The sequence below is a fragment of the Artemia sp. Qi Xiang Cuo genome, chromosome 2, assembly GCF_049724085.1.
Source record: "Artemia sp. Qi Xiang Cuo chromosome 2, ASM4972408v1, whole genome shotgun sequence".
Taxonomy (NCBI): domain Eukaryota; kingdom Metazoa; phylum Arthropoda; class Branchiopoda; order Anostraca; family Artemiidae; genus Artemia; species Artemia sp. Qi Xiang Cuo.
In genome coordinates this window covers 76,619,763-76,691,851 of record NC_142795.1, presented here as the reverse complement: position 1 = coordinate 76,691,851, position 72,089 = coordinate 76,619,763, and the positions used below count along the sequence as shown (strand labels likewise).

The window sequence follows — 72,089 nt, the reverse complement described above, 5'->3', positions numbered from 1 at the left end:
CTAGCAACCTGATCCGGTCATGAACCTTCCTAGCAACTAGATCACCTGTGGATCGAGCGGCTGCGCCTGATTTGCATATTCCCATGACTGCGCCTAATTTGCATACTAAAGGTAGGACATGTTATGCAATACTCCAGGAGGAGCCTAATTTACATAAGCCAGGAGGAAACTAATTTGTATACTCTTGTCAGACTTTATCAATCAGTCGTTACGTCATAGCCACCAGATTCCATATCCCAATTTTTCTGTATAAAAAGACCTTCAGAATAGAAAATTATTACCAATATTCAACAGGAAATTGAATTATAATGTATAAACTAACTCAAGATATGCTTTCTATTTCATATTTGAGTACTTTCTAATTTTTCAATATATGTTTACTGGGACAATGTGGCATTTTCCATCACAATTTTGTATTATCATGATGTATTTATAAACTATTTTTTAGTTACTGAAGATTCTCTGCAATAATTGAAACTCTTAGTTTAACTCTTATCTTATTATAGTAGTGACATAATCTAAAACTGAATTAGCTGCAAATCACTTTTTCATCTAAGAAGGCTACATTTTTTAAAAGCTTAGATAATCATTGTAGGTTACAGCCTGTTCATTATTCGATGTCCGATCTAGAGGGTTAAGAATTTTAATTTTAATATGACGCTATTAGGGGTAAATATTCTTGACAAGAGAACGCTATGTGTTTTCTTGCAAAACAGGTTATTTATGAATAAAAGTCCATTAATATATTGAAAGTTTTAAGATAAAACATTGCAAAACACAGAAAACACCGTGGTCTTTTAAAGCTTAGGTTCTTTAAAACTTAAACACTTTCTAAAATTGATCTGCATGCTTTAAAGCATTTTTAAAACCCTGATTGAAACTTTTTTTAAAAGAATTCTAAGTCTCTTTGAAATCGGTCTCTCTTTTACATTTTAAAATTAGGATCAAGCTATTTGGAAAACTAAAACAGTTTCTATTTCAGGAAAACCCTAGCCAGGAAGGGCTTCCTCTCGCCAAGGAGCCGAGGGTATGTGTTGCAGGAGCTGGTCGTGGCCAGCAAAGCGGCGAAGGTAATAGGGTTTCTTCCCTACAAAGCCTGGAGACGGGGCCTTCTGCCCTCATCCTACAAGGTGGCGAACTCTTGGGGCATTTTTGGTGACCTTGCATGGCGACACCAATATTGCCAACCCTATTGTGAGTGAAGTAATTTGTTTAGTTAAGACTCATAATTAAATTTCAACGGAATTGGAAACCTTGTTTGTTGCTGGTGAGAGGGCCCCCTGGCCCGAAAAGATAGAGCTTAGATTTTTTCAGCTTAATAACTGAGATAAATCGGTGATATTGGTAAGGGGAAGGGGGCCCTAAAAATAGTGCTATAGGTTTTGTTTTCAGGCTAATAGGTTTTGCTTTATGTACTCTGTTCGGTGCCTTTGAGAGGGAGGTTTGACCCTCAAAAATAGAGGTATAGGTTTCTTTTTTCAGCTTAATAAGGGGATAGTTCTCGGAGAGGGTTTAGCCCTCAAAGATTACATAGTAGTAATATGACAAAACATAAAATCGCGAAGATAGGAAGAAAACGAGGACAATTAACAGCCAGTCCAAAAATTGAAAAATTATGCAAATATTTCGATCAAGACCTCCGCTTGGCCGTCCTCAGTGCACAATTAAACTGATAAACACATAAAAAAACAAACCTTAAAATAAAAACACAAAACTAAAATTGGACGACCCTTTCTCAGTAATGGTGAAAGGGTAACTGAATAGAAAAAAACAAGTCTAAATGGGATTTCACAATTTCATTTTATGAAAAGCACTGTTAAAGGCTAATCGCTTTCCAATTATATTATTATCAGAGATTCTATTTGATTGCACAATATAATTTTGTGGATGTATGTAAAAACGATCAGTTCTGCACTGAGGACGGTCAAGCGGATGTTTTGACCGAAATATTTGCATAATTTTTCAATTTTTTCAATCTGATCATTTTTACATACATCCACAAAATTATATTGTGCAATCAAATAGAATCTCTGATAAAAATCTAACTGGAAAGCGATTAGCCTTTAAGAATGCTTTACGTAAAATGAAATGGTGAATTTTCCTGCAATTATTGGCAGTAAGAGCGTGAAAAAGCTACCACCCGCTAGGAGAAGACGTTTTCTTTTGAATTTTAAATCTTTTCCTTTGTTTTTGCTTTTGCTAGGGAACGCACAATGGAACAATGTCACTTTGTCTGTTGTTTAACTATTTCTGGCAATTGAACATTTTCCCTTGGTTAAATTTAAACAAAGTTCTGATATGAGATTGATGAATTCTTTTCCCACACTATGTTTGAGTATGGCTTTCCTAAGTGCCAGTTTTGAACTACTTAGGACGGAAAAAAGTCTTTTTTCATGTAGTTTCTTTATTGTCATGATTGCTACTAATGACCTTTTTACTCTTCACTGGAATATATACAGTCATTTCATTGTCAAAAAAATCTGTGCGGACACGCAAATCTTCGGGTGTATTTTGATTCAGATCCAATATAATGTAACCATAGGGTTAATTTATTGCCTGATTGTATGCTGAAAGTAGAAAGTTTAGAGCATCGGGATATATTTGGTTATTGAGAGTTATTAGAGATTTTAATCACGAATAACCCTGTAGAGGATGTACTAGCTACAATTCAAAGCAAGTCTTCTGATACATTTGCTCCGATAAAAGAGATTGTGCAGGACACATGTTACGTAAATGTTTTATGGTGAGAGCGGACGGTAAACAGTTTTAGCATCTCTGGAAACCATTGTTGAATGGGTTCAGCTAAATCATCAACAATCAACCAGGATTTTGGCCCAATAATGTTGAACACGTCAATTCCCAGGATGAATTTTGTGTTTGGTGCAGTAGTCTTTATTTTCTCATAGGAATCTTGCCAAACACTATAGCAATAATAGATTTTGTCGTGTTTTCCAAAAATATCTGATTACAATTTCGAATTATTGTTGTTAGAAGTGTCGTTTTTCCCGACATCGACGGACCATATAGAAACGATCTGAATGGAGCTTCAAATTGATACATTTTTACTCTGACTGTTGTCGTCAACTTCTTCAACAGTTGGGATACGATTAACTTTAAAATGTAGTTGTCTAATGAATAAATAACAATAATTTTCCCCTAATACACCTACTACGGTTTTCAAGAACAAAATTTGAATAATATATGTTTTCTTTATTTATAATAAACACACAACAGAATTTTTTTTTCAGTGAAACATAAATTGTGTATACATAAATGGTTTCACATGGATGGTTTAAAAAACACTTAGAGAAGGGTCCCCATTCCTCCCACCGAATGGCAAGGTGGCCCCTGCGGTATTCGTAAGTCTGATACCCCCCCCCTCCTTTCAGGCCGGCATCGAGCGAGGGGATTCAAATAAATTACAATACAAGATTAAACAACTTTTTTTTATTTATAGATATTTTCCATTAAGTGATTTTCTCCACTACATTTTTACTACATTAAGTGATTTTCTCCAGATCGGGACGTTGTCTATATTGAGCACATAAATCTTGACCGGAAGTGAGGTAATGCCCATCGGGTATTACCTTCACACCGCTCTCACATCTAGCTTCAGTTCATCACATCTAGTTCACACCACTTCAGTTCTCATCTAGCATCCGATCTGTGAACACCTTCGGATTTATATTTCAGGCTGTTAACCTCTTGGTTTAATAATATTAGAAGAAATGGTTTTGGTTAGACAGAGGCTGGTCTCTCCTGAGTACAGACTAAGAGTGTTATCCAACTCTGTGAAATATGGAGGGTGCAATTGTTCATTTCACACAGGAACTGAAAGGTGTGCCAAAATTGATGCAATTAATTGGACTAATAACGGGTTGTGTCCTGATTGTTCCTCAAAGAACAGTTCAAACTTACATGTAAATCTATCAAATTCACCAGTTCTACCTTCCCCTCGTACCTCCCGTTCTCCTAATTCAATAGCTAGGATGCTCACTATCCTTAAAGAGCTTAATAATGAATCACAATTGCCCCTCCTGTCACAGAAGAAGATCTCATCTTCCCAATGAGCCCAATCAAGAAGAGATACTCCCATCTCTGGAAGCTTCTATTCAGACTGAGGATAACCCCACTTTGTTTGTTAACCCTTCTTCTATTCTTTGCGCCACTACTAGTTACTTACACCCCGGCTCACGTGAGGTATCAGTCCAGACCGAACCTTATTCAAGTCTTCGAAAGGATGACTCTACTTATCATAATCCCCTTTTTAGAGATCTTGGGTGTCAAACCAAATTATTGAACTGACTTCCCCAAATCAGTGTTTGCCTTGTTGGAATTAAAAAGCAAGCAAGAAGAGGCATTAAAACAAATTTCGAGAATTATTTCTCACCCAATGTCTATGATACAGTGTAATGATATTTCCCCCCCCAACTGGATATTCTTAAGCTCCCTTCCTTTCATCTCAGCAAGACGAAGAAAAATCAAAAAATAAATACACCCATCAATTAGAGGTCAAAAATCCAGATAACAATGTTAGTGACCGGATCTGTCAGAATAAAAATAGAGAAGAGTCATCTATTTTTCATGAGCTGACGAATCCGTCTGACGTTGTCTCACCTTTGGAGAATTATATTTCTACTAATCATTGTAGTGACATTAACCCTATTACAGACATCCATAATTGTTTTGAAATTAGTGAAGTGAATAGCCTAATGAATAAGAAATCCTCTTTTCCTCAAATACGTAAATGCGCAAATATTATTTTGGCTGGTTCATGCAAATTAGAAGATGAATTTACTTTTAGACTTGATCGTGCTTCAATCAAGTCTCTACAAAAAAAAATAATTGTGATAGTAGTGCTAAAGAAAATTGCAAGTTTTCCAAGCATGGGAATTGCAAACTTGGCCAAAATTGCTCGCATAATCATACAGTTATAACAGCTGCTCGCAGCGTCGAGAAACGAAATCACCCTACAATCTCTGACCTGGCCAATAGTGAGATTTCATCAAACATTTGTAAAAAAAATTCTTAAGTGATAATTGTAGAGCCAGTCATTGCAATTTGTTACTTTTATGTAGATTCTACCTATTAGGTAAATGTAGTATGCTTAAGTGCAATTTTAAGCATGTTAATATCTGTACCGTTTTTTCCAGTGGTTGTTGTTTTGGTTGCACTAAAGGTCACGTTAAGGTTCCTCCTTCTTTTTATTTACCCCAGTAAGAAAATTGCACCAATCTGTAAAAGATATAAATAGTAAGATTCAGTCCTCCCCCTTTGGACGTCCGTTTTTAGTGCCACACCCAAGCGAAATTCTCCCACCTAAGTTAAACAAACACAGCTCAAAAATTAACAAACCCTTACAGATTACCTATTCCCCTGTCCTCTTTTAATCAGCTCCAGCCCCTAACGCTTGAACAAGAAATATCCTCGTTCCAATATTATACCCAGCCTCATAGAATCGTCAGTACCCATCCCTTCTTCTTCTACCTTGCCAAAAAACATCCCTTTGCTACTTCCCCCTCCCTCAGAAGCTTACGGAATGTGGCCCTATACCCTTCCCACTCCCACAAACTAACGACTCCTTGACAGACGTGGATCACCATTCCATAGACTATTCGATACGGCCGAGATGGAATTTTTCTCTACTGTAACTGTGTAGTTCAAAAATTTTAAAGAACAAATCGCCATGACCTTCTCTCTTAGATCTAAACTACTTTCCACCAAGTTTCTATAAGCACTCACATCGAAATTCCTTTCACATAGTATATAGACTCTCCCTTGCAGACTTTTTCGATATCCTCATTGTCAGTCTGCACACAGTTCACCTTTGGACCTGCAGGTACACCATGGAAAAACAAGTCACTCCTGCTCTCGGGAGTTCATGCGCCTCGGCAGAGACGCATGAACAAATATCTTATAAAAGTTGGACAGGTGAACTGGATTTTTCCAACGTCAAAATCGTGCAAACCTTATTTTTAAACTTGGAAACATTTAAACAGAATGTTTAAGAACCACTATTAAGCTAAGTCGCATTAGATTACTTTGGAACACCCCACGTTTGTAAAAACTTCCTTCACTTGTCTCTGAGTTTTGAAAAAATCCTTTTACTGTATCTCTGATATTCTAAAAAATTATGTTTGCATGTTTCCAAGTTTGAAAAACAGCCGGTTTGCATGTTTCTGACTTTTCAGAAACGAAAAGGAAAGAATCCTCTTCACCTGTCTCAGACTTTTAAAAAAGCTCGTTCATGTGCTGTTGATGGTGATCTAATAGATACAGTGATTGAACCCCTGTCTCTCTATGGAACCAATGCAAGTTCACCTTATTGGGTACGCGGAGTAAGAAGAATTTGTTTTTCTACGGAGTGTAAATTAATTTGTAAACAGCAGTAGAAAAGTGAGCAAGAATTGTCTCCAGAAAGTGTGTTTAAATTACCAAGTTATCGCAGTATTGAAAGCTCACACAGATGAATATCTCAACTATAATGGGACCACTAACGGAGATACCATTGGAAAATTATGCATGTGTTGTGATGCAAAAGAGAAAATAAATTTCTTTGGAGTAGCGAAACAATTTAAGTGTTATAAACAGTAGACATTTAAAAGTAACAGCTCGAGAGAAGCTAGTGCTCAAGGATAAAACAAGCCCAAAACTAATATTTTACGATAAAGGCGGAGTTCTTGCTAGTGTTTCTTGTAGTATATTACCAAGTGATAAAATGTTTTATTATTTTTCTGGCATTAGCATTCAAAAGAAAACATAAAGAAGACAGGTGTTCTGCTGTAGTAGTGTTATAAGCCATGCTTTATCTACTTTTCGGAGATGTAACCTATGTTAAAATAATCTAGTAATAGACAATGAATTCGCAAGTAAAATATATAAAGCATTAACAGATTATATTAAGAAGGATATTAGTATTATGCGTTTCTTATTATAAAACCCATAATAAGTTTTCAGATGAAACCTTGATAAAAATTATCTATGGACCCAAAATAAATAATGAATATTGCATTTGTTACGAACAAAGAGAAAAGAATGACTGTGATGTCAAGAGAGAACTCAATGCATCTTTTTATGGAACGTACCTCAAGTAAGTGTGTGTATTTGATAAATTTAGTATAGCCTTGAATGCTCACAAAGATGAATATCTGAACTACGAAACAAGCAGTAATGGAGACCTTATTAAAAATGTATGTGCACATTGTAATGGAAGTGAGAAGTTAAATTTGTTTGGAGTATCGAAACAATTCTAAGGAGAGAACAGTGGGTATTCAAGATTAGTATCTCCCGAGAAACTAGTGCTCAATGATGATACAATCAAAAATTAATAATTGCCGACTAGTGACGACTTCTTGCTAGTGCTGCTCGTAACACCCTGCAGACTGATAAAACGTATTATTTCTTTCTGGTATTACCATTCAAAAGAAAAAAACAGAAAGTTGTATCGCTCTAGCAGAGTTATAAATCATATCTTATCTGTCTGTCGAAAATGTTACCTATATAAAAGTAATGTAGTAATTGACAATGAAATCGGAAGTAAAATAAAAGTGCATTCGCAGAGAATATCCCTAATATATATAAAGACGAATTGATGGAAAGAAAAGCCCCCGTGGCCCTTAATTTAACTAATAAGGGTAAACCAAGAGATACAATAATTGAACCCAATAATAGCGATGATAGAATGCACGATGAGCTTGTGGATGAAACCACAGTAAAAAATTGTGTACAACCCGAAATGTAATAATGAATATGGTATTGACTACGAGCTAAGAGAAAAGAACAAGTGCCCTGCCTAGAGAAAACACGACGAATTATTCTACGGAATGAATTCTAAACATCCAAAGTTTTTCAATGATATTAATGATATACGATATTGTATGTGATATTGTTTAATTAAGATATTCCTTTGCGTTTTGTTGTTATGATGCTTCTACTCTGTCATTATTAGACACCTCCGAATATTTCAACTTTAGGATCGGTGAATATAAGGAAACAAAAGAAATGCCGTGGGGAATTTCCTATCTCTCAGTGTAATGCTGTTGAAACTGGGAACCAGTGTTTATCCTCGGACAATACCTCCCTCCGTAAAATATCCCTGGAAAATACTCTTCCCGTGGAAAATACTCCTCCCCCCGAATTACTCTCCCCGTGGAAAATACTCCTTCCGTCACGAAAAATACCCTCAGTGGAAGTACCTCCCCCCGTGGCTGGTTGGTCTCCAATCACTTATTGAAAAGGACTAAAACTCTCTTAAATGGCTTAGACACATAAATGGTTTCATTTAAATGGTTTAAAAAACACTTACAAAACAGTCCTCCTCCCTCCTTCCCTCCGAAGGGCACGGTGGCCGCTGTGGTGGTCGGAGGCCGGTGATCTCGCCCTCTCGGGCTGGCAGCGGGAACGGGGATGCAAATAAATAATAATACATTATTAAACAATTTTTATTTAAAGATATATAAGAAAATACATTGAAGATACAACAACAAGTCTGTCTTATGTACACGGAACATACTGCTGAAAAAATCCGTCCCCCCAACCCACCTACTACTACTACTATTGAATTTAAATGATTTTCTCCCGACCGAGACGTAGTCTATATTGTACACATACATCTCGATCTGAAGTGAGGTAGTGCCCATGGAGTAGTACCTTCACCTCGCCCTCATATTCATAGACTCTTTGAGATATGACTGACATGGCATTTTTCTCTACTCAAGCTCTGTAGTTTTTAAATACTAAAGAACAAATCGCCATGACTTTCATTCTTGGAACTAAAATACTTTCGACACAGTTTCTATAAACACTCACTCATGTCGAAATTATCTTTCACTTAGTGTTTAGGCAGCCCCTTGCAGACTTTTTTATATCCTCATTGTGAGTCTACACGCAGTACCCCTTTGGAGCTTCAAGCGCATTATGGAAAATCAAGTCGCTCCCCGTCTTGGATTTTAAAAGAGACGTGAATGGGATTTTCAAAAGTCAGAGACACATGAGCGATACTTTTATGAAAGTCAGATAAATGAACTGGATTTTTCCATGGTAAGAATCGTGCAAGCCGTATTTTAAACTTGGAAACATTTAAGCAATATTTTTAAGAACCAATTTTAAACTAGGTTACATTAGGTTACTTGGGCGCACCCCACGTTTCTGACTTTGGGAAAAATTCCCTTCTCTTGTCTCTGAGTTTGAAAAAATTTCCTGTTAATGTGTCTCTGATATTCTAAAAATATTCCATTTGCATGTGTCCAATTTTGAAAAAAAACAACCGGTTCGTGTGTTTCTGACTTTGGAAAAATCCCGTTTACCTGTCTAAGATTTTTAAAAAAGCTCTTTCTTGTACTGGTAATGGTGTTCCAATAGATAAAGGGACTGAACCCCTGCCTCTCTGTTGAACCAATGTAAGCTCACCTTAAACAACTATTCAGAGTAAAAAGAATTTATTTTTCGGTGGAGTGTAAACTAATTTTTAAACATCAGTAGAAAAGTGAGTTTGAATTATTCAAGAAAATGTGTGTAAATTACCTAGTTATCACAGTATTGAAAGCTCACATAGATGAATATCTGAACTACAATACAAGCACTAATGAAGACATCATTGAAAATTTATGTGTGAGTTGTTATGCAAATGAGCCAATAAATTTCTTTGGAGTAGCGAAACAATTTAAAAGTTATAAACAGTAGACATTTAAAAGTAACAGCTCCAGACAAGCTAGTGTTCAGGGATAATACAAGCCTAAGACTAATATTTGACGATAAAGGCAGAGTTCTTACTAGTGCTCCTGATAATGTATTACCAACTGATAAATCGTTTAATTATTCTTCTGGTATTAGCATTCAAAGAAAGGCAAAAATAAGACAGGTGTTCTGCTTTAGCAATGTTATAAGCCGTATTTTATATACTTCTCGGAGATATAACCAATTTTAAAATAATGTAGTAATGAACAATGAATTCGCAAGTAATCGTTTCATCATTGTTCTGGTATTAGCATTCAAAAGAAGGCAAAAAGAAGACAGGTGCTCTGCTGCTCTGCTGCAGCAATGTTATAAGCCGTTTTTTATCTACTTGTCAGAGCTGTAACTTATGTTAAAATAACGTAGTAATAGACTATGAATTCGAAAGTAAAATGTATAGAGCATTAACAGATAATATTAGTAATGATATTACTGTTATGCGTTTCGTATTACGAAACTTAAAATAAGCATTTAGATGAAACATTGATAAAAATTATGTATCACCCAAAATGAAAATATTTTTATGGAATGCACCTGAAGTAAGTGTGTGTACATGATGCATTTATTGTAGCATTGAAAGCTCACAAAGATGAACATCTGAACTACGAAACAATCAGCAATGGAGACCTTATTGGAAATGTGTGTGCGTATTCTAACGAAGCTGAGAAGTTAAATTTGTTTGGAGGATCGAAACGATTCCAAGGGCAGAACGGTGGGTATTCTAGAGTAGTATCTCCAGAGAAGCTAGTGCTCAAGGATGATAAAATCCAAAAATTAATAGTTGACGACTAGGGTCAGCTTCTTGCTAGTGCAGCTTGTATCACCTTACCGATTGATAAAATGTATCATTTTTTCTGGTATTACCATTCAAAAGAGAGCGAAAAAAGGTAGGTTAATTTATTTTTTTTATTACAGGCTCATGGTTCCATCACAAATGATTTGCCGCTAGTCCTGGTAGTTTCTAACACTGATGTACTTTGTATACCTTCTCTTGAACGCGTCGGGAAGGATTTTTGGGATTACCTCTACCGGCAATCTATTCCTTGTGGCGACCAATCGTCAGGCGAAACTCGTTTTCGGATATTCTTGGCGGGGAGTAGCCTGCTCAAGGTAGTCCTGACGAGCTGTACTTCGGCGAGTTGATTGCAAGGGCTTTGCTTTATCAGGAACGAGCTTTGATAGCTCCTGCGATGGAGGGTTATACCAGTACTTATAGAAAACCGACTTGGACGTCACATCGAAACGTTCCTGGATCAGCTGTGGGGTTTTAGCTTTCGTGTTGCCAAATGTTGCTGCATGTCCTGCTCTATTTTGAATATGTTGGTTTGGAGCGATGTGGCTTTTTGGTGCACCAGCGAAGAGAAGACATGCATATTCCATGGCAGGTCTGATGCACGAATTGAAAAGTGGCAGAATAGAATCATCAGGGAGAAGACTTTTGCATCTTAGGATAACTGCTAATTTCTTGTTGCAAATCGCTGTGGCAAATGTTGCTTAATCGCTGTAGCAGTGTTATAGATCAAATCTTGTCTATGTACCAGAAGTGTTACCTATATAAAAATAATTTTATAATAGACAATGAAATCGGAAGTAAGATAAAAAGTTCATTGGCAGATAATATACCTAATAAATTTAAAGACGAATTGGCGGAAAGAAAAGCGCATGCGAACGTAAATTTTGCAAATGACGGTGAACCAAGAGATACAGCAATTGCACCCAACAATAGCGATGATGAAACGCACGATAAGCTTGTGAATGAAACCACAATCGAAAATTGTGTACAACCCGAGATATAATAATGAATATGGTACTGACTACGAAGTAAGAGAAGAGAATAAGTGTCCTGCTAAGAGATAACTCGACGAATTATTCTACGGAATGGATTTTAAACATCCAAAGTTTTTCGATGATATTAATAATACGCAATATTGTATATGATATTGTTTCATTGAAGTGTTCCTTTGCGTTTTGCTGTTATGATGCTTTTATTGTGTCATTACTAGACCCCTCAGAATATTCCAATTTTAAGATCGTTGAATGTCTGGGAACCAGCGTTTAATCCCCAGAAAACACCTCCCCCCGTATTATTTCCGTGGAAAATCCTTCCTCCGTGGAAAATATTCTCCCCCCCCCTGCGGAAAATATCCCCCAGAAAATACCCACCTTGGAAAATACCCCCCGCGGAAAATACCCTCCATGGAAAATACCCCCTGTAAATTGTCCCAAACATGATCCGCCTCTCGTGGCTAGGCTATAGTAAAGGCTATACGGCTCCAATATTTCATTATTACTTTTTTCCAGAGGGACTTTATATAGAAGAGGTTGACGTATAAACTTCAAAGGGGGCTCTTTCTATTGGAAATCGAGAGTTCTAGTGCCCTTCTTAAGGGTCAAAATTGGTTGGAGGGCAACTAGCCTTCACGCCCTTTTTCCCCAAAAGCATCCGATAAAAATTTTGAGGTAACCATTTTGTTAAAAATATTTCAAAGATGACATAACAAAATCTCCCATGGCCCGGGGCAGGCGTTGTAAGCTATGCCAGGAGGGCAAATATGGTTCTCATAGCAGGGATGCTCGTAGAAACTTCAGAGAGGGTTCATTTGATTAGAAATCATAAGTTCTAGTTCATTTTTCAGAGTCAAAAGTAATCAGATGGCAACCCCCCCCCCTCTCTATGCAATTTTTTCCCAAATAAATCCGATACAAATTTTGAGAAAAGCCATTTTTTTAAAAATAGTTCAAAGATCATATAACAAAAACTCCAGTTGCGACACAAACCCCAAGGGCCCGGAGACAGGCGTTAGTTAAACTCTGTGGGCATATTAGGTTCTTATGGAAGGGATGCTCGTATAAACTTCAGAGAGGGCTTATTTGATCGGAAATTGAAAGATCTAGTTCACTTTTTAAGAGTCAAAAGTGATCGGAGGGTATCTAGCCCCCCCCTCAATACACCCTTTTTCCTCAAATGCATCAAATACAAATTTTGAGATTGATATTTTATTGACTATAGCCCGAAGGTCAGATAAAAAAAACTCTGGGGTTGACAAAGCCCGCCAGGGCCCGAGGGCAGGCAATGTGAGTTGTGCCCTGGGGGCATATACGGTTTCTTCCTCAAATGCATCAAATAAAAACTTATAGATAGATATTTTATTGAAAATAATTCAAAGGTTAGATAAAAAAAAAACTCCAGTGTCGACAAAGACCGCCAGGGCCCGAGGGCAGGAGTTGTGAGTTATGCCCTGGGGGCATATATGACTTTTATGGAACAGATATTCGTACAAAATTCAGAGAGGGCTCATTTGATTCGAAATTGAAAGTAGTAGTTCAGTTTTTATGAGTTAAGAGAGATCGGAGGACAACCAGCCCCCCCCCCAACGCCCCATTTTCCCCAAATGCATCCGATAAAAATTTTGCGATAGCCATTTTGTTAAAAATAGTTCAAACGTCAGATAAAAAAAACTACAGTGTCAATGCAACTCTTCAGGGCCCGGAGCAGGCGTTGTAAGTTATTCACTTGGGGTATATATGGCTGTTATAGAAAGAATGCTCGAATAAACTTCACAGAGGGCTCATTTGATTGGAAACTGAAAGTTCTAGTTCACTTATTAAGAGTCAAAAGAGATCCAATGGCAGCTAGCCCCCCCCCCCTCCCCACGCCCTTATTCTCCAAGCCCATCTGATAAAAATTATGAGATAGCTATTTTGTTAAAAATAGTTCGAAAGCCAGGTAAGAAAAACTCCGTTGTCGATACAGCCCCCAGAGATTGGGGGCAGGCGTTGTAAGTTATGCCCTGGGGGAATATAGAATTCTTATGGAAGTAATGCTCGAATAAACTTCAGAGAGGGCTTATTTGAATAGAAATTGAAAATTCTAGTTTACTTTTTAAGAGCCGAAAGAGATCAGACGGAAACTAGTCCCCCCCCCCACGCCTTTTTCCCCATACCCTTCCGATACAAACTTTGAGATGTTCATTTTTTTAGCATTTCAAAGGTCAGATAACAAACCCCCCCCAGGGCCCGGGAGCAGGCGTTGTAATTTGTGTCCATGGGGCATACATGGTTCTTTTGAAAGGGTTGCTCGGATAATTTTCAGAGTGAGTTCATTTGATTGGAAATTGAAAGTTCTAGTTTACTTTTTAAGAGTCAAAAGAAATAGAGTGGAACTAGTCCCCTCACGCCCTTTTTTGCTCAAACCTATCCAATAAGAATTTTGAGACAGCCATTTTTTTAAATAGTTAAAAGATCATATAACGAAAACTTCGGGGTCGGCACAACCCCTCAGGGTCCGGGGGTAGGAGTTGTAAGTTGTGCTTTGGGGGCATATATGGTTCTTATAGAAGGGATGCTCGTATAAACTTTAGAGAGGCCTCATTGACTGGAAATTGAAAGTTCTATTTCAGTTTTTGAGAGTCAAAAGAGATTGGAGGGCAACTAGCCCTCCCCACGCCTTTTTCTCCAAACCTATCCGGCAAAAATTATGAGATAGCCATTTTGTTAAAAATAGTTCAAAGGTCGGATAAGAAAAATTCCAGTGTCACCGTAACCCCCAAGGGTCTGGAGGAAGGCACTGTAAATTATGCTCAGGGGGCATTTATTGTTCTTATGGTAAGAATGCTTGTATAAAGTTCGGACAGGGTCCATTTAATTGGAAATTGGAAGCTCTAGTTCACTTTTAAGGGTCAAAAGAAATCCAAGGGCAACTAGTCCTTTTTCTCCAAACCCATCCGATACAAATTTTAGAAGTAGCCATTTTTTAAAGTAGTTCAAACATCAGATAACAAAAACTCCGGGATCGACACAACCCCCCAGAGCCCGGGGTCAAGTCTTTTAAGTTTTGCCCGGAGGCGTATAACGGGTTGATGTAAGGGGTGGTCAAAAACTTCGTTGTCAACATACCCCCCACCCGCCAGAGCCAGGAGAAGGCTTGTAACTTATGCCAGGCTATCTCAAAATGGCTATCTCAAAATTTTGAACGGTTACTTTGGGACAAAATGAGCGTGGGAGGGGGCTTAGTTGCCCTCCATTTCTGTTCACTTAAAAAAGGAATTAGAGCTTTTAATTTCCGTTCAAATGAGCCCTCCTGCGATATTTTAGGACCATTGGGTCGATACGATCAACCTTGGGGAAAAGAAACAAAAAAAAAACAAATAAACACAAATCCGTGATCTTTCTTCTGGCAAAAAATACAAAATTCCACATTTTTGCAGATAGGAGCTTGAAACCTTTACAATAGGGTTTTCTGATAGGCTAAACCTTATGGTATGATTTTCTTTAAGGTTCTGTGACTTGTAGGGGGTGTTTCCCCCTTTTTTCGAAAATAAGGCAATTTTTCTCAGGTGTAAAACTTTTCAAACAGTTCGTGGTAACGAACTGTAAGTAAGGAGCAACCCGGCTCAATAGAAACCAAAACTCAAAAAACGGAATTTTGATACCAATAGATACATCAAAAGAATCAGATTTTTATGCTGATTTCAAATATATAAGTTTTATCAAGTTTAGTCTTAATTTATCAAAAGTTACGTTATAGAACCTTATAGAACCCTAAAAGTTATAGAACCTTAATGAAAATCACACCATCAGATTCAGCGTATTCAGAGAACCCTAATGTAGAGGTTTCAAGCTCCTATCTGCAAAAATGAGGAATTTTGCATTTTTTTGCCAGAGGAAAGATCACGGATGGGTGTTTATTTGTTTTTTTGTTGTTTTTTTCTCCAGAAGTGATCGTATCGATCCGCTAGTCCTAAAATATCGTGAGATGACTCATTGGACCTGAAGTTAAAAGTTATAGTTCCCTTTTTAAGTGACAAAGAAATGGAGGGCAACTAGCCCCCTCCCACGATCATTTTTTCCCAAAGTGACGCGATCAAAATTTTGAGATAGCCATTTTGTTCAGCATGGTCGAAAATATAATAACTAAGTATTTTAGGATAACTTAATCCCCCAAAGTCCCCGGGGGGAGGGCTGAAAGATATAATCTTTACCCAATGCTTACATATAGTATTGGTTATTGGGAAGTATACAGACGTTTTCAGGGGGGATTTTTTTCTGGTAGTGGGGGGGGGGTGTTATGTGGGAGGATTTTTCCATGGAGGAAGTTTTCATGGGGGACGAGACATTGCTATGAAGGGGGCGCCAGATTTCCCAGTATTATTTAAAAAACGATCAGAAATTAAATAAAAAAAAAATTTTTTCAACTGAAAGTAAGGAGCAACATCAAAACTTAAAACGAACAGAAATTATTACGCATGGGATTTGGTTTGCCCAATAGTCAATACCTCGCTCTTTAAGCCAAAGATTTTTTTTTAGTACTTTCATAAGAGCTATTTATTCTAATTAACGGCCTTTGTGATTAAGAGGTCATTTTTAAAGAATTGGAAAAAAATTTGAGCATTAAACCAAATAAAAATAAAATTAATATGCAAACTTTGTTTTATATATTGATCTACGGTGAGCCAAAATCAAAACCTGCATTAATTCAAAAGTGTTCAAAAATTAAATAGAAAAAACAAATTTTTTTAACTGAAAGTAAGGAGCGACATTAAAACTTAAAACGAACAGAAATTATTCCGTATATGAAAGGGGCTGGCCCCTCCTCAATTTCTCGCTCTTTACGCTAAAGTTTGACTCTTTCTCACAACTCTATGTTTTTTAAGAATAGAAAACTTTAGCGTAAAGAGCGTTACGTTGAGGAGGGGACAGCCCTTTCACATACGGAATAATTTCTGTTCGTTTTAAGTTTTATGTCGCTCCCTGTCGCTCCTTGTGGTATGTCGCTCTGATTCTTTTGATGTATCTATTGGTATCAAAATTCCGTTTTTTAGAGTTCCGGTTACTATTGAACCGGGTCGCTCCTTACTTTCAGTTCATTACCACGAACTGTTTGATAAGATATTTATGGAATCGATGATCATAAAAACTTCTGAGGGAGCTTATTCGATTGTAAATAAGAATTTCTAATTCCCTTCTCAAAAGCCAAAAGAGATCAGAGGGCAACTAGCTCCCCCCCCCCCCCTAAGACCCCTTCCCACCAATTGGATCCAATCAATTTTTGAGATAGTTATTTTGTTCAAAATAGTTTAAGGATCAAATAACAAAAACTCTGGGGTCGACACATCCACTCAAAGCCCGGGGGAAAGTGTTGTTAGCTATGCCCCAAGGGAATATAAGGTGTTATGTAAGGGATGGTCGTACAAACTTCAGAGATGGCTTGTTTGATCGGAAATTGAAAGTTCTAGTTACCTTTTTAAGAGTCATCAAAAGTTACGGGAAATTATCTACTCTCCCCCCCCCAGGCTTTTACCCCAAACACATCCGATAAAAAATTTTAGATACTCATTTTGTTTAAAATAGTTCAAAATTAAAATTACTATAAATTAAGGGTTGAGAAATCCTCCATAGCACCCGGACAAAAATTGTAACTTATGTAAGTTGTAAGCTCTCAATAATCGAAAGTGATCTAAAAGTAAAAAGCCCCCCCCCCTTGTGCCTTTTTTCACCAAATGCATCTTATCAAAATCTTGAAATAGCCATTTTGTTCAAAATAGTCCAAAATTCAAATTACTATAACTTAGGGGCTGAAAAATTTTCCCTAGCCCCAGGAAAGGTTATGTGGAATGGATGGTCGTGTGAACTTTGGAGGGGGCTCATTCGATCGAGAATTGAAACTTCTAGGTATTTTGTAAGAGTCAAAAGAGATCAATGGCCAACTAGCACATGCCACACTTTCCCAAAGGGTATCCGGTTAACATTTTTCTATTGCCATTTTTCTTGAAATAGGTCAAAGGCCCAATAAATATACCTCCGGGGTTGAACCCTCCCCCCCAGCCCTGAGGAAATGGCTCTGAGTTATGGAACTTAATTATTGTTACTTTGATATTTTGTTTACTTGAATTCTTGGATTTAGTGATTTACGTGGTAACAGTAAAAATATCATTCTCTTACTCAAATAATGAATTCTGTTACTTTGAATTATCATTCTCTTACTTAAATGGCTACAAAGTTCTGCAAAATTAGTTTACCTTTTTTTTATTAGAATAATTTGGAGAACAGAATTCAAACACAAGTGAGAATTGGATTAAGGAGTGGTTGTTAGACCGCGGTCGTTTACAGGGAGTAGGGGTTATGCACTTCTACTGAATGGTGTCTTCACTACAAACAAGACTATGGTTACTGCTTCATTGGCGCTTTACTGAAAACGAATTGTGTTACAAATATTTTCTTTTTTACTTACTACAACATTGAAAATAAACCTAGAAATTGCAGTAAAATTAAATTTTGAACTAATGAGCTTTCAGCAATTATATATCAAACATTTAGTTTAATTTTATTAGTTCTTTCCAAGAGTGTTCAAGACAATTATAGTTTCACTACAGACAAGAGGTTGGATACTGTCCCCTTCCCTATCTACAAAAATCTAAAGCCAACTACGTCATTGGTGCTTCACTGAAAACGAATTATATTGCAAATATTTTCTTTTCCAGTTATTGCAGCATTGAAAATGAAAACAAAATTATAGTGAAATAAAATCTTGAACTAGTGATCTTTGAACAATTAACAGTATTATATATCAAACATTCAGTTTAATTTTATTTGTACTTTTCAAGACTGTTCAAGACACATATAGTTTTCAGCAAAGCGCCAATGACACAGTAGGTTTTAGACTTTTACAGTGAAAGGAGGCAAAACCCGAACTCTTTTTTGTTGAGATTTTTGTTCTTTTCATGCTGGATTTGCGTATTCAACTTAAGTTTCACTCCTTTTAATGTTTATTTACTCATTTATGTTAGTAACTATTGTTTGTTTGTTTGCTGTGATTGTTAATTTATTTTCTGTTGGTTTTGGGTTTCATTTATCCATTAATATTAATTCCTGGTTGTTTTGAGTTTGAGTTATTGTAGGTTTCTATTTCTTCTGAAGTATAACGTTTTTATTTCTTCTGAAGTATTACGTTTCTTTAGAAAACTTCTTTTTCAGATTTTTTTTAATAAATCACTTATAAAAAGGACTAAAACTCTCTTATCTCTCTTAAACCTCTAAAATCAGGCTCTCTGATGTATTTTGTAGCTAGGGAGGGAGGGAGATGCCTCAAAGACTGCATCTTAATGCCAAAACATTCCAACTCTTGTTGAGCCTTAGGATAAATACGGAAATAGTTCTAAGAGAGAGACAATGGGAGAATGGAGGTAGAAATTGATATATAATCCCCAGGGCCACGACCAAGACTTGTTCGGGGGGTTGTTACAAAAATTGTTAAATTTGCTTTAAACTTTAAAACTTTATAAGAGGTGCATTAAAATGTACCCTTTACCAATATGGGAAGGTATATTCGGAAAAATTGGATTGATACGCGGCAATTCACTTGGCTTCCCTATCTTCAAAACTCTCTCTAAGTTTAAACTTGATCCCTTGCACTATTTCCGAGAATATAAACAATTTGAAAATCAGGAAAGCATAGCGTCTTTTGATTTACCTAGGTAACCGTGTAATTTCCTCTGGCTTGATGAGAGTCAGAGGAAATTGAAGCCCATAAGGCCCAGATTCATTAGAATCTAGGCTTGATGAATGCCTCTCTAGAGCTGGTTTGAAATACAACTAATTAAGAACAAAGCGTTTTTACGCCATCTGAAGGTTTAGCCCCCTCCTCCATTCCCAACAAAACGAATGATTTCCTTGGCCTAGAAAACGACCTCTGAAGGTTCAGAGCTAATCAGACACACAGGATCAAACATGCATATCTTTTCCTTTATAAAACTTATATGTAAACAATAGACACCCTGCATAATTTTCAGCCCTTGCCCGAGGGGATTTGGGGCCCTGTCATTCTTGAAGTCTATTTTATTGAACCTTTTGTCTATTATGAAAAAACATCTATGCCAAAGTTTTGATCGGATATCTTGGGGGTTTTGAGGGCCGGGTACCAACAAAAGGCCACGATGGGGAGTGCCCTCCAATCACTTCCGACTCTTAAAAAAGCAATAGAACTTTCAATTTTTATTTAAACAAGCCAACTCCAAAACTTCTATGACTACCCCTTCCATACGACGGTATCGGAAAAACAAACAATAATACATGGACGCCATTTCGCTTTTTACTCAGGCAGCGCTGCTGTACTGCCATTGATTAACTTCTTTGGTCACCATTGATGATTAAAACTGTGCTGCTACCTAGCTTTTATACACAGAACTAAATAATTTGAAATCCAATATCTTTTCAATCTTTTGCTCTCACAAGGCAAAAATAATTTATATAAAACATATTTTATTGCTTAAAGTCTCTTAACTTTGCCTTAAAAATCAACCAATCCAGAGGTAAGTTTTATGAATAGGAGATAAAACAGAAACGCTAAAGACTGCTTTATACGAGTCACTGTGGGGCGTCTACAAAGCTTGGGTTTTTGCTATCTACTGAAACTATAAAATGATTGGCTTATATATTTCAAGATAATTTCTTGGACCTTAGACCATAATATAATATATTTCTTAGACCATAAATTGACAAAAGGCATAAACGATCATATAGCGCCTTCTTCTAGCACTAATTATTCCGTGAGCTTATATTCAACGTGAATACCCTAGAGTCACAATACTAAAATCCTAAGCCATAATCTCAACCCCATTTAGTGGAGAATGTAGCACTCCTTCACAGAGAAGAGTTAAAAAGTGGTCATCCAAAAATATTTACATCCCACTAGCCTAAATCCAAAAAATTTTGCCATTCCATAAGAAAAATGGATTGACTGAAACAGATCTTAAACCTCCTTACAGATCTAACCTCCTTAAAAGAGATCGCATCAGGAAGAGATTTAGATACATCAAAAGATACAGCCAGAACAGTTAGTTTTACTTCCCATCAAGTTTTATTGAAATATAATAGCCTCTTCAGGTGTACTGGAGAAAAAGACTATAGGATCTCCATCTCTTTTTTCCCTTCTTCAAAAAGGAAATAAGCCCCAAATTCCCGATCACAAGAAAAAAAACGTGGACGCTAGTTTTTTTTTTTTTTTTTTCAATGTTGCAACTTCTAGAAGATACTCTGATGACAAGAATTCACTGTGTGGTAGCAACAACCTGTAAAAACTATCAAATCATGTTACAACTGTGTATGTAAATATTTATTTTTTTTATTTTTTGGAAAAGAAATCGGTAGTCTTAGAAAATTGGTAACCCGGTATTTTCTGGCCTTAAAAAACAATCTAGATAGGAAAAAAGTTCCAAAAATTCATTTAAAACTTCAATTTTGACAAAATATTCGTGTAACATACGTCAAATTTCAAGAGCAAAAATTACATCATTTTCCCCCTAGGAGTGATCATATCGTTTTCAGTATGTACAACGCATGTAAAATTACATCAGATGAGAAGCTATGCTGAACAACCAAATAAAAAGCCACGGAGTAAGGAATAGCAAAAATCACATCGAATTGCAAGTGAAAAGTTTTTTTTAACACTTTTAAAAAATCTTTTTATTCTAATTAAACAGCCCTTGTGTTTTAGGAATTGTTCGTAAGAAACTGGGACAAACAGTCAAACTTTAGCGTAAAGAGCTAAGTATTGAGGAGGGGGCATCCCCTTCATATACGGAATAATTTCTGTTCGCTTTGGGTTTTAATACTGCTTCTTACTTTCAGTTGAAAAAACTTGTTTATTTTATTTTATTTCTGATGGTTTTTCAAATAATGCCGATAAATCAGACTACCCCTTTAATAAAAATTTCCTCCCCTCGGGGGAAAATACTCCATGGAGGGTTCCTGCTATCTAGAATACCCCCCCCCCCCTCCCTAAAATTACCTCCAAAAATTCTATCTTGGCCGAAAAATATGATACGTAAATAATAGAAATTTTTTGTAACTTACAGCCCTTTCCCCAAGGTTTACATTTAAAAAAAAAGATAAATAAACACGCATTCGTACTGAGTTAAAAAAAATAGAAAAACATAAAATGTGAGAAAAGAAAAACAAGAAAAATAAACGTGTGTTATGTTTTTCAGTTTTTGACTGCCTCTTTGAAAAAGGATTAAACGGCGATGATCTATAAATTCACTAGAAAGTATAGAAAGGCAAATTAATTTATTAGGATAAGTATTTATTTGTGTTTTACCAGTCAAGTGAATTAATAATATAATAAGTGTTTTCTGTGCTCCGCATAATCACCACATTCCTTAACATCTTCCTATTATTCTTCAGTCTCATAATCAGGGAAGTTCACAGCTTTGTCATCCTTTTCTGATGAAACTTTTTCTGCTCCAGGATTATTTTCCTTTCCAGATTTACCTGATGAATCATTCTTATTTCTGGCTTCAGCTGCACCCTTGACATCAATTGCTGGGTTAGAGACACGTTGAGTTTTTTCTTCCTTTTCTTGTGAAGCTTCACGTCCAGAAGGATATTCTTCATCCTCACCAACTGATGAACTTTCCTTATTTTCAGCTCCACCTGCATTCAAAGCATGATTTACTGAAAATCCTTCAGAAAACGTGGGTGGGGGGTTGATCATTTTAAGATGGTTGCAAAGGTGCATCTTTGGATCGTAAAACGTGCCGAATGCGCAGACAAAGTGATAGGCAGTCATTTGCGTTCCAGTACCAGTCGAGTCTACACATCTGTAGAACTTTGCACAATTTGATGGATCTGTGAAAACGCCTGGAGTTGTACATCTTATCTCCGAATCTGAAAAAATATACATCCTGAAAAACTAGCAGAAGATTCAGCATTTCCTTAATAGTCATTTGTCTGAGATTAAAACCATAAATGATATTGTAATATCAACTTGAATTTTTCCGTCCTTGTTCGGTCTTTATATTTAACTTTCTGATTTTGCTGGTAATGCCATTTGGCGTTGTTTTTTTTTTTTTTTTCTCCAAAACAAGCTTGAATTAACTCTATTATCAGCTTCTTATACTCATTCTTTCAGACCCCACACGGTTAACACAATAAAAAACCCCTTTTAGTATGCTAACAAATGCAAAATAATTATAATAAAGGTTAAGAAGACGGTATTGGACTTTACAGTACCTATCAGCGGTACTGATCTTCGTTTTATGGCTCTTCAACCAGGAGGTGTAAAGGTATTGGGGATGAGCTATCCTGTACTTTTGCGCACCCTTCCTGTTTTCCTTCCCCAGATTTCTCAACGTACCTATTTAGAGCTGGGTCGACTCTGGTTGAACTCGACTCTGGTTGAGGCGAACAGGGTCACGCCATTGACCCTCATTCCAAACCAAATAACAAGCAACAGCAAGACCCAAACCCCCGTCCTCACGGACAAAGGATTCCAAGTCTAGCATGCCAACGACTCGGCTAGGACGGCTCTGTTAGAGAGTCTTTATTGCTTTTCTTATTACAGAGAAGTAGTACTTTTGTATAAACAATTTTTGCTCATGTGACATACAAAACCACTTGGTTTTAGTAATGCTACAGGGCAGGGATGACCAATCCGCCAGTCGCAGGCCGCATACACTCCATCTTGAGCATTTTTTGTTTGGGGGGAGGGGTACTGCGATAAAAAAACACACATTTGTGAAACAGCCAAATGAGCAAACTTAGCATATTTCAAATCAGCACATTTTTCTGAGCCGGGTAGTCAAAGAATCATTTCTTTTGCAATTTGTTTTCGGTTAGGCCCTTCTTTCAAACACTTCCTGGACTATGCAGTGAGTCTATATCTAATATGGGAACAAGAACTTCTACAGATTTTTATTTGGGGGGGGGGGAAGTGTTACAAAAAACTTTTAATAAAACATCAAAAATTTTTTTATATTCATTTTTGTTACGTTTTTACAAGTCGGACAAAAATTTCGATTTCGGAGGGGGGGGGGTTAAACCCCCTATCCTCCCTGGATAAAGCATTGTATGGGAATAAATATTTTATACTAACCTAGTTAGTTATGGTGCCTTTCTCAAATAGCGAGCAAAATCATTTGGGTTGTTCATCCCTGTTATAGAAAGCGTTTCATTGAACCCTTGACGGAATAGAATTATTATTATTATTTAGCTATCGATAAGCTGAAACTTTCGCAATCATCTGTAGGAATTAACTTAAACTTTATATTATCTTAATTTCAATGTTTTATTTAGGCTGTATTGAAGTTTGGATTCCTTCATGGTTTGGGACATAGTTACCATCATTTTCGTGGCTTGACGGTGGTTGCTCAATTGTAAAAAAAAGTATTATATGAGCAATTACCTTAGCAATTACTGAGCAATTACTGAATTATCACTTAACTGAGTAGCTGAATTGACTGGCTAAAAAAATGAATAAAGTCTTAAATCAACAAGTATGCCCGACAGTCTTGCATTTGATCGTACAAAATGAGCCCCTTATTTGAAACAAACGGCTACTCTCAATTGGTATCAAACAGTGCGTCGTAACGAACTGTAAGTAAGGAGCGACCCGGCTCAATGGTAACCTAAACTCTAGAAAATGGGTTTTTGACACCAAAGGATACATCAAAAGAATCAGATTTCAATGCTGAATTCAAATATATAGCTTTCATCAAGTTTAGCCCTACCCATCAAAAGTTACGCGCCTGAGAAAATTTGGCTGATTTTCGAAAAAGCGGGGAGAGACCCCCTAAAAGTTATAGAACCTTAATGAAAATCACACCATTATATTCAGCGTATGTATCAGAGAACCCTATTGCAGAGGTTTTAAGCTCCTGTCTACAAAAATGTGGAATTTTGCATTTTTTGCCAGAAGAGAGATCACGGATGCGTGTTTATTTGTTTTTTTGTTTTGTTTTTTTGTTTTCCCCAGGGGTGATCGTATCGACCCATTGGTCCTAGAATATCGTGGGAGGACTCATTGGAATGGAAATTAAAAGTTCTAGTGCCCTTTTTAAGTGACCAAAAAAATGGAGGGCAACTACCCCTCCCACGCTCGTTTTTTTCCCAAAGTCACCTGATCAAAATTTTGAGATAGCCATTTTGTTCAGCATGGTTGAAAATATGATAACTATGTCCTTTAGGATGACTTAACCCCCCGAAGTCCCCGGGGGGGGCTGACATTTATGAACTTTACCCAATGTTAACATATAGTATTGGTTATTAGGAAGTATACAGACGTTTCCAGGGGGGATCTTTTCTGGTAGTAGGGGGGTGGGTGGGTCGGGGGATATTTGGGAAGATCTTTCCACAAAGGAAGTTTTCCTGGGGGAAGAGACCTTGCGTTGAAGGAGGTGTCAATTTTCCCAGCATTAATAAAAAGAAAGATTCGGCAATACATAGTGAAACAGTAAGTTTCACAACTGAAATAAGTAGCAACATAATAGCTTAAAACTAACAGAAAATAGCGGTTGTATGATTAGGTTCACCCCCATGGCAATAGCTCGCTCTTTAGTTCAAAGATTTTTTAGTACTTTCATAAGAGCTATTTATTCTAAATAACGGCCTTTGTGATTAAGGGGTCATTTAAAGAATTGAAATAAAATTCGAACTTCAGCTTAAAGAGCAAGGTATTGACTAGGGGGCGAGCCCACTAATATGCGTATTAAAAATATATGAATATAGAAGTTCGTTATGTAAGTTAATTCTTAAGTTACGTATATTTATTACTAATAAAAACGTTCTTAAATAAAATTAAACAAGTTTCGAGAAAGCCATTTAAACAAGTAAAAGTAAAATTAATATGCAAATTTTGTTTTAATTATTCATGTACGGTGAGCCAAAATCAAAACTTGCATTTATTCAAAAGCTTACTAAAATTAAATAAAAAAAACAAGTTTTTTTAACTGAAAGTAAGGAACGACGTTAAAACTTAAAACGAACAGAAATTATTCCGTATATGAAAGGGGCTGTCCCCTCCTAAACGCCTCGCTCTTTACGCTAAAGTTTGACCTTTTCACAACTCTTATTTTTTAAACAATAAAAAACTTTAGCGTAAAGGGCGAGGCGTTGAGGAGAGGACAGCCCCTTTCATATACGGAATAATTTCTGTTCGTTTTAAGTTTTAACGTCGTTCCTTACTTTCAGTTAAAAAAACTTGTTTTTCTTTTTTATCTAATCCTCTCAGAAGCAATGCTTCTTTTTTCACATTTTTTCTGCGAAAAAAAATGTTGTTCTTAAAACTTGCACTAACAATAAGATTAATTTTAGCATTAGAATTCATATAACTTTGCGAAAGCCAAAGCAAATGTTTAGAAGGAGGGAGTAACGACAGGGAACGCGACCCTTCGGTTACATGAACTCCAATAAAAATCTATAAATACCGGATGAGGCGTTCGTTTCTGGTTTCACAAAAAGTACAAGTAGGTAAGAATTCCTTTCGTTGTCATCGAGTAAGGACAAAGCTGAAGAAAGATGGTAAAATTTTGATCTTAAAAATAAAGACATGAATTAAACAAAGATGTAACTAGGAATGTGTTTACATTATTAACATCACAGGTTCCAGCTATATTAGCACTTAGCAGTTTTCCAGTACTTCGAAAAACATATAATCTTCACAACTCCCTAATTTACCCTGGTTCGACCTATGACACCAAAAAAAAGAAACCATTAATGTCTTAAATACTAAATTATGAAGGAAATACAAACTGAAATATTTCGTTAGAATACTGAGAAAAGTAGGCTGTCAAAAGCATGAAGAGAAAAAACTTTGGCTCTGTAATCAGAAACATTGAAAATTTTGTAATATTATACTATTAAATTTTTTATAACATTATAACGTTAAGCTATAATAATACTTCAAATTTCGCTTTTTTTTTCTTTTTTTTTCATTTTAGAAGCAAGAAAAACAAAAGCAACAGACAAATAAAGCAAAAAAAAAAGAAAATGGAAACAGCCCGCCAAATCTTTACTATTAAACTTTAAATATATTTTCTTTATTCGTTTCGTCCTTTAAAAATGCTAACTTTCCTATCTTTGTTTGTAATAAATAAAAAAAAATGTTTTTCAACTGAAAGTAAGGAGCAACATTAAAACTTAAAACAAACAGAAATTATTACGTAAATAAAGGGGGTTGTCAGCTCGCTATTTACACTAACGCTTTTTACTACTTTTTAAAAAAGTGTCTTATTGTTCTAATTAAACGGCCCTTGTGTTTCAGGAGTCATTATTAAGGAATTGGGACAAAATTCAAACTTTAGCGTAAAGAGCGAGGTGTTGAGGAGGGGACATTCTCCATTATATACGGTATAATTACTGTTGGTTTTAAGTTTTAATGTTGCTCCTTACTTTCAGTTGAAAAAGCTTGTTTTTTTATTTAATTGCTGATCGTTTTTTTAATAATTCCAGGAAACCTGGCCTTACCTCCACGGCAAAACCACCTCCTTATGGAAATATTCTCTAGACAATTCAATCCCAGTAAAAATTTACCCTGGACAATTACTCTTAACCACTCTGCGCGTATAATTGAGACAGAAAAGACAAAGCAAGAAATAAAAAAAACAATTTTGTTTAAGAATTCTGGCAAATTCCCCCAGTGTATAATTTCCCCTGACAAGTTCACTCTCTGGAAAATTCCCTCCCGATGGAAAATTCCCCCGTGAAAAAACCCCCAGCAGAAAATTTGTCCCCCCCCGAAAATGTATGCCTTCATCCCAAGAACAAATACTATGCGCAAACAATGGGCAAATTTTATAACTTAATGACCTTTCCACTGGGGTTGGGGGGGGGGGTCGTGTTATGCCCGGAAGCATAGTTATTGGACTTTTCAACTATGATGAGCAAAATAGCTTTCTCAAAATTTTGATCGGACGATTTTGGGAAAAAGGGGCGGGGGAGGGGGCCTAGCTGCCCTCCGATTTTTTGATCGCTTAAAAAGGGCACTAGAATTTTTAATTTCCGTTCAAATGAGCCCTCTCCCGATATTCTAGGACCACTTGGTCAATACGATCACCCATGGGGAAAAAAACAAATAAACACGCATCTGTGATCTGTCTTCTGGCAAAAATACAAAATTCCACTCTGATACACTAATAGGGGGATTTTCATTGAGATCACTTGACTTTTAGAGGCTGTTACCCCATTCTTTCGAAAACCAGGAAAATTTTCTCAGGCTCGTAACCTTTGATGGGTAAGACTGAACTTAATGAAATTTATGTATTTAAAATCAGCATAAAAACCCAATTCTTTTAATACATCAAAATTCCATTTTTTAGAGCTTCGGTTACTATTGAGCCGGGTCGCTCCTTGCTTACAGTCGTTACCAGGAACTGTTTGATCAGAAGGAAAAATTAAATTCGGTGCGAAATATACTTCTGTCGATAAAACACAACAAAATCATTGGAGGGAATAACTACTCATAACTATGAAGTACAGCTCTTACCTGGGAATAGCTCAAATTAAAAAAGCTCGGGAATTAGCATATTGTGTAATTATTACAACTAATGTCTTCCTTTCATCAATATCTTTCGCAATATTCAACCTCATATCCGGCAACATGAAAGTCAATTCCAGTTTCCCGGGAAATAATAAAAATAGCTGAGTAATATAAAAAAAATTATAAATAATGGGGGATGGGGAATGATAAGAAATAACTGGATTAGTTCTAGATGGATCCCACGGAGCATACTTAAAACTGTGACTTTTAGGTATTTCTAGAATAGAGGTTTGTGTCAAGGATGTCGTTTTGACATGAGGCAAGAAACAGTGCTCCATTACTACTACTACTACTAACAACTCACTGCAGCACCAAGCTACCTGAGGCCAACAGAGCTATGAACGCTCTTCCTCCACCCCAATATATTTGAATCCTCCCTCTTTACACCCTTCCAGGAAGTTCTTATTTCCTTTAAACCTTTCTTTATGACATCCTCCCATCAAAAACTGACAGTACTGACAAATTAAACCCTAATGGAATCTTTTGGTGTGGAATCTTTATGTCTTGTCTTAATTTTTCATATTTTCTGTGTTATTTGCCTATATTTTAATTCTTCTTTAAGTCCCCTCCTAAAATATTCACATCCCCCAAATCTTGTCCCTTGCGATACACTCCCCCACCAGTACTAAAAACTTCCCACGTACCTTCCAGGTTGCACTTTAATTTCCCGTCCTAGTCCAAATTTTGGAAAATCTTTATTCTTACCCCCCCCCCTTCCAAAATAAATCGACTTGATTGTCCCTTTTCGTCGGCTTATCATTGCACACGAATGATGTGCGCATAATAGCCAGTGTTGAATATTATGTTCCTCAGCTCAAACTTAATTGTAAGCTTAAAAGAAAGAAAAGACTTACTGACTGAGACAACGATACTTAGAAAAAGGACCATTAACCAAAGACCCATTGTTAGTCTTTGAACTTCACTTTTCACATTAAACACAAGTTAATATATTTAGGAGTGCGAAACATGTGTAACAGCTAAGATGAAATTTGCAGAAATCTGATTGGCTAGCAAACAAATCTCTAAATGGAAATTTCACAGAAATTATATATTCATTTTCATTAACCGAGAAAAAATGTCTTAATAATTTTGATTTCTTATCAGTTGATTTCATAACTTTTTTTATAATGAGAGAGAGAGAAAGCATGAAAAGTACCCTTCTTCCGGGTCTTTACGTATTGGTAGCATTTGCAGAGGTATGAGGAGGTAGAAGAGACCCAACAGAATTCAGACAGCAGATTTTCCAACACTTCTAGTTAAAAAACTGTTTAGCAAACCTAATCATATTGGTAATAAACCAAATTGAAGCTACATTATGCAAATAGAGAGTTTTATTTACACAGATTTTTTAAAGAAATCTTTGAGTAAAGAGCATTACCTAAAAGAAATCAAGAAGCTTACCTTTTGTTCATTTACTTACAATACTATGTAGTCTATGATACACCTTTTTGTTATGGGCAGCGTTGTCTTATTATAAGAAATATGGAGGGCAATTCCTCTTTGGTAGAAAGAACTGCCGAGCGAAATTCTTTAATTTTCAGCATGTTTTTCGAATTTAGCACCTATTAAAAATCATAACAGCATTGTTACTTAATATGTTTTTTAAGCTAGAAAATAATTACTTCTAATTTTTTAAAATTGTAATCCCAAAACTAATACTTCTTAAAACTCCAAATGAACAAGTTGCAATTTTTTGGTATGAGACAGAGTTGCCAGAGGCTGTCGCCTGGCAAAAATTTTATCCTGATTTGGAGAATGATTAAAGAGTAGTTGTTGCAGAAGCTTAAAAGCAAAGAATACGGCAAACTGATAAGGGAGGAAACTCCTGTTTAATTATGTGAGAAACAGAACCAACGCCATCTAGCACTGCCCAATGAAATAATAAATTCGTTATGAAAATTTGAATAGAATATTAGTTATATTTATTTTCCCCTTTTTTTAAATTTTGCTGTACATTAAGCCAAAGATTAAAGAACCAGTTTTTCCACTAAGGAATAATAGGTATATTTGAGTTTATTTTGTAAAACTAGCGTAAGTTAGACCTCCCAACGCGTTGAAAGTTTTCCCAATCAAAAAAAGGTGGCTTTAAAAAAAGCTATCTGTCATAAAGCTTCCGATTGGATCATATTTAGCTAAACGTTTAATCAAAATCAAAATATTAATAAATCAAATTGTTTTGGATTTTCATAATTTTGTTTGGTAACACTAAAATGTCGGTGACTCTAGCAGTTTTGGTTTCAAATGTAAGAAAAATTCACTGGAAAAACAATCGATAAAAACGGATGTTTTCCTATGAACGACTTATCGGTTTAGAGACGCCAGTGATGCCATTCGCTAGTACAGCTTCTGAAAGTTGGAGGCTATTGCAGTAACACTGAACTGTCGGTGGCACTAGCAGTTTTGGTTCCAAGTGTAAGAAAATTTGCTGAAAAAACAATCGATAAAAACGGATGTTTTCCTATGAACTGCCTATGGGCTTAGAGACGCCAGTGATGCCATTCGCTAGTACGGCTTCGGAAATTCGGAGGCTATTACAGTAACACTGAACTGTCGGTGGCACTAGCAGTTTTGGTTCCAAGTGTAAGAAAATTTTCTGAAAAAACAATCGATAAAAACGGATGTTTTCCTATGAACGGCCTATGGGTTTAGAGACGCCAGTGGTGCCATTCGCTAGTACAGCTTCTGAAATTTGGAGGCTATTGCAGTAAAACTGAACTGTCGGTGGCACTAGCAGTTTTGGTTCCAACTGTAAGAAAATTTGCTGAAAAAATAATCGATAAAAACGGATGTTTTCCTAGGAACGGCCTATGGATTTAGAGACGCCAGTGATGCCATTCGCTAGTACGGCTTCTGAAATTTGGAGGCTATTACAGTAAAACTGAACTGTCGGTGGCACTAGCAGGTTTGGTTCCAAGTGTAAGAACATTTGCTGAAAAAACAATCGATAAAAACGGATATTTTCCTATGAACGGCCTATGGGTTTAGGAGACGCCAGTGATGCCATTCGCTAGTACAGCTTCTGAAATTTGGAGGCTATTGCAGTAAAACTGAACTGTCGGTGGCACTAGCAGTTTTGGTACCAAGTGTAAGAAAATTCACTGGAAAAACAATCGATAAAAACGGATGTTTTCCTATGAACGGCCTATGGGTTTAAAGACGCCAGTGATGCCATTCGCTAGTACCGCTTCTGAAATTTGGAGGCTATTCCAGTAAAACTGAACTGTCGGTGGCACTAGCTGTTTTGGTTCCAAGTCTAAGAAAATTCACTGGAAAATCAATCGATAAAAACGGATGTTTTCCTATGAACGGCCTATGGGTTTAGAGACGCCAGTGATGCCATTCGCTAGTACAGCTTCTGTAATTTGGAGGCTATTGCAGTAAAACTGAACTGTCGGTGGCACTATCAGTTTTGGTTCCAAGTGTAAGAAAATTTGCTGAAAAAAAAATCAATAAAAACGGATGTTTTCCTATGAACGGCCTATGGGTTTAGAGACGCCAGTGATGCCATTCGCTAGTACGGCTTCTGAAACTTGGAGGCTATTGCAGTAACATTGAACTGTTGGTGGCACTAGCAGTTTTGGTTCCAAGTGTAAGAAAATTTGCTGAAAAACAATCGATAAAAACGGATGATTTTCCTATGAACAGCCTATGTGTTTAGGGACGCCAGTGATGCAACAGTACAGCTTCTGAAACTAGGAGGCTATTACAGTAGCCTTTCAATGGTTCTAAGCTGATGGGTTTTCCCTTTTTTCAATTATCTTTCTTTTTATTACTATTGTGTATGACTATGAGTGTATGTAGATTACTCAAAATAATCTGTGTCAGTAAGCGCATTGGAATAAGAAAGAGGTAAAGGAAGAATTGACTCAAGTTAGTTACATGACCTTGCAGCAGTTGAGGCTTACTCAGATTATTGCAGACTTAAAATAGGAGCCTGCATAAATGCATAATCTCCAAGCAATTCAAGGCCTTGTAGCAACTGAGATCGAACCCTGGGCATCGTATTACCAACCAGAAATTAATCACACTGTGCTACTCCTGGATTGGACAAAGGGGTGTGTAGCCCTATATAAATAAGGAAGCTTTAAACGATTTATGATAATATGATATGGAAGCTATAAGATTTTCATTGGCATTAAAAAGCTTTTACTAGTTGAAGTCAAAGATTTTTTTTCTTAACAATGGAAAGCAATATAAACCAAAAAAGTTCTCCCTCCAGGAAACATTTGGTAGGTTTAGCTTGTGGAAAACTTCCTAAGGGGACCCATGAGACAATAAAATCCAAATCTTATTTACGAATAAATTTTGAGATACTTCCTAGTAAAAAAATAGTTTTTGCTATTTTGACATTTCTAATTTAAGACAATAGCGTAAGCAATTCTAGTTAAAATAGGTCCAAGAATAAATCATTTAAGTAAAATAAATTTCTTGGAAGTGACTAAATAACCAGTAATAAAATACCCATTGTTTGGAATGACCTTGAAAGTTGAGTTTCATATTTCATCTCGGAAGGAAAAAAAAATTGATAAAGACACCTGTTGCATGATGTCATAAGGTAATTAAACTGAATTTTTTACCTGAAAAGAAAAGATTTTTTGTGGAAATCAAAGCATGCTATTAAGGACTTGAAAAAAGAGCATAAACGAGAATTCGTATTAATGTGACATTCATATGATGATTGAATATCAAACAAAGTTAGAGGTCAGGCATGGAAAAGTGTTAATTTTTTTTCTATAAATGGGAAAATACAACCATACAACCTAGTAAATGACATGCCAATGCACTGAATTTTGGTTAATAAATAATTCTTCTGGTTTTTTTTTTTTTTTTTTTTTTTTTACTGAATACCTTCTTCTAGTTACGCTTTTATAATACGTCACCCCCCTATTGCAGCATAGAATTGGCAGCTACAAATATGTAATGAGTTGGAGGTAAAAGTCATAAGAGCACTTATGAAGAACGTCGACTTCTTGTTGGTAGGAGAGCAACACCAAGTACAGAAAACTGTATAGTGGCTATAAGTAGAAAACTATTTGTAATGGGCTGGCTCCCCGTTGTAGTATAAAATTTGCAGGCGTGATTATATAATGAGTAGGAGATCGATTTCTTGAATAGTGCTTTCGTAGGACGTCGACTACTTGTTGATATGAGAGCAACGTCACGTGTAGAGAGCTGTGGAGTGGCCAGAGTTGGTTCAGACTTCCGAAAATGCTCCATTCAACTGGAGGTCGAGGAGAATTCCTGCTGTCCGGTTCTAAGCCGGCTTCAGCAGTTTGTTTTTACCTGAAAAGAAGTTATTAATATCTGGCGTGAAATGGTGGGATCATTCGCTTATCTTCAAACCATGTTAATACGAATGATTTAAATAATACGAAAATTGCGACATAGAACATTGCGGTGTAGTCAGACAACTTTCATATTGACAATTCGACTCAAGAATTTCGACGTTTTGAACTAGACTTGTTAATAGATGACTGGGGTAACCAATTGAAGACCAAAATAAAATATGAACTTAAAAAAGAAACAAAATCTATTTAACACGGTATGAGGCAGCCATAAAACATTTTTAGTTCTCGTCTTAAGGAGCACAGGAAAGGCAATGGGAGACCACGGAATCGAATGAGGAGGAAAAAGTCTCCTGGACATAGATTATGCAGATGATGTAACCGTCCTAGATGAAAGTATGAACAAAATGAATGAACTTTTAGAGGTTTTGCGAGTTCAGGGTGCTAGAATAGGTTTGAAAATTAATGTTAAGAAGACTAAGTCACTAAGGCTAGGAATAAGTGAAGATAAAAAGGTGACATTGGATAACAAAAAGATTGATCAGGCGGACAGCTTCACTTATCTTTGTAGTATTATTAGTAAAGATGGTGGGAGCAGTGAAGATATTAAAAGTAGAATAGCCAAGGCTCAGGGTGTTTTTTCACAGTTAAAAAAAAGTTTGGAAGGATAGGAAGATAAGTCTGCAAACCAAGATTAGAATATTAGAAGCTACAGTGATAACAGTGGTCAAATATGGCTCTGAAGCATGGGCGCTCCGAAAAGTGGATTAAGAGTTGCTAGATGTTTTCCAGAGAAATTGCTTACGGATTGTTCTGGGTACCCGGCTGACTGACCGTATTTCGAACAATGGCTGTACGAAAAATATGGTTCAATACCGCTCTCTAGGGCTATAATGAAAGTAAGGTTGAGGTAACTAGGGCACGTTGTGCGGAGGAAGGATGACAGATTGCCGAACATTGTCTTTTTCGGCCAACCGTCAAGGGCTAAACGGAAAGCAGGTCATCCTCGTCTGGGAAGGGAGGACATCATAAAGAAAGATTTAAAAGAAATGGGAACTTCCTGGGAGGGTGTAAAAAGGGAGGCTTTGAATAGATTGGGGTGGAAGAGGAGCGTGCGTAGCTGTGTTGGCCTCAGGAGGCATGGTGTTGCGGTGAGTTGTTAGTAGTAGTAGTAGTAGTAGTTCACGTCTAGGAATAGATTGGACCGCATGATGAACAGGGAAGCTTCTAAGTCTTGCGTAGGGTGGGACGGTAAAACAAAAAAAAAGTTGAATTCTAATCACTCATTTTACTACCAAAAAATGCAAGGTACCATTGAAAATGGTACATGCCTCTGTAAACCCGACTGACGGAGACAAGGGCAACTCGGAGGAACTTAACATACAATTGCAGGAACAAATAGAAAAGATCTTAGTCAGAAATATCGTCTTTCTGTTTTAACACCCTGGCCAATACCTTTGGTAAATTTGGTCGAGGGTAAGGAAAATGGCAAAGATAATACTACTACTACTAATAGTTATAACAACATACTGCAACGCCAGGTCACTTGAGGCTAACACAGCTGTATAAGTTTGCCTTCTACTCAAATCTAGTCAATGCTTTACCCCCTTCCATGAAGTTCAAATTTCCTTTAAATCCTTCCTTACTACCATTTCTCATCCCACTTGGGGATCACCCACTTTTTGCTTGGTCCTAGATGAATTGCCGGAAAGATTGATTTTTGGCAATCTGTTATCTTTCATCTGCAAAACGTATATTAGCCATTTCAACCTTGTCGTCATTATAGCCCTAGGACGAAACTATTTTTTTTACAGCTTGTTTTGTTTGATTCACCGTCAGTTAAACGGGCATTCGCAAGTACGAGTAGACAATTCCTCTGGAAGATATCTAGCGAATCCTAATCCGTCTTTGGAAGCGCCCATACATCATAGCCACACCTCACCACTGTCATGACTGTAGGCTCCATTATTCTAGTATTTTTTGAAGACTTATCTTCCTATACTTATTTTTTTTTACTGTGTTTTTTTTTTCTTTTTTTCCTTTATATAGAGGTAATGAATTCTATAGATTATTCCTTGCTACCGGAGGCAACTCGGAGGAACTTTACATACAATTGCAGGAACAAATAGAAAAGATCATAGTCAGAAATATCGTCTTTCTATTTTAACACCCTGGCCAATACCTTTGGTAAATTTGGTCGAGGGTAAGGAAAAAGGCAAAGATAATACTACTACTGCTACTAGTAATAACAACCTACTGCAACGCCAGGTCACTTGAGGCTAACACAGCTGTATACGCTTGCCTTCAACTCAAATCTAGTCAATGCTTTACCCCCTTCCATGAAGTTCAAATTTCCTTTAAATCCTTCCTTACTGCCATTTTTCACCCCACTTAGGGATCACCCACTTTTTTCTTGGCCCTAGATGAATTGCCAGAAAGAGTGGTTTTTGGCAATCTGTTATCTTTCATCCGCAAAACGTGTGTTAGCCATTTCAACCTTGTTGTCATTATAGCCTTAGGATGGAACTATTTTCTTGTACAGCTTGTTCTGTTTGATTTACCGTCAGTTAAACGGGCATTCGCAAATACCAGTAGGCAATTCCTCTGGAAGATATCTAAAGAATCCTCCTTCGTCCTTGGAAGCGCCCACACTTCATAACCAGACCTCACCACTGTCATGACTGTAGGCTCCATTATTCTAGAATTTTTTGAAGACTTATCTTCCTATTCTTATTTATTTTTTTTTTACTGTGTTTTTTATTTCTTTTTTTTTCTTTTATATAGAGGCAATGAATTCTATAGATTATTCCTTGCTACCCCGCTAGTAACGTCCGAGCTCTGTGAGCTAAAATTGTAAATGTGTATTGGAGCCTCTAAAGAGGATAACAGAAAAAGGGATTCAGGAATAACAAGGGGTGGAGGCATATTTTTTATTAAATTAAGGAATGCTCTAGATAAAGCATTAGGAGAAGAACTGTATATATTTAGAAAGAGGAGGGACTTAGAGAGAGTAGATATGGAATAAAAAAAAACCTGAATGCAAAAAGCTCCCTACTACTCAAGTGCAGGGAGCTGCAGATGCCCAAGGATAATATTGTCCCACTGATAAGGCCAGTGACGCAACTTCAGATTGTCATAAGGTAAGATATATTTCTGAAAGATGGCTACCCCAGATGGACCATATTCGTAATTAAAACACAGCAAAAAAAGGGCACAAAAAATGTAATAGAGCAAGTAAGAAAAAAATCTATTGTTAAAAAGGTTGTCAGAAACAATTGAGTCTTACAGGATTTAAAAGGAATAAACAAAACGAAAACACAAGGGTAATTCAGTCTTGTTACTAAATGATACAAACCAGAATTTCTTAAAGAAAAAGGATGTAAAAAAAAGCTCAAATCGTAAAGTTAAAAGGATCTAGGGGGGTAACTTATTTAATATGTCAACTACGCATGGCTGGAAGTTCCTATATATCTTTCAGTGAAAAATTTTATTGGGATAAAATTGGGGGCATTTGTTGAAGAAGGACAAGGGAGGCAGAGTCGAAGGAGAAAAAAATAACTAGGCAAAGGGGAATTTGTCAGTGGGCTATGGAGGGCAGTATACAAGGAAATTTTTGTTATTTTTTCCTTAAAGGTGATCAGATTGGCTCTCCGAAGTAGAAAAATATTAAGAACTTTAGCCTCCTTGAAGATAATTCTCACAAACTTTTCGGACTGCCTTTATCATGAACGATAATTCAAGTTAGATGCAAGGATACCAAATAGGAAAGGCTTGGATTGGGCATATGAATTAGATAATATTTCTCCAACAATATGTTTTAGCATGTTTGATTTTTTTAGGAGTTTAAGGACAGAAAACGTGGTATTTGTATGTTTTAAATATCACAAAAGCTAGGAAAAAAATGAAGTATGAAATTGTACTGTTCCACTAAACTAACGTAATAATCTGTTTTCGGATGGGTCGCAAACCCCGGGAAGATCGGGAGATAGAGTAGTGATAACCATAAAACCCACGATTTTAATGAATAGATAACAAGTTATCATTTAGGTGAATTGCAACGGTCATCCAGGCTGAAATGTTTGTAATACAACAGGCAGTTAAGAGACTGGAGCAATTAAAAAGTAGAGGTAGGGACAAACATGTGCCATATCTGATAACCAAGCATGCCTTAAGACTCTTGAAAATATTAAGAGCAGGCAAAAATCCAGGTTGGAGTGCTCTGAAGATTTAAACAAACTAGGATTCATTAGTAGCCATATTACACTCAAGTGGGCTTCAGGATATTCTAGGATCACAGGTGCTAGCTAATGGGGAAGTAGCTAAGGAAGGAGCTTTAATGACTTGTTATGGGCCGAAACCTTTCAATTATGTCTCTCAGGGTTTCTGGATAGCTCGCATAGAAAGATAGGACGTAAAGAAACAAAGGAAGTAATTTCAATGTTAGAGCCCACGCTGACGAAGCATCTCCTTTGACTTATATGATCTGGAACTCGAATGGTTGCTGAAGCTATAACCGAAATTGGAAATTTTACTTTAATTATTTCAACTGAATTGGAAGAGCTCTTTCCTCAGTTTGCAGAAAACACCAAATAGTGATGGAAGCAAGAAGGTATCTAATAGAAAAATATTCAGCCCGGATTAGACAAGGAAGTTAGGTAAGAGATAAGAAGTACTTTTAGATGCTGGTTGGGAGTTGAATCAAAAGTTAGGTAGGGTTGTATCCTGTCCTTGTTTGTATGGATTATTTTGAAGGACTTTGCCCTAATGCATAACAAAGGCAATGAGAGAGGATGGAGTTAAGCGAAGAAGCAAAAATCACCTAGACTTATATCATACAGATGATTCTAGATGAGCGTCCTAGATAAAATGTTAGCAAAGTAAATGAGTTTTCGGACGCTTGAGGATTGAGAAAGCAAGAAAATGTTTGTAAATTGGTTTTATGGAGACTAGGTCGCTTAGACTAGGAATGAATAAAGGTGAAGACATAATGTCGGGTAACGAAAAGATCAATCAAGTTAATAGCGTCAATTACTTTGGCAAAAATCGTTAGTGAGAATGGTGGATACAGTGAAGATGTAAAGATCAGGGTAGCAAAGACCCAAGTTATTTCAAAGTTTGTAAGAATAGGAAGATAAGTCTGGAAGCCAATATCGGAAGCTATGATAATGACAGTGGTCAAGTATTATTCTGAAACACTGGTATTTCGAAAGGCAAAGGAAGAATTTCTAAGGATAGATTTACCTAAGATAGATTACCTACCCATTTGACTAGCCGTATGTTAAACCACAAGCTGTATAAAAAAAATACGATTTGGTGTCCCTTTCTAGGGCTAAAGGAATGAAATATTGTGATGGCTAGCAAAAACAACGGAATACCGAAGATTGTGGATTTTTTCCATTTATCTGAGCTCAAACATCAAGCAGGCTACCCACCAATGGAGTGGGAAGAGATCATAAGGAATGATTTAAAAGTTATTTGAACTTTATCTGAGGGGATAAAGAGCGAAGCTTTGAATATACCGGGGCAGAGAAGGAGTGTGCACAGCTGTGTTGGCCTCAGGTGGCTTGGTGCTGGAAAAATTTGTTTTTAGCAATAGCTGTTAAATGACCTGTGAGCGCTGAGTTTTTCAAATAATAGAATTATAGGATTTTTGAGATTTCCAATATTAACTTTATGCCTAATTTATCTTTTTAAAATAAGTAGTTTGAGGAATCTCTTTTTAAGAATATCTTTTTAAGAATTTCTCTTTTTAATTTATTTAACACATTTGAACTATCTTATGTTACATTAAAAACTTGTGAATCACCAATAGATATACCAAATCCGTAAACATCTGACTTTCGATCAATTTATTCAAAATTTATTATGCAAAAATCGCTGTTGGGAAAAAAACACGGCTAGTGGAGAGCTGATAACTAGTATAGAGATTGCAAATGTATTTCCAATTTCAGAGGAAAGATTTATATTAGTGCAAAAAAACTTACTGCCCAAGAAGCTAAATTCATTAAAAAGCGAAAAATAACGTAAAGCGTCAATAATATGCAATAAAAAACACTCCAGAAATTGATCACAAAAATGGGTACTATAAAATAATTGTTTATGTTTGCCTGTCCCAGTGGCGTAATTTCTCAAAATCCTGAGAAGGGGGGGGGGGGCAAGGTTGGAGCCATTTTTTCCCAAATCAAGTGAAAATGACAGTAAGAACTGAGAAATGAGCCATATAGCTCCATAAAGGTAAAGATAAACTAAAGAAAACTGATTTGTTTCTGTGGATGTTTGAATTATGAAGGCCTATCTTAGTTTTGACCAGATTTTTGAACAGACTAAATTTTAATGAGGGGAATGGGGGGGGGGAGGGTGGGCTAAAGTCTGGGAAGGGAAGTTGACCCCCTGCCCCATAGCAAATTACAACCCTACTGGTCTACCAAAATGGTGCTTCTGGTTTAATGGTAGGCTTATGTTTTCTTTCTCAATTGAAGCATTAGATTGTATCACGTATTTCTGTTATTAATCCGATGAAAATAGAATAAGGAATATGGTCCAGATTCTCAAAAATTTCGTGGTCAGATTTAGCCGGTATTTGTTAATCCAAAGTCATCTAATTTTAAAATCATGGTCGTGATTTCAAAAGTTTGGCCTATTTCTCACGGTCCTAATTTCAATGTCTAAGGCTTACTGTTTGCTTTGATTTTTGTGGCCTAGTAAAGAATAATGATAGCTGTATCGCCATAATTCTGAGAGAATCTGAAAGTTGCGATCATAATTTCGAAATAATTTTTTTTAACATGATTCATGTTAGATTTTGGCAAGATGCGCCCTCTGTTTTTAATCAATGATAGTCCAATTTGTATCTGCCATCTACTTTCGAAGCTAATTTTGACCACTCTAAAGGTAAGATTTTTTCCATTGTTTCATGCTGAGAAAAAAGTTGTGGAATATCCCCAAAATTACGAATATTATTTTCCTATAATCCTAATATGAATAAGTGTGATTGTAAAGCAACCTAAATAAGCAGAGAAAAAGAAAGGATATTTTCAGTAATAACAATTTTGAAAATACAGATGGCAGAAATGTAGTCTCGCCCAGTGATACAATTGATGGCAAGTTTAAACCCATAGAATTTTGAAAAAAATTCTCCAGGGGTTTTATTGTTTTTTTGAATTTTTAGAATTCTTCAAGAAATCCTTCTAATTTTTTTTTTTTAACCAAAGGCTCTGTAAACCCTTTGAGTTTTCTTAATAACCTTAAAAAAAATCTCCAGTGTGTCTGACAATAGCCAAATTTTGTTTTTTTTTGTTGTAGCTCAGACATTTTCTTTTGCAATTCTAAGTGGGAGACGTAATATACTCATATAAAATGACTAATTCAAAAGAGTCAGTACCCTAAAAGGTACAACTGAAATTTTTTTTTTTTTTTATTTAATTCCATTAAGGGATGGGTTTGATAGTAAAAGTCTTATGCAAAGAAAGGCAAAGAAAGATCTGTTACTGTGAGAAAAGTGAGCAAATCATGAAATGTTCCTTAACTGATGAGTTCATTAAAGTTTTTTAAACCGGTTAATCAAATGGAAATTTATTGCAAAAGTTGTGCTCTGAAGATGGATGAATGAGAACAAAGTTTCAGTGACGTAGCAGAGGTTACGAATCGATTGAAGTGAATTTGATAACCAAATTTTGTATATTTAACTAAAAACCTATTTTTGCTTGAATTGCCTTTTGATTTCGGTTCGTCGATCCACAGGCTACATGTTTAGATCTCTATATCTACATATTATATATTTGGGATATATTATTGGAGTTCCAGTGACACAATAAACCATACCCTAAAGTTATAAATTTCTTGTAGGCAATCAGGGACCCTACCTGGGGGAAGGGTTCAACTCCCTTCCCCAAGATTCATAGCCCCTCCTGGATTTTGAAAATATCATCCTTTGGTTTTTGAAAAATAGATTTTTAAAAATACACTTTTCTGTATTTCTAGATAATTCTAGATAGTTCTAGATCTCGACGCTACAAAATATCCTTATCCAAAGGCTCATATTAATAATATCCGTTTATATATTTTCATTCTAAAATAGGTTGCCTCCTCCCAAAATGCAATGTCGCCTCCACCCCAAGGGAAAGAAGAGGAATTGTATATCCTTCATGTCCTTTTTTGTTATTGGTTGTCTTTTTCGAAGGATTATTCAGTAGTTTTTATTGCTCTATTGTATAATACTAATTTGACTGTTTCTACAAATAAATATTTTATTTAAGGACAATTAAAGCCATGATGCAGTCTGAGAACACAGCCAGCATTGACAATGGCAGCTCAAATTTAGAAGATATAAGTGAAGAATTATCTGGCAGTACGTTGGCAGCTCTTCAGGAGTTTTTAGCAGAAAAGGCAGAGAGAGAAGACAAACTCCAAATGATTGCTAACGGCAACGCCCATGACATAGATTTCGACGAAGATTGGGTAAGTTTTTATCTCCCAGAGGAACTGGCTAAAAATAATTCTAGATACTCGTAACTTACCGTAGATTAAACAATAACCTGTACGATAAATGTGCTTCATTGATACTCTAAGGGGTATCTATAGGGGTATAATGAAATAACGGTTGAGACGGCTTGGCTACATTTTATGAACGACGGATGATATATCGCGAAAAATCGTGCTTTTTAACCACCAGTCTGAGACCAAACGTCAGGGCCGTATCTATGATTTTTGTTCTTTTTTTTGTGTGTGTATGTGGGGGGGGGGGGGTTACAAAAAGGCTTTCTTTCAGGAGGGGGGGGGGTACAAAACAAGCATCAAAAAATCTTTATATTTATTTTTGTTACGTTTTTACGAGCCAGACAAACATTTCGAGAGAGGTGGGGTCAAACCCCCTAACCCTCCTCCCTGGCTCCGGCCTTGCCAAATGTTAAGCAGGTCTTTCCCAAGGTCAGTAGAAAGCACTTTAAACAGGCTGGGAAGGAGCGGGAGCCTGCATAGCTTTGCTGGCTTTGGGTGGCCTGGTGCTGCAGCGAGGTGCTAGTAATAGGTAGTAGTATATTTGTTTCTGTATTTAATTTTAATCTCATTTTTTTTTTTAATTTACACTTTTCGCTCTATAGTTTTTACTTTTAGTTATAATACAATAATTCCAAGTTATTCTTTTTCTCACGCATTAATAGTATATAAAAAAATATGGCAAGCAAATGTACGCTCAGAAAAAAGGCTTATGAAAGAAAATAATTTGTGCCCAAACAAAATTTTGTATCTCACATTTATTTTTCCAAAACAATGAGCCAAAAAGGGATCAAGAGTCCTCAAAGGGATTTCCTATTTTTGGTAAAACCCAAAGTCTCTTAATATTTTACTCGAATGTCAAAGAAACTATATTCAGAAACCGGAGATATTCTTGTCAGTGGCATCTCGGTATATTAGCCTACACTGCATAGTATACTACATATACACTGCCACAGGGCTCTCTCACGGGGGTATATCTGGTTCAGCCTTCACCGTCCTCGAGGAATTTTTCCTCGTTTTGTAAATTGGTCTTAAAATGTAGGTAAAAAACTGGGTTTGAAACAGGAACTGTGAACGGGAATCATTAAGCTATTGCCTTTTATAATTCATATGTTGTAGTGACTGTCGTACATTCGTGTAGTAAAGCCAGTTAAACAAAAACAAGAAGTAAAATTAAAAGATGGGCAATATATTACAAGCTTTGTTCAGTCTTAAAAATAAAAAAATAAAAAATCTGAGAAAATTAACCTACAAATTCTGATAAATTGATTGTGTTTGGAATTTCATTTCAGATAATAGCTTATATATAAGGAAGTAACTCTTAGTCTACAGTAGGGGCTTGAAAAATACCTAGGGGCTTGAAAAGAGAAGATATTAAATCGAAGAGAGTTAACGCATCAGAAAACTAAGAGTAGGAACATAGTTGTGCACTAAATTGTATGCATTATTCTTCCTCGTTATCCCCTTGTCAGTGAATATTACTTGTTCATAATTTTTTCATTGAGGGGGATAGGTCTTTTATCTGTATCGAGTCAAGTACAGTGGTGCCAGATAAAATTATCATCGTTATGTTGATCAGCCCAAATGTTTTGAAAATAGGCTATATCCACATTCCTACTGCATGCCTACATTTTATGCCCACCTGCATGTTTGTATATAATATTTACCAGCTTTAATAAATTGATTTCTTCTTCAGCAACTAAGTCAGTTCTGGTACGATGAAGAAACGGCAAACAAACTGGTTGAAGAAGCTCTAAGGGTTGTTGGAGATAAGGGAACTATTGCTTGTGTATCGTGTCCAACAGTATATAAGGCATTGAAGAAGTGTAAACCTGACGACGTAAATGGTTAGTATATGTTTTTTTCGTTTCATTAGCTCATAATTTCTCAAACTGGGGATGTAGGGATGGGGCAATTCCATAGACAAGGAGTCACAGAAGTCTGGAAAAAACTGAACAAGTGTATGAAAAATCTTTCATTTATTGACTAACATATTATCAATCAAATGAACACGGGAATGCAAAAATATATCACAGAAATAGAATCATGTATTAATTGATGACTAATGAGAAAATTAGGCCTTATTTATAAAATAAATAATTAGGCTCAAGTTATTATTTAATTATAAGCGGTCGCAAAATTAGAAAGGTTGAGAAACGATGTGCTAGCCAATTATTTGGGTTTGATATTGTTTCCCAAAACAAGAATAAAATAGCCTGAATCCACTTTGCTTTCAAATCTGGAACAAAAAATGAAAAAATTGTTAAATTTTATAATTCATTTTTTCAATGATTGATATTATATAAATTATATAAACGCTGATACAACGAATAACGTATAGAATTATGAAGAAAGTATATTGAAACTTTTAAGACACCTTTTCATCTGTTATGAAATAGAGAAGAAAGAAACATTAGCCTATAGGCTGAAGTGAGATTGGACTGACAACTCTTCCAGTAATGAACAACATTAAAACAAACAGAAATTATCGTGTACGTGAGGGGGCTGTCTTTTCCTCAACCTTCAATCTTTACGCAAAAATCTTAACATTCTTTAAAAGTACTTTTCGTTCAAATCCAACGGCCTTTGTGTTTGAGAAGTCTTTCTCAAAAATTAAGACAAGAAGTCAAACTTTAGCGCAAACACAGAGTGTTGAGGAAAGGGCAGCCCCCCTGATATACGCAATAATTTTCGTTCTTTTTAAGTTTTAATGTTGCTCCTTACTTTCAGCTGAAAAACAGTGCTTTAAAATTCAATTTCTGACCGTTTTTCAAATCGTGCAAGGAAATCCACACTCCCCCCATGTAAAGCTTCCCATGAAAAATACCCTTTGGAAAATTTTCTCTCCATGGAAAATTCCACCCGTGGAAACTCTCCCCCCCCCAAAAAAAAAAAATCCTTAAATTTCACAATAATAATAGCCTACTATATGTGAACAATAGGCAAATTGCGTATATTCAGCCATTTCAACAATGACTATGGGGGGCATGTCATCCCTAAAGGCATAGTTATTGGATCTTTCAACTATGATGAATAAAATGTTTATCTCAAAACTTTGATCGGACATCTTTGATGAAAAAGTGGCATGGGAGGGGGGCTAGTTGCCCTTCAAACTTTTTGGTCACTAAAAATAATACTAGAACTTTTTTTCCGTTCAAATGAGCTCTCTTCTGATTTTCTATGGTTCGATCCCATCACCCCTTGGAAAAGAACGTCAAATAAAGACGCGTTCGTGATCTGGCAAAAAATACAAAATTCCACATTTTTGTAGATAGGAGCCTGAAACCTCTGAAGTAAGATTGTCTGATCTGCTGAATCTAACGGTGTAATTTTCACTAGCATCACGTGACTTTTTGGTTTGTCCTCCCCCCCCCTTTTTTCGAAAATCAGGCAAATTTTCCCAGGCTCGCACTTTTTGATGGGTAACATTGAAGTTATTTAGTTTTATATATTTAGAATCAGCATAAAAAGCAATTTGTTTGTGGTATATGTTTTTATTAAAGTTCCGTTTTCAAGAGTTTCGGTTGCTATTGGGCCGAGTTGTTATTTTCTTTCCTCTCTGAATTTCATTTGTCATGTATAGCCAGTGTGGTCTAAGAATGTATTTACGTAACTTACGAATTAACTTACGTAACAAACTTCCTTATTCATATATTTTTAATATGCATATTAGGGGGTTCCCCTCTTAGTCAATACCTCGCTCTTTACGTTAAAGTTCGAATTTTGTTCAAATTCTTTGAAAATGACCCCTTAATCACAAAGACCATTAATTAGAATAAATAGCTCCTATGAAAGTACTAAAAAAAGCTTTAGCGCAAAGAGCGAGGTATTGACTAGGGGGCGAACACAATAATATACGTAAGAATTTCTGTTCGTTTCAAATTTTGATGTTGCTACTTACTTTCAGTTGAAAAGCTTGTTTTTTTAATTAATTAAATTTCTGATCGTTTTTTTTTTAAATAACACTGGGAAATCCGGCGCCCCCTTCATAGCAATGTCCCTTCCCCAATTAAAACTTACTCCATGCAAAGATATTCCCACGTAACCCCCGATCACCCCCCCCCCCACTACCAGAAAAAATCCCCCCTGAAAATGTCTGTATACTTCCGAATAACCAATACTATGTGTAAACATTGAGCAAAGTGCATAACTTGTAGCCCTTCTCCCGGGGACTGTGAGAGATTAAGTCATCCTCAAAGACACAGTTATTATATTCGACCATTCAAAAAAAAAAAAAAATGGCTATCTCAAAAATTTTTGATCGGGTGACTTTGGGAAAAAAATGAGCGTCGGAGGGAGCCTAGTTGCCCTCCATTTTTTTGGTCACTTAAAAAGGGCACTAGAACTTTTAATTTCCGTTCGAATTAACGGAAATTACCGCGATATTCTAGGTTCACTCCCGCGATATTCTAGGCCCTTAAAGCGATATTCTAGGACCACTGGGTCGATACAATCACCCCCTGAAAAAAAAATATAATAAACACGCATCCGTTATATTTCTTCTGGCAAAAAATACAAAATTCCACATTTTTGTAAATAGGAGCTTGAAAGCTCAATAGTAAGGTTCTTTGATACGCTGAAACTGATGGCGTGATTTTCATTAAGGTTCTATGACTTTTAGGGGGTGTTTCCACCTTTTTTCCCAAACCAGGCAAATTTTCTCTGGTGTGTAACTTTTGATGGGTAGGACTGATGGGTATAAACTTGAAGAAACTTATATATTTGAAATCAGCATAAAAATCTGATTCTTTTGATGTATCTATTGGTATCAAAATTCCGTTTTTTAGAGTTTCAGTTACTATTGAGCCGGGTCGCTCCTTACTTACAATTCGTTACCACGAACTGTTTGATAGAAAACAAACCGGTATTAGCCTATAGACCGAAGTTTGAATAGTTGATGATGTTGATGATACGATTATTCTTTTACTGAAGTTTCTGTTTCTTATAGTCTGTGCGCCACAAACATTTTATTGAAGTTGACATTTATAGATCAAATCTTGCAATAATTATTCCACCCGCTTCCCGTGGTCTGATTGAGCTAAAATTTTGTACACGCGTTGAACCCTCCAACCCTCCCCACAGCTAACTTTAGGACAAGGCTCAGATATACAAATAATATACATGTTTAAAACTAATACACTTTTTGCACTGCTGCCATACCTATTCATAGTTTCGAAGAAGAGGTAGGCACAGTGTCGGGTTGAAATATTACGTTAGTTTTGAACCCTTAGTTTTTAACAAATCGAAAACTCGTTGAAGAAAATTTTGTGAGAATTTAGCAAAATATTTCTGTTAGCTAACAATTCTATTTCCGCTGCCCAAACTAATGCCTGTTAGCTAACATTGTTAGCAAACAATTGGATGACGAAAAAACTCCTTTAAAGGTTATGATTGCAAATTGATTACAATATTTGGGCAAGATGAATAATAATAAATAGCCATTTGTACATGGTGGGCCAAAAGTAAAGGGCCAAATAAAGGCGACAAAATTATTTTCTTTGGCAAATTTACCTTAATGAGGTTAAGAAACTTGTATTGTTAAAAATGAAAAATAACATCCTGCGTGTGCCTTCCATTTTCTGCTTCACGAATTTTAGCTCGTTTGATTACCTCTGCCCAAGGCGTATCCAGGGTATAGGGGGTTTGACCCCGCCCCCCCCTAAATGTTTGTCCAACTCGTAAAACGTAACAAAAATGAATATTTTTTTTGGTGGGTTTTTAAGTCTTTTTTTGTACCCCCCCCCCCCCCAAAAAAAAAGTCCTGGATACGACTCTGCCTCTGCCATAAGCTTTTTCTAAAGTTTCCGATTTTATTTCTCTAGTGAGGTTTTTCTTTAGCTCTATTAAAGATTGGGACTTGTTGACAAAAACCTTTTCCTTTAAATATCCCCACAAGAAGAAGTCGAAGCTAGTAAGACCATAAAAAAAATAAAAATAAATAAAAATATAATTAGAAATAGTTATTTAAAAATTAAATGGGTCAGGGATTTTTTCCCACTTTGTATTAACTGTAGGATGTTTGATTGTTTTGTATTAACTGGATAAAACTGTGTCATTATGTCGTGTTACAGAAATGATAACACGAATTACCATAAACTTAAATGTGTAAAGTGCTTTTATCTCCAAACGTACTAAATACAAAAGATGTTCATGTAATTATGAAAATTAAAATTTTCAAGATGAAAATGGAAGCTTTGGGAGTTCATGCGAATTAACTTGTGTTTTAACAGTTATGAAATGTTATGACTACTCACAGTTCATTTTTAGTTCTAAAAATTAAATTTTTTCCTGAAGGAAAAACGTTTTCTCAGGTTTTGGCACAAAAATAAATCTTTGATTAGTCACTCATTCTTTTGAATAATCAAAACTTTACTAAAGGGAATTTGATAACATTTTATTTTGCAGTTTTTGTACTTGAACATGACACCAGATTTTCTGTTTATGGACAGGATTTTGTCTTCTATGACTATAAATCCCCTTTGGAAATTCCAATGCACCTTCGAGAGCAGTGTGACCTTGTCATTGTTGACCCTCCATTTTTGTCAATGGAGTGTTTGACGAAAACATCTCTATCCGTCAAATTACTTGCAAAAGAAAAGATTATTCTTTGTACAGGTAGGTTATTAAAGGTTGTAAATACACTATACCAAGGTCTGTTGCTACGTACGTTGTTTGGTTAAGGTTTGCTTTTTAATTACAATAATTAATTACATATATTACAATTACATTTAATTACAATAATTTAATTACAATTCTGACAAAGAGACAGTTGAAGTTTTTTTAAGCCCACATTTTTTAACTTCAATGGGAGTTGCTTTAGACAAGAATAGAGGGAGGGGATGGAAGAGGATTTCCCACGTAACTTTCCTTCACTCCGATGAATATTTTTCAATTCAGCCTGCAATATGGTGCTGCAAAGGGGTAATTTCCCTGTTATTGAAAATTTTTTTTAATTGTAATGTGAAATACCAACTTTATCTGTTTATCTGCACAGAAGGGCTGTGGTACCCAATATAGATGCTTGAAAAAACTCCCCTTGGAGAGATAGAGAGAGAGAAATAATTTATTTACCAAAATAACGCTTACATAATCTTTCAACAATCATCGGGGAAAACCATTGGGTTGTATATGATGGTTGTTTCCATCCTTATAATCTACTAATATATATTCACACTTCACCTATAAATCAAAATCACAAAAAAAGTAGTGAAAATATAACAACTTTTAACTATTAGCACACACTATTAACCAATATCGTCGATAAACCATAAATGACGTGGAAACGAATTACTAGCGACATTTTGAAAACGTTAAAATGAATGACGATCTTAAATTTCCTTTAGATCCCTCCCCCCAAGAAATATTTTAAGGGATGCACTTTCTCTGGGATTGCTTTCATTCTCAGAGTACTGTTACAGGCACATAAACATGATTATAATACTGGGAATCTTACCTAGTCATGGTTGCTATCAGAACAAGATTGGTATATTTCTACATATAAATGTTGATGTGTAGATAACGTTAATTTTCAGCAGCACAGTTGAGTTTCCTGCTTATTAGTTCCACGTCGTCACTCTTTGACTGATATCGATTAAGTGGAGTTTAGATGCTCGAAGTTCCGGTATTAAAAATACAGCCTCTGAGAGAGCAATTTTAGTAAACGGCTACATTATTCAACCAGGGAAACCCTCAGTGAATTATCATATTTTAAGAGGCAAGCCTTTTACCATGAAGCGTCCAACCAGGAGCGTTACTAGCCAAAATGTTGCATTTCCATCTTTGAAGTCAAAGCATGGCCTGTCGAGTTCGAATTTCTTGCTAGAAATTCTTTGTAGATATCTGAGAACGAAGAATTCTTAATAATAGTTTTCGTATTCAACTTTTTAGTGAAGTAAGAATCCGTCCGTAAAAAAAATGAAATAAATAAATAAAAAAAAAAGTTAAAGAATGTCAAAAAAACGGTAGAATCTACTTATTAGTTAACTAGTAAAGTAAATCAAACGAGACTGGTGAACAGAAATGGTACATATTTAGGGGAAAGAGCCTTTTTTCCAATGCAACCTGCTCCAAGACTTGTCCTGGATTTCAGTTTTCTTTACGGTATATACTATTGAAATATGATTTTTTGAAATCTTAAAAAAAAGGTTCTTTGGTTAAACTAAGGAGTAAAAAAAAGGTACAAATATCATCAAATAAATAAATAAGTTAATCTGCCATAGTGTTTTTACCATTTTCGTAGCTGCGGACAGTAAATATTATTGCTATTACATTAACAATATCGTAATAAAAAAGAATAAAGATCCCCCAGAGGCATTGATGGCGCATAGTGTCGACAATTGTCGATGTTTCAGTTGCCGTTCCGGATTTATAGTATCGAAATAGTAATACAATAATTGAAGCATATGATATAATGGTGATTAATAACATAATAATAGTATAATTAATACTATTAATATAGTTACTATAATGTATGCTCAGAACCGAAGAGCATGTCTCACATTTACAGAATGAAAATGACTCTTTCAAGCTGTGCCAATAGCCTTTCTTACAAAAATTTCTGAAGAGTTTCATAGATATGGCCCCGACAAAATACTACACAATAGCACAATCATTGCAATATGCGACTAGCTAATACTCCATTCACAATGAGTTTTTACTGATACCGAGACTTAGCTAGTACTAATTTAAACCAATCAGGATTTTTCAGCCAATTAGAAAGTTCTATGAATAAGCTGATTAGCTGAAATTACCGCTAACGAAATCTCGGTACAAGTTAAATCTCATTGTGAATGGGCCTTAAACAGCTGGACAGCCGCTGGCAAGAATGATGGAATCTTCCACGAAATGTCAAATAACAGAAAAAGCTCTAGAAAGAAACCGTTGCTGGTAGCATGTAAGAAAAATGCTTGGAGCTCGCAAAACATGCTATATGTGCTTCAGTATACATTAATGATTCTGCAGATCAAATTAATGCAATTAATGATGATGGCAAAAAATATGAAGGGAGTAGTACAATTTATTCCACATATCAGCCCTTAACTGGAATATATACTTTTTATTACAATAGCTTCCTTATTATCTTAAGAAGTGCTGAAAAATTGGTTTTATCATTAAGTAAATATTGATTTTTTTTTTAAATAACTAAAATTATACTATTTTTTCTTATATTACTTTTATTAACTTCACTTATATTACTTATTGCCACTTTTATTATCCTCCCAGGAAATGGAAAATATTAGAGAACGTTCTGGATAGAAACCTTATAAAACCATTGCTTTTATAAGTTGATGTCTGTAGTCCCATATATGACTGTTAACTGTAGTCTACTGTAAATTGATATGTCTATGGTAAAGAGCAGTGGTTACCAACTGATTTTAGGCCATGGCCTACTTAGGCATTTCTAGAGTCCCGATGCCCTACTCGCAGTATTTATATTTTGTTATTCAAATGTTTACCTGTATTCTCCTGAAGGAGGCTTAACAGAGCATTAAATTGGTATCTTTTCGGGTTGTCCTCTAGGCATACTTTATACTAATTAAAAATATTGTCTGATTACAACACCTTTTATATAATGTATAACGTCATTGCAGTACTGTCATATATCTTTTTTGCTCTTTCAATGCATGTGAATGCGACAATATTCACTCGAAAAATATATATTTTTCTAAATTAAGGCTTTAAAACATAGTTAGAAGAAGGGTGACTCCTGCCTATGACCCACCAAAATATTGGCATGCCCCACGTTGGGTATCCTGGCTGTAGAGGGATGTGCGGAGAACAATAGCTCATCATCGGAAACAGACTGTGATTTACCTTTTGGTTTTGGGCGAAACTATGAGTTTTAAGTTTCAGAGCCTAAAGTGCTAGATAGACAAAAAACAGGGTTTCTTTGGCTAATATTTCAAATTTGTAAAACATGTACACTCGGAGCAGGAAGTTCCTTTGGCCAGGCCATAAAGCGCCATACTAAGTGAGATTGGTTGAGCTAACTAATTGAGATTAAAACTAAGTATTCCACAAGTATTATTAAAAAATGGACCCCTTTTGAATAAATACGGTCGTTTTTAGGTTAAAAATGCTATTTCATTACAGCTACTAAATTATTTGAAATTAATCTTTTTTAGGAGATATAATGGGCGAGCTCGGATGCCGTCTTCTCCACCTGGTTAAGCAAGATTTTCAACCACGTCACAAGAACAACTTGGCTAACGATTTCGCATGTTTTGCTAATTATGATCTTACGATAAGATAAATACATAATCATCTTCTTTTCTAGTTTATTTTTCATTATTTCAAATACTTTTGATATTTATCTGCTTACAGGAAAAAGGGCTTTACTCTAAGGACTCTTATAATATTCTTGGATAAAAAAATATAATAATTTTTTACAATTTTAGTTTTTATAATTTTTATATAAATTTTATGCTTATGATTTTCCATGCTCAAAGTATGGATATTTGGAGTCAAAAATGCACCTCTTTTGACACATAAAAGTCTTATATCTTAGGCAAATCTTTTCTTAGTTCCTTAAAGCAAAGGGCTACGAATAAGTCAATTTAGAAAAGTTTAGCCACACGTTTGAGAAAGTCCACGTTGAATTATAGTCCACAGCCCCCTTTAGTATAATGAAATGGTGTTTATACTCACCTTAGCTATGGAAATAGGGGCTATAACCAAGGGCGCAACCGGAATTTTTTTTTATCAGTGTGGGGGGTTACAAAAAACCCTTACAAAACACATCAACAATTTTCCTTATATGCATTTTTTTTTACGTTTTTACGAGTCAGGTAAAAAATTCCGGTGGGAGGGGGGTTTCAAAGCATGTACCCCCTCCCCTGCATACGGCTTTGGCTATAAGACGTGAGTTACAAGCGATTATTTCGACGGGGCATGTGCCACTTCATCTTGAGGCTTGTTGAATTTGGAACTCGTAATCGAGTTACACACCCGGATCGAGTTTGGAAACTCGTACCCATCAAAATAAATTCACAGGTTATCGACTAAGCTGGTTTGTAATAAACTAACATTGTGATACAACTGGAGCAAGGTTATCAAACTTGAATCCTCAAAGAATCATACGAAGTAGAAAATGAAAACCTATAGGCTACATAAAACGTTGCATACTTGCGGTATTTAATCATGTCAAATTTCGCAAAGTTACTTAGATCATCTGACTCAGAATCCATCCCACAGAAACATCGACGCTTTGCATATCTCTTTGTATTTGGACTTGCATTTTCAATTAAAACTTTCAATTAACAAGTTACGAAAATTAGTTACCAGGACCAAATCATACACATGCTATTTTTAGTAATTTCTATAAAAAATGACACCGCCTTCCAATCCTACCCCCCTCCAAAAATATAAGTTTCAATGGTCGTAGTAATAGTCAAATGATTTGATAGAAAATACAGCCAGAAAAAAAATTTCTAGATTATACATCAAAGTAGAAAGTATGAAATCAAAAGCCATTCCCCATCTACAATCTCCACCAGCCATGCACTGAAATCAGGTCTCAACTAAGAATTGAAACTATATATGCACATAGAGCTGGAGAAAATTAGGGTGAAGGTGCTGAAGACTGATGCACAGGATTTTCAAGGAAACGCCGAACCTCATACGTTTTCTTCTTGGAGGGGGAGAAAAGCGTAGCCCCCAACTCAAAGACAACCCTTTGACATAACCATCTTCTTAATTTTAGCTGCTATCAAACATAGTTATGAATACAATTATAAAATAGTAACTACACTCAATCAAATCTTTACAGTTTAAGAAAGTGAATATTCCGCCTATAACAGCTCTCAAACTTTGCTCCAAGAAAGCTGCAGAGAGAGAGAAACAGGAAGTTTCTGACTTTCTGGCTAGCAGAAATACTAGCATCAAAAGCCATTTCATATATTTTTTCTCCTGCAAAATTAGTGTTTTGCAACCCCAAATCTTTCGATTTACTCCAAGGGAATCAATAGTAGACATAAAATCGGCTACAGGAAGTTTCTCGATTCTCCAAGCAGCTATTTTATTTTTTTTTCTTTCTTAATTTCAAATTTGATAAATTTATAAGCTGTGGACTTTTGTTCGTATTTAGGCGCTAGTCTTTCCAGAATATATTCCAGTGAAGTATGCTAAAACTACAAACAATTTTAGCTTTCATTCAAACAAATTACGAAGAAAACTAAAGGAAGAGTCATTTTAATTCATTTCAAGTTTTTGGCAAAAAACATTTCACAAAATAAAGCAAACTCCTTTGTGTGTACAAAGCACTTAAAAAACTCAGATTTTTACAGACAATTAGCCCTGAAAATAATGTTCCTTTGTAAACTTTGTCACAACACTTCAATCATATCCAAAGAAGTGTACAAAGCTAAGTCAAGTGTTTCACCTTCACCGCGTCACTAGAATCGCACAAATCAAACTAATTTCTTGGCCTGGAAGAACGACTTGAGATGCTTCATTTGCCACGCCCCCATGGTAACTAAGATCAAAAGTTGAGCCAATGACCAATAAAAGACACGCTGACTAGTTGATTCACTGGTTTGTCGGAACCTTTCCTCTCGATACTGAAATGAAGGCGATTTTAATAAAATATTACCTGTGGCAAGGCGACTTCCAATTTTGTGTTGGGGGGTGAAGGACACAAGAATTTTTCTCCGATCCTCACAAAAAAATACATTATAGTTTTTTTTTTTTTTTTTTACCAGTTATCCGTTAGGCTTCACGACTACTGTAGTAATCTTAGAATATAAAACAGTTGTTGAAGACACTACACTGCGTGTATATCTTTAACTAGTAAGATATTCCCAAACAACTGGAATAGCAAATCGGACATTGATAAGTTTTTCTAAACGATTTCTAGTCTTGACAAATAATTCTAAGCACAGGTTTGAAATTTTATGTTCGTCATACTTTTCAAGAATACAAACTTTGGACTTTTAAGGTTTTGGAAAACAACAGTAAGTATTTTTATGTACTTATAATGGGAATACAGCTTTAAAAGGTTTAGTAAAGTCGTCTGTTTTAATTTATTTGGTTCAAATCGTATAATTTACAATCATCAAGCCTCACGGCCTAGCAAATTTAAACATTAATTCACCGTAGCAATTATAACTAATAGCAAAGGCTAATTTCAAATTATCCGTATTTCTTTGGCATACTAGACATAAATCCGCTCCGACTTTAAATTTTCACAACTAGCCAGAGTAATTTCCGTCTTATCTACTTAGCATTTTTAGTCTGATCTGCCCAATAGTGGAAACACAAATGTAAAAAAGATGAATTTAAAAAAAGAAAATGCCGGAGAAAAATGCGCAGGGTGATTTTATGTTCAACAAGTGACCAGCTGCTAGTAGGTGAAAAGACTGTAAATGCGGCATTTCAGAATAATGCCCCATTTACTCTAAACTCACCATCCATTCCCATGCCCAAGAAAGTGCTTATTCAGCTTTATCTAATAATCAGTTATCCAGATGGCTGCGGATTAAAGCAACAATAGCGAGCACGGCATGTTGGCCGGAACACTTAAGCTAACTAGCTGAATGAATGAATATAAGGGCTCATAGATAGATTTAGATTGGATAGATTTTTATTAATACAAAAAAGAAAGAAACAAACAAAACGTCAAACATGCTAGATACCAGCTGGCGTGTTGCTATATTTTATTTATATAATATCTGGTATCTAATTACTAATAAATCCACAGCCAAGAGAAACAGCTATAAAGTACAACCTAACTCTTTTCTCTCCTTATAATACTGTCAAATCAAAAAGCTGTGTCTCATATCCTTATACGTTTCACAGATCAAAAATCAGATTTTTACACGAACAATATATATATATATATATATATATATATATATATATATATATATATATATATATATATATATATATATATATATATATATATATATATATATATATATATATATATATATATATATATATATATATATATATATATATATATATATATATATATATATATATATATATATATAAATCATACATCTGGCCCCACAAAAGGCTCTATGGCTAGGAGGAACAACTACACAACACATAAACCCGAGCCACAAGAGATGTTGCACACAAGGCAAACACCACTTACAACAAAAAATCCAACCCGGAAGGGATGAAGGGTTGGAAGTTAGTTTCTAGTAATACTTTAGAAAATACCCCCAAAATGTAACTAGAATACTAGGGCATTTGCACTCATGATGTTAAGAATAACAACTCGACGAGCAATTTTACTATTATAAATAAGTAACTTAGATATCTTAATTGAAAATATTTTTTTTATTTAAATGGAATTAAAAATAAAGTATTATAAGATTACCACTGTTACAAACTCACTGTAAATATCATTCCCCTAAAAATAGCAACGCCTTGTTGTGCTAACTTGCCAAGGAATTCCATGGATTTTCTAAGTCCACACAGCAAAAGTTATTTTATGGCATTTATAACGTTCCCATCGCATTTCTATTATAAGCTTAAAAAAACAACCTACTCTCCTTCATATTTGATGTATGAGCAGTAATGCAATGTAGTTGAACTTTATTTCTATACAATGTATAAAGAAAGATTGTGGGGGGGGGGAAAGGAGTAGGGGGCTATCAACCCTTATTTCGAATTCTGGAACGTTCAAATGCTTGACGAGAATGACACTTTTATGCTAAAGTGTCACTCTTTTTTACATTCGAAAAAAAAAAAAATTATAACCTTTCTGAAAAATCTTCTTCTAAAAACTCATCGCAACACCAAGCCACCTGAAATCAAAACAGCCACCTGAAATCAAAGATATGATGGATTCCCTCTTGCTACAGTTACTATACCCCTCGGTCTTATCCCAAATGAAGAAATATGCAAAAAAAAAAAAAAAAAATCAACAGCATCTAGCGCCTTCACGCAAGAAAAACACCAAAACACAAAAAAGTTCCCACCATCTAATCAGAATACGTCTTATGATTATTTTCTTCTTTCTGCCTCATTATAGTTAATTGCAGAACCTAAACGCACCGAACACACCCTCAAACGCGCTTCCCTCTGCTACTTGTACTGTTCAATAATAAGCAATAGTACTACGAAGATATGATGGATTCCCTCTTGCTACAGTTACTATACCCCTCGGTCTTATCCCAAATGAAGAAATATGCAAAAAAAAAAAAAAAAAAAAAAAAGCTTCTTGCTCCCTGGGCCCATATCAGGTTTATTCAAATCTGAACACCACAATTTTCTAAGTTTTCTTTTTTTTTGTTTCAAATTAATGAAATCTTTAGAGAAGTACCACCTTTTTGGCATTGTTGCCACATTAAACCATTGAAATAAATCAGAAAAACTAATTAGTTAAAATCAACAACTATTTTCGTCCATACAAATTCAAACACTAACAAACTATTGATTTTCAAAGAAAACTAAACCATCTTAAGCAGTTCGGTGCCTTATACTTTTAATCTACTTTGTGCTGATTATTCTTCCATGTTTCTTTTTTTTTCAAAATTTGGCGCTCGCCACTACCAAAAACTGCATATGGAGGTCTTTTCCGTATTCTCAATTTTTCCTAATTTCTAAAGACATTTATGGTTAGGTAAGTTTCTACTAAACCAATTCAAATTCTAAATTTCGTGAGCATGACCGAAGTATTTTCCGGAGAAATTTGAGAGATTTTTGTAATAATAATTATAATTTTGTTTGGTTCATTTTTTTTTTCGTTTTAGCAGTGCCATAAATGATATAAAAATTAGTATTGATGTGTTGTTAGCCAGTCGGCGGGGGATATTGTTTTGTTTATTTATATAGAAATATGTGCTGGAAGTTGAAGTTGGCCTAACGAACCGAAAGGATCCTTGGCACTTATATTTTTTAAATTTGCTTGTCAATAAAATGATGCTCCTAAAAAGAAAAAAAAAGATTTCATTTTCAGTGCCTTCGGTACTTCAACCTCTTAACTCTGTCACACTGAAATATCAAATGAAGCATTATCAACAAATTATTGTCATTTAGAGTACCGAGAGGATATTATTAATCTTCAAGGAATCCTTAAAAGACAAATAGAAACGATTAAAATATACACATAGCTTACCCTTTGGTAATTTTGCTCCTTGGAAATTTGTTCAACTTGATCTAGAAGTTGGCGAACTCTAAGCTGAAGTTCAGTCAATTTTTCTTTCTGTGCCAGCGCAGCATAGTCAACCGCGTGATCGCCAACTTGTATGTCTAAATGAACACGCTAGAATATAAAGGTTAAGTAATTCCTGGAGTTAGATATCGCTTCTCTGTCTTTCAGTTTCACGACACCCCATTCTCCTCCTCAAAACTACCAAAACTAAAGTCAGTCATCTCAAAATTTCTTCAAAATAAATAGTATTTGGAACTATTATGCTATTATTCAACAGAACAGAATACCCTCCAGTGTTGAGCTAGCCAAGAGTTTCAGCACGCTGTACAACAATGTAATAAAACTTGATAATATAGTTCAATCTTTCAACTTTTAACCAATTTGCTTTAATTACCCATGTTTTATTCTTCTATCTTTTTTTTCAGTGTCAGTTAAATTTTTTTTTTTTTTGGTCCTTAACAAGTTATCTTGTAGTATCTTTATTGTTATTGATGTTTGTATTAAGTTTCTATTCGAATAATAAATTGAATTTAATTGAAACTTAATCTTATGTTTTAATCAGTATGTCCTAGGGCGCATTCCACCTTCGACAAAAAGTTACAATAAACTATTTTTTTCGTTCCAGCTGATGGTGTCGTAATAGCAGGAATGACAGAAGAGTAGCTTCGAATTAACTTGTGTAATAACTTCTACTAAAGATAGTTAAGTGTCATCTTTACTAAAGTAAATCTGCTTTATTAACATCATTTGTATTACTTCCAACGATATTTTTCTGACGATCGATATTTCTATGTCTTGGATGAATAGAAACTATTATACACAATAGAGAAGACACCAAAAATAGAGTAGTGAAAAGCAAAAAAGATAGAGATAAAAAAGAAAAGATAATTAATTTATACTACGACAAAAATTAGATATTTTCTGACCTGTATTCATTCTTATAGGTCAATGATTTTATCTTGTTTTGTGTAGTTTGTAGGTTGATCTGAAGGGCTCTCGCATTTTTGATGGACCCAGTATACAACATCACTACATTCAGGAAAATAGTTAATGGTCAGTATGACCCTACCATAATTTGGTTGAAATCTTCTTAAAAAATGATGGAAGAAAAATACAAACTGGCGCAAGTTTTATGGCTTTTTCATCATTTGAAGTTATTTTACTTATATAATTTTTGACTAATGTCTAGATACAGCCTTGGTTGATTAATTTTCTTTAGATAAATCTAACAATTCAAGTCCAACAAGAGCTATTGACCAATCAAAGATTCTGTCCATATAGTTGCAGCACTGACAGTTGGAGAACTCCTTGATTTTATTTCCTTTTCAAAATAGTTCCTGAACCTTCTTAAAATAGCATTTTCAATTTCAAAATTAAACCCAAATGACGTTAACAGTGGCTATTTAAGCTTGAGGTTGACAAACATTTGCCTGAACTCAAATTGTAATTTGAGTTTCAAGCAATTAAGATTTTTATTATTTATTTACTAAACCAGGACACAGGAATCACAAGTTTTGCCCATATAGCCTAATACCATGCTTGAGAAAACAAAACTAAAATCAGCAAAACGTAGATCAACTAAAAAGCTTACTAATTGGGATCCAGAGAACCATTTGGTAGAATTGGAGTAGAGACAAATCACGTGCTCTCCAGGGGTATGAGAAGTGAATGTAAAACGACCTTCTGAGCTGTAAACCTAAGATAAAGAGCATATTAGTTATGACAATTAATTGGTAAAAAATATGATAAAAAACAAGGTTAAAGTATAAATATGGCTCAATAGAACCATAAACCCTATTTCAAAGCTTTAAAGGAAAAACAAAATTGCTCGAATAAGAAAGCTTTAATTTTTAGAGAGGGGCGGGTCAAGTATGCAACTCCTTTTTCAAAACCAAAGAATAACAATAAAAGCAAGCGTACATCAATTCAAATAAAAACTATTCAACATTAAATTCAAAAATAGACCAAAACATGGATGTTTAAGAAAGAAAACAATGGGGAAGAACATTTTCCCCAGGAAAATTCAGAGAGATTTTTTTTCTTTTGTGTTTGGAAGACCAAAACACACTTCGGAAAAACATGCATGTAAGTATTAAATTGGTATATTACAAGAACATATACTATTGACACTCCTTGCTTCTTTAACATAGCTACCTTCTCCTCAACAAGACACCATGCACATAGATTTTCCATTGCACCCCCTGAAGAGAATTGGCAAATGTGTTTGTTGAATATGCAACTCTCTGAAGCTTCAAAAATCAACTAGGACTGTCAGCATTTCATGAATCGAAGTATGTGTATCAAGATTCATAATAATTATTACCAAATTTTGTGTTCTTGTGTGCTTTTTATGTAGCACACCAACATACTAGCATGAATAGTTGATGTTATGATTCAGTAAATATAGAATTGAAATAATGTAGAAATACAGTGGCTAAAGGTAGGAAACGACATGAAAAAAATGGAATGAGACATAAAGGATAAAAACCAATGAATTTAAATAAGATGAATCTAAAAGTAGAAAAGGCAAGGCCCAGAATGTTTTTTCACAGTTGAAAAGAGTTTGAAGGAATAGGAAGACAAGCCTGCAAATGAAGAATAGAACATTGGAAGCTACTGCGATGACAGTGATCAAGTATGGTTCTGAAACGTAGGTGGTCCAAAAGACAGAGGATTTATTATAGATATTTTCTAGAGGTTTCGTGTATGAATTGTTCTGGGTACCCGTCTGACTCACCATAGTTCAAAGAGTAAGTTTTACAAATAATGTGGTTTCATCCCGCTTTATAAGGCTATAATGAGATGAAAGTTTGAGATGACTAGGACACGTTCTGCAGATATAAGATGACAAATTGTATAAGATTGTCTTTTTTGGCCAACCATCTAGGGCAAAACGATAAGCAAGTCGTCCCCAAATTGGGTGGGAGGAGGTTGCAAGAAAGGATTTAAGAGAAATTGGAACTTCTTGGGAGGGTGCGAAGAGGGGGCTATAAGTAGATTGGGATAGAGGAAGAGCAGGTGTAACTGCATAGACCTCAGGTGGCTTAGTGCTGCAGCAAGTTGTTAGTAGTAGGTAGTAAGTAACTTACAGAGAAACCTAGGAAAAAAAAAGGTAGAAACAATAAAATAACTATATAAAAAGAGACCAGGCTACTTATCATTAAGAGAGCAACCTGTTATGTTTGAAGTAAGAAAATAATTACAAATAGATTAATTAAAAATTAGCTTTAAAACAACTTTCAAATAATACCAACCTTGGACAAAATGATTTTGTCATCTGGGTCCTTAACTTCTACATGCATTCCAATTCCTGGGCTGGAGGGCATGAAACCTCTTGTACGTGGGTCATACAACTGTACTTTGTAGATGCCTATGGAACAACAAAAAAAGACTTATTTTTTGTTGCAGTACCCAGACCCTTTTTCATATAAAAAGGTAATACTTGTACATAGAAAAGCAGGTATTCATTGTAGAAATATCTTAGTAAATACACAAAAGCTAAAAAAAGAAGGTATTTGGCAATGAAAAAGTTTTTTGAGTAGGACAGGATCAAATCCCCTTCAGATCAGTCTACTGGTTTCCGTAAAGATTCCCACAGCATGCAAAGCCTGCTGACATCAAAATGGGTATTTTAGCAAAACTTTCACCGAATTTGAGGATTGAATATCCAAAGCTTCATTACGTTGAAGAAGTAAGGGAGTTCTAATCATACAGTGTTTAGGTGGTAGAAATGCAACCAAACACAGTTTTGGCAACTGATTGATCATTTTTTGTTTTCTCTTTATGGACCTTTATCACAAAGAGCAAGTCACAGTCACACTAAAGAAGACCCCTCTAAAGGAAAAATAAAAAAAAGACTGCTTATTTTATGCTCCTTTTTCATATAATACTCATTTCCCTGACAACATTCCCCCTAGCCCCCTTGATGGACCCATATAGCCATTATAATATATTTTGTTGTTTTTTCATCCCTTGATGTGTTGTACAATGGGAAGCTCCTGTCTAGACTTAAAGAAATCTAGTTTTGCCTGAGTGATTGATTGCAATCATTGAATTTTTTTTTATTTTAAATGGTTTAAAATGTCAAAGAAAATATGATAGTCTGAATAACAGAAATAAGCTGCATCTATAAAGTCACAATTTCATTACTTTCTTTTAGTTTGATATATATCCTAGATATATATAAGACATTTCACAAAAACTGAAAACATTATTTCTCAATTTTCCACAAGCTGCTTCAAAAAGTTAAAGCCAACTGATGGAAGCTTACCAGACAGATGTTGATTGGCCTCATATCAAATACCTGAACACTACCAATTAGTCCAATGTCTACAGGAACGCCCTTGTCAAGAGCTCCATAAACCACCTCAGATGGTTCTAACAGATCTGTCAGAACTGATTTTACAGGTTTAAAACCATTACAATTACTTGGTAAGACACAACTGACAGAAAGGTATTTGGCAAGCTAAGAGTTGATAATTATTTTGAGCACCATTAAAAACAGTGACATTAGACTGTACCTAGTCAGGATTTTTCCAACTTCAGTCAACTCTTCCTTTTGAAGACCTACACTGCACAACAGTGCTTTCACTCAAAAGCCTCAAATTCAGACAAAAAAGCCCCACTTTCCAAAAAAACGCTCTTTTTGAAGGATTGCATGCAGCAAGTTAGAAGCTTTATCAGGTTTAGTTTTGCATGTACTCACTGATGAAGTAAAAGTTTGGAGTCGGGTCCCTCAAAATTAATGTTATTTATCTAACACTTTTCAAAAACTAAATTAATGAGCTAGCTTTTCTTACTAGCAATAAAAGCACTTTATATGCAGATGACTCTAAACTTATTTATCCTACCATCCTACCAATAAGCTCTCAGTCTTTGCAAGGACATGTGAGCCTAATCCCCCTAGGACAGCTGCCCCCCCCCTAGAACTTCAAATTTACACTAGATATTAATGAGAACTTTTCATATGTTGGAAATTTTCTGTTGGATGTTTTCTGGTATATGGTTGAGAAATAAACAGAAATTTCCAAATATCATTTCCAATATCAATGCTTATGTTTTGACATTTAACATTGATTTTTGGTCTGATATACATATACATCAATTTTGATATTTAATATTGCCCAACTTTAAACCTTTGAATTGAATTTTTAGAACAAGAAGCTGTTATCTAATTGTAATAAGATTTGTGCCAAATCCCTTTTATGGGATTTATGTTTTCTGGAAATTAGAAGTAGGACATTGGGTTTATTATATTATAGTACTACCTTAAATTGCAGCTAGGAGGAATCTAAGGATTTCTCTTTGTAGAGCTCCAGAATGATGACTTGAGTTGTATATAAAGTTCATTAGTGACCAGGTGCTGTTCCATGTTCAGTAGCATCCCCATTGAGTTTACACTCTCTGGAGAACCACTCAGCACCTAGTCTTTGTTTGAAAACATCAAAGGATTCATCAATACAAAATGAAAAGAATTGAGTGCGGACTCTAGATATTGTAGAATGATTGACAAGTTTGAGGTGATGACCTCTAGTTCTTGAGTTGGTACCAACAGTAGGGAGTAATGCTGGGAGAGTATTAGCCCTCAATAACATGGCATCCCCTCTATTTCTCCTGTAAACAAGTGTGGGGAGATTCAGCTTTGATAGTCTTACAGGGTAGGAAAGCTCCTGCATGCCAGATATCACTTTACTGGCACATCTTCAAGACTTTTTAGGTCTTTTTTAAAATATGGGGAGGCAAGAGGCATTCCAACTTCAAGCTTAGGACTGAACATATCTGACCAATAGAATATTGTCATTTACTCGTATATAGAATGCAGTATAAAGTCAAAAAGAAGACAATATCATGCTTTCTCCTATTATGTAAAATGATAAAAAGTCATACAGATGCCTTTATGCCTCATTCTTTTATAGAGAAAACATAAATAAAGTCATACAGATGACTTTTTATATCTCATGCTATTACAGAGCAAGCAACAATAAAGCCATACAGATGACTTTTTATACCTTGTACTATTATATAGCAAACATGAACAAAGTCCTACAGATAACTTTTTAAACCTCATACTTTTATGGAGCTAACATGATTAAAGTCATGCATATGACTTTTTATACCTTGTACGTTTGTAATTATATATTTCTATTTATAGAGAAAAGATGGAGAATGACATAGTCTTCTGTATGCATGGGCGCCTGTAGGGGGGGGGCATGCCCCCCCTGGAATTTAGACAAGAGTAGGAAGAAAATAGAAGTGTAACAACTAGAAAAGAAAAAGAATTTCTTATTTTTGTTTTTTCTTTAAGAACTGCTATGAAACTTGTTTAGAATCAATTCAGAATTTAATTCGATTCTTAGATCTTAGATTAACTTAATATAGGTAATTATTTATCAATTGAAAGGAGACCAAAACCAGAACCCAATTTAGGGTGTAGAGTAAATACTCTCAAGGGCATTCTTTTGCCCTAGCAATAGTGCAACAAGCTTCATAAAGCTTACCACATTTTGCAATTAATAAACAAAGAAAGTTTTATATATATACAGCATTGTGCCCTACCAGGATTCAGTTTGGTCTTGGTTTTTGCTCATATTTTGTCAAGCTATAGAATGTAAGTCTAGTTTTTTTTTTCCTTTCCTCAAATTTTACAATATAATCCTATTTAAGGGGTAAGATTCTAATTTTGCTTAAGTCTATAATGATCATCCAGTGTCTATTCCATTGGTTGTATCCTATAAGGTCTTATCCTATCAGGAATTTTGCTTGCTTTTCTTTCATAATAATAAAACTTAACTTTTAGCTTAAACCTGAACGGGAATTTAGTCAAGATACCAGTATTTGTGAATATTGGTCTTTTAATAAATTAACAAATAATGAATAATTAATCAACAAATAATTCTAAATAAATTACAAATAAATGGCTTAAATTGGGGTAAGATTCTAATTTTGCTTAAGTCTATAATGATCATCCTGTGTCTATTCCATTGGCTGTATCCTATAAGGTCTTATCCTATTAGGAATGTTGCTTGCTTTTCTATCATAATAATGAAACTTAACTTTTACCTTAAACCTGAATGGGAATTTACTCAAGATACCAGAATTTGTGAATTAAAAATATTGATCTTTTGATAAATCAAGAAATAATTAATAATTAATCAAAAAATAATCCTAAATAAATTACAAATAAATGGCTTAAATTGAATAGTAAAGTTAATAGTAATTAGTAAAAATATTAGTAAAATAGTAACCATTCTTTTTTTATAGTAAAACTCTTGGTTTTTTTATACAAGTATAGAATCACATTTTTTTACCACTCACTGTTTGAAATATGATCAGTCTAAAGGTATCATGATCAGTCTGGTGGCCAGCATTTCTCCCACCCCCCCAGCAATTACCCCCTTGGAAAATACCTCCCATGGAAAAGGCTTTCCAAATTTGAGAATTTTATTTTATCTCTGCTATTCTGGTATCTGCCCCCCCCCCTGAAAAAATTTTCTGAGGGCACCCTTGTCTGTATGACTTTTTAAACATCAAATTATAATAGAGAAGTATGAATAAAGTTATACAGAAGACTTTTTGGTTTTCTTATTTAGTATATGATCCACTAAAATGTCATACAGAAGAAATTATATTACCCCACTGATACATAGAGAAAACAACAAAAAGTCATATGTAAGACTATTCATGTTTGCTCTGTAATATTATGAGGTATAAAAAGTCATCTGTAAGACTATATTCATAATGCTTTATAGTAGAATGATATATTAAAAAGTCATCCATATGACTTTATTTAGGCTTCTCTATAAATGAAATCATGTAGGCCTAGACTATAAAACACCATCTGTATGACTTTTATTGTTTTCTCTATGTAATAGCAGGAGGTATAAAAAGTCATCTGTATGACTTTATTAAAGTTTGCTCTAGAAAAAGAAAGTTTTGCTCTATCAAAAGAAAGGCATAAAAAGCCATATGTAGGACTTTATTCATGCATACTCTATAATAGTATAAGGTATAAAAAGCCATCTGTATGACTTTATTTATGTTTGCTCTATAATAGCAGGAGGCATAAAAAGTATCTGTATGGCTTTATTCATAATACCTTACAGTAGAATGATACATAAAAAAGTCATCTGTATGACTTTATTTAGGCTGCTCTATATATGAAATTGCATAGGCTATAAAAAGCCATTTGTATGACTTTTTGTTGTTTTCTCTAGGCCTATGTATCAGTGGGATAATATAATTTCTTCTGTATGCCATTTTAGTGGATCATATATTAAATAAGAAAACCAAAAAGTCTTCTGTATAACTTTATTCATACTTCTCTATAGTAATTTGATGTTTAAAAAGTCATACAGAAGACTTTATATGATTCTCCATGTTTAAAGGAAACACAATATTGTCTTTTGTTTGACTTTATAGTGCCTTTACAGAGTAAATGACAATAGGTTATTTGTTACTTAGAGTATAAAGAACCAATGACTTTAACAGTCAAACATTGCTCATCCTTTGATTGCCTAGGCCTATGTAATATTAATGCCACTGAATCCAGAAGAAAAAGAAGAATCAAAGAGGAAAATAATTTTTAGGACAAGAAACAGCTGATAGCATTTAGACAATCCTGTAATTAGAGTGCAAGCTTGAAACAAGTGGCCTTACCCTATATAACCTAGAGCTATATGCAGGCAATATGAGAACATTGAGTACGGTTGCCACCTGGTAAAAAAAAAATCACTAGATTCTTAAAAAAAAATCACTAGATCAGCTCATAAATCACTAGATTATTGACTAGAAATCACTAGAATTATAACTCTCTTTATAATTGTAAATAAAAATTAGTTTGTTTCTTTATCATGTTCTATACAGGTGCACATATAGTAAAGAGGTAAAATTACCCCCCCTAGGTCTGGAAAAATAACTTTAGATTGATGTTTTGTTATTTCTCAAGCAAAAAAACCCTTGGAACTTTGAAAAAATGTCTTTTTGCATCTTTATGCAGAGAATAGAACAAAATTCTTGCTTCCTCCTTGTATTTTCCCAAATTGGCAACCTTGGCTTATAACCCGATCACTGAAAATTTGTTATCGGTGATGTAATCGAAATATTTACTTTTTCTTTTTTTTCTTGTCGATTCAAAACCCTAATTTTTTCTCCAAAAACATAGCAACTATTTTGTTTTTAATCTAGTTGAGCTAGTGTAATTACTGGGACACCAATAACAATTTTGACAATGACCTTTTTATATTTTTATGTAAAAAGTTTGTCCCACCCTTAAATTTTGATATTACTTCTTTAATGAAAAAGATCTAGAGAAAACCTTTTTCTCCCAATATGTTTTTGTTTATTGGTAATGATTGTTCATTCTATTACTTAAGCTATAAGAGAGCCTGGGCTCCTCACCTGGATCTACATCACTATCAAACAATATAGTTTCTAATTATATATTCATTCATTTAGAAATATTATAGGCTAGAAACTAAAATAAGAAACAATAAAGGCAGGTTCTCACAAATGTTGTCCCATTTTGGTCTTGTACATCCTGTTTCTACTTTTTTGCAGAATCCACAAGAACATGAGGAATTTTTCATTTTTAGGGATCTCTGACATATCAATTTACATGCATTAGTTAAGAAAGTGTTTCTTCTTCCAGTCTGTTTTCAGAGGTGATTTAATTAGCTTCAGCAAGGAGAACTGTCTCTCAGCTGATGTGCTTGAATGTGGAAGTGCCATAAGGAACTTCATCATTTGCATCACAACAGGGAACATAAAATCATCTGCATCATTCTTGCACTTCCTAAGGAAGTTCCAGAATTAAACATGATTGCTGTTATTTTGTACATGAGCTCAAATTAGTTCTCCTGTATGTGGAATTAGCTGCCATTCCCTGTTCAAAGGTTCTACTTCCAGATCTATTGTCTGCAAGAAGCAATCATACAATCCAGTAATTGATAAGACAGAGCCAGAAACTGCAACAGTAGGACCTAAACACTTTAGTTGATGTAACAGTTTGTCTTGATTGCTGATTTGGAATCGGATCTGCTCGTAAAGCATTTGGTAAAACCTAACACATTTGTTGCAAAGTCCATCAACTAATGTGGTATCATAGCATCAATTCCACTTTCAAATGTTTTGACAAATGAAAATTTAATTTGGAACTGATAGATTATAGAGATTAAAAAATCATGAATTTGAAGACAAAAATTCAACCTGAGCAAATGTTTTGCAATTTTCAGATTAAATAAGTTTGCATATCATCTTGCCAATAGTGCTCTGAGATTTTCCTGTCTAAATCTGATATGAATGTATGGTGGGAAATTGGAAGTTTCAAAGGCAGTAGGCCCTATATTTGCATAAATGCTAATCTGGAATATATTAGGAACCATAGTGAATAACCATATTGCATTTTTTTTATTAGCCTAATTAGCCTACTTCTTATATGATTCATTCAATTGTATCATGAATCTATGTTATAAGGTGAAAAAGCACAAGATTTGAGAGAAAAATCAATAGGCCTAGTTTTAGAACAAATATCACTAGGGTAAGACACCCAGTAGTTGGCCACCTGCCTATTCTCGGACAGAATGTAACTAACAGGGAACCTACCTCTAAGCTAATGTGCTTAGAAAGTTTTTATACATAGCTGGTTTCCCTGGTCACTATTAGATATCTGTATGGACTACCTCTAGGCTAATGTGCTTAGGCCTAATGTGCTTAGAAAGTTTTTATACATAGCTGGTTTCCCTGGTCACTATTAGATATCTGTATGGACTACCTCTAGGCTAATGTGCTTAGGCCTAAGCACATTAGCCTAGAGGTAGTCCATACAGATATCTAATAGTGACCAGGGAAACCAGCTATGTATAAAAACTTTCTAAGCACATTAGCCTAGAGGTAGGTTCCCTGTTAGTTACATTCTGTCCGAGAATAGGCAGGTGGCCGACTACTGGGTGTCTTACCCCTATAATCACTAGCAAGAAAAAAAATCACTAGGCAACATAAGAAATCACTAGAACTAGTGATAAATCACTAGGGGTGGCCACTCTGACATCAAGTCCAATGTATGATAATGTCTAATATTAGGAGCCTGTTGTAATTCTAGGTAAAGTTCTATGAAATCATATTATTGAGTTAGGAATAAAGTGAATACACCATTCGATGCCTTTTTTTATGCTGATTACAAATATAATAAGCATTTCTATTGGAAATGAATTTCAGCCCCCCCCCCCTATCTAGGCGATACCGAACCTAACACTGAATTGGCATATATAGGGGGGGGGGGCTGAAATTCATTTCTGATAGAAATGATTATTATATTTGTAATCAGCATAAAAAAGACATTAAATGGTGTATTCACTTTTGTCCTAACTCAATAATATGATTTCGTAGAACTTTACCCAATTCTAACCTGACACTCCCATTCTATAAAAACTAGGCTTACTCACCAATGACCATCGTTTCGTCAGGTATTTCCTCAATAAAACACTTTCTTTCAGTCTCAGCAATATGAAAGTACAATGCATTGGATACAGCAAACAAACCAGTTAAAATGAGGAACAACATATTTTGATGATTTGTTCAAAAATGTATCTATTTCTTGTTAAAAGTTATACTTTTTTTACAACGCTACCTATTTCTAGTGTTGGGCGATATAATCAAATCGCTTTACGTCCTTCTATCTGAAAAGGGATGTTTTCTTACTATCTGATTAAGAGTATGTTCATACATTTGTTGGCTAAATGGCTTTCTCAACATTGAGTTACGAATTAACTTATATAACGAAACTTCCATATTTATATGTTTTTATCACATGTATTAGGGAGTTTACCCCTAGTCAATACCTCGCTCTTTACGCTAAAGTTCGAATTTTGTTCAAATCACGAACTCTTGAATCATAAATGTCGGTTAATTAGAATAGATACCTCTTTTGAAAGTGCTAAAAAAAACTTTAGCGTAAAGGGGTGAGATATTGACTAGAGGGCAACCTCTTTCATATAATTAATAATATTTTGGTTTAAGTTATGTCTAGGAGTCTTCTTTCTTCCTTTTTTCTGTGATTTTAAGTATTTCGCAATTTAGGTATATAAAGTTTTAAAAGCTTTGCATATAAAAAAAATATCTATAAATGTCAACTTTTTGTGTTTGGTACTATGGAATTGAAAGGTCTAGTGCCTTCCATTAATATTCTGAATAAGTAAGAATTGAAATAGCTAATGAACTTCTGTCATTTTTTCAACTATTGGGAGTTTGGTACTGTGGTATTGAAGGGGAAGTACCCTCTCATAAGCTAAATAGTTTGAGAACTGAAAATGATTTTTATTTTAGAATGCTGTTGATCAGCCATCGCAGCAAAAACGTGCAAAATTGGATGAAACTCAGGATAACACCGAGACGGGATTAATCGAATCATTTAATGCAATCAGGCGAACTTTAATTCGCCTCGGATCGAATCCCGAAATGAAGATGGACTCTGGTTACATAGCTTCTTTTATTTACGAAAGTTTAAATACTTTAATAATGTAACAAATCAACTCCTTATATTCATGCGACGAATAATGCTATTTTGCGATTCACATGTAAAAATTTGCTGCACAATATAGCTAAATTAGCATGCATATATTTGGGGTAATGAGATACAGGAGCCTTCTGGGTGTTACAATTTTATAGGCCTGTCAGCTTCATCTATGCTTGAGTTTTCTTTGAAAAACTTATTTTGTAGAAAAAGTGTTTTTAATTAATTCTTTATGAACGACGTCTGAAACACAAGGATGGTTCAATTAGAACAATAAGTAACTTTTTTTGAATATTCGTCTTAGATATTTAACCGATTTTTAATGTTTAAATTTTTGTGTTAACTAATAAGCTCCTATTTCTAAAGTTCAACGCGGCACCAGTGACAAAACGTGATACTGGATACTTGTCTGTTATTCGGAAAACACTCCAAGGAGTGAAGTTGTATTAATACTAATAAAATACATCAGAACATAACGATAATTTTGTAGAAAAAAAATGGAAAGTAGACTGCGTCGAACAAATTATGTTAAATACCTAACCCCCTAACCATCTCTCTATATCCGATAGACAATTAATATATACATGCCTCGTAGTTTTTCTCACCCAGAACAAGACAATTATCACCGAACCCACAAAGGGAAATCAGTTTTTCTGTCAGATACTACAGACTGTAATTCTAAGAATGTGTTCTAGATAATGTTTTAAGAACTTAATAATTTTTTAAAGATTCAAAAAGAACTATAACATTGAAGGATACTTTCATATTCAACGTCGTTACACGATTCTTCATCGGGTGGGGGGGCGGCTATTTAACAAAGCTTTAAGTCGTAATATATTTTTAAAATTTTAAAAGCTTTTAATTTCGAAAGAAAAAAGTTTTAAGGTGGAACTAGTAAAACAAATATCAATAGGTTTCAATCACGAAGAAACAAAAACATCGCTTACTATCATAAGCAAGCTGATATTAATTAATCAAAATTTTTGTCAGGAATTATGCGTTAGCAAGCAGAAATTCAATCTCCATGAATTTAGTAAAAACAATTGTTATGATTAGTGAAGCACAAATTGCACTAATTATTTTCATTATTATCTTATTCAGTTAATAATCTTAGTTGTTGCAAGAGTCACCATCGGGGTTCTCACGGGGTTCTTATGTCTGTAATCACGAGCAAAATCAAAATTTATTACTTTCTTGTTCGTGCAGGGAGAAATTGAAATGGAGGCGTTACGCAAAAGACAGTTAAATTCCGAGGGGCACTTTAAAGGGGAAGATGGAAGGAGAAAAAAAGTTCTTCTCTTACAATGATTTATTTAGTCCAGACGTACCGCTTCCAGACCTTCAATCAAATCCGTCGCCAAGCGACATAGGAAAATTCGGATTGTCGAGAAAAGGGAGAAAGTTGCACCAACACCAGCAACCAATGTATGGGATGCATGCCCATTAACCGAGGCTGAAGAGCAATGCTTCATAGAACATACTGCCTCAGTTGAACGATGGTTGGGTTTTTTTGAGACTTACAATCAAGAGGGGCAGGAACTAGAGTCGGATCCCTATTTTACCTTATCATTCTGAAAATATTATTGTTTTTTGAATAAAACAATTATTTTTAAATATCATGCTTTTGTTCTAACTTATCCTCTGAGAATGAGACTT

General features: G+C 35.2%; 3 protein-coding genes across 3 annotated transcripts; 1 reads left to right on the top strand and 2 right to left on the bottom strand.

The window, feature by feature from the left end:
• Positions 1-21,798: 21,798 nt before the first annotated feature.
• On the bottom strand, positions 21,799-29,035 carry LOC148955635 (uncharacterized). Its single transcript, XM_089108285.1, has 2 exons — positions 28,897-29,035; positions 21,799-22,395 (listed from the first exon to the last, which is right to left on the bottom strand). The coding sequence occupies exons 1-2, from the start codon at positions 28,943-28,945 to the stop codon at positions 21,902-21,904; spliced, it is 543 nt and encodes a 180-aa protein (XP_088964411.1). The 5' UTR covers positions 28,946-29,035; the 3' UTR covers positions 21,799-21,901.
• An 11,122-nt stretch (positions 29,036-40,157) lies between these two features.
• Positions 40,158-52,095, top strand: LOC148955634 (EEF1A lysine methyltransferase 1). Its single transcript, XM_089103267.1, has 5 exons — positions 40,158-40,218; positions 41,583-41,784; positions 43,517-43,667; positions 48,226-48,435; positions 51,945-52,095. Exons 2-5 carry the CDS (start codon positions 41,596-41,598, stop codon positions 52,070-52,072), a joined length of 678 nt encoding a protein of 225 aa, XP_088959393.1. The 5' UTR covers positions 40,158-40,218; positions 41,583-41,595; the 3' UTR covers positions 52,073-52,095.
• A 1,898-nt stretch (positions 52,096-53,993) lies between these two features.
• On the bottom strand, positions 53,994-69,505 carry eca (transmembrane p24 trafficking protein eclair). The gene is made up of 5 exons (XM_089103268.1): positions 69,367-69,505; positions 61,183-61,298; positions 59,520-59,624; positions 57,893-58,039; positions 53,994-54,377 (listed from the first exon to the last, which is right to left on the bottom strand). Exons 1-5 carry the CDS (start codon positions 69,482-69,484, stop codon positions 54,228-54,230), a joined length of 636 nt encoding a protein of 211 aa, XP_088959394.1. The 5' UTR covers positions 69,485-69,505; the 3' UTR covers positions 53,994-54,227.
• Positions 69,506-72,089: the final 2,584 nt, after the last annotated feature.

Excerpts from the sequence above, each read along its gene's own strand:
- LOC148955635 (XM_089108285.1), bottom strand. The coding sequence starts at position 28,945 with ATGGGTCTTTGGTTAATGGTCCTTTTTCTAAGTATCGTTGTCTCAGTC. Across the intron at positions 22,396-28,896 it reads AAGTATCGTTGTCTCAGTCA|ATTCGGAGATAAGATGTACA; the intron begins GTAAGTCTTTTC and ends ATATTTTTTCAG.
- eca (XM_089103268.1), bottom strand. The coding sequence starts at position 69,484 with ATGTTGTTCCTCATTTTAACTGGTTTGTTTGCTGTATCCAATGCATTG. Across the intron at positions 61,299-69,366 it reads TGACGAAACGATGGTCATTG|GCATCTACAAAGTACAGTTG; the intron begins GTGAGTAAGCCT and ends GTTGTTCCATAG. Across the intron at positions 54,378-57,892 it reads AGGAGCAAAATTACCAAAGG|TATCGAGAGGAAAGGTTCCG; the intron begins GTAAGCTATGTG and ends CCTTCATTTCAG.
- LOC148955634 (XM_089103267.1), top strand. The coding sequence starts at position 41,596 with ATGATGCAGTCTGAGAACACAGCCAGCATTGACAATGGCAGCTCAAAT. Across the intron at positions 41,785-43,516 it reads TAGATTTCGACGAAGATTGG|CAACTAAGTCAGTTCTGGTA; the intron begins GTAAGTTTTTAT and ends TTTCTTCTTCAG. Across the intron at positions 48,436-51,944 it reads AAAGATTATTCTTTGTACAG|GAGATATAATGGGCGAGCTC; the intron begins GTAGGTTATTAA and ends AATCTTTTTTAG.